The sequence below is a fragment of the Aphis gossypii genome, unplaced genomic scaffold (assembly GCF_020184175.1).
Source record: "Aphis gossypii isolate Hap1 unplaced genomic scaffold, ASM2018417v2 Contig00869, whole genome shotgun sequence".
In the NCBI taxonomy this organism is placed as follows: Eukaryota; Metazoa; Arthropoda; class Insecta; order Hemiptera; family Aphididae; genus Aphis; species Aphis gossypii.
The window spans coordinates 1-52,306 of NW_026083332.1; the positions used below are offsets into that span (position 1 = coordinate 1).

At 30.1% G+C, this 52,306-nt stretch overlaps 3 protein-coding genes, 1 long non-coding RNA gene and 1 pseudogene across 4 annotated transcripts; 2 read left to right on the forward strand and 3 right to left on the reverse strand.

Annotated features, from left to right (window-relative positions):
- The first annotated feature begins 4,621 nt into the window (after positions 1–4,621).
- LOC126555477 (uncharacterized) lies at positions 4,622–5,312 on the forward strand. The gene is made up of 3 exons (XM_050210399.1): positions 4,622–4,857; positions 4,932–5,112; positions 5,191–5,312. The coding sequence occupies exons 1-3, from the start codon at positions 4,642–4,644 to the stop codon at positions 5,304–5,306; spliced, it is 513 nt and encodes a 170-aa protein (XP_050066356.1). The 5' UTR covers positions 4,622–4,641; the 3' UTR covers positions 5,307–5,312.
- Positions 5,313–13,475: 8,163 nt separating this feature from the next.
- LOC114121441 (uncharacterized) lies at positions 13,476–15,931 on the forward strand. The gene is made up of 7 exons (XM_027983781.2): positions 13,476–13,903; positions 13,984–14,115; positions 14,198–14,412; positions 14,499–14,685; positions 14,772–15,101; positions 15,182–15,522; positions 15,660–15,931. Exons 1-7 carry the CDS (start codon positions 13,617–13,619, stop codon positions 15,803–15,805), a joined length of 1,638 nt encoding a protein of 545 aa, XP_027839582.2. The 5' UTR covers positions 13,476–13,616; the 3' UTR covers positions 15,806–15,931.
- Positions 15,932–31,613: 15,682 nt separating this feature from the next.
- Positions 31,614–32,443, reverse strand: LOC126555478 (uncharacterized; annotated as a pseudogene).
- A 14,010-nt stretch (positions 32,444–46,453) lies between these two features.
- On the reverse strand, positions 46,454–48,724 carry LOC126555480 (uncharacterized). Its single transcript, XM_050210400.1, has 3 exons — positions 47,597–48,724; positions 46,639–47,169; positions 46,454–46,525 (listed from the first exon to the last, which is right to left on the reverse strand). The coding sequence occupies exons 1-3, from the start codon at positions 48,722–48,724 to the stop codon at positions 46,454–46,456; spliced, it is 1,731 nt and encodes a 576-aa protein (XP_050066357.1).
- A 1,309-nt stretch (positions 48,725–50,033) lies between these two features.
- LOC126555479 (uncharacterized) lies at positions 50,034–50,348 on the reverse strand. Its single transcript, XR_007606851.1, has 3 exons — positions 50,323–50,348; positions 50,181–50,261; positions 50,034–50,121 (listed from the first exon to the last, which is right to left on the reverse strand). It is a non-coding gene; the product is annotated as an uncharacterized LOC126555479 (long non-coding RNA).
- Positions 50,349–52,306: the final 1,958 nt, after the last annotated feature.

Sequence of the window (52,306 nt, forward strand, 5' to 3'; positions counted from 1 at the left end):
TTATTTAGATCTAAAAAGTTCATATTATATAGTCTTTATATAGTATTTATATAGTGTTTAATGATAAGCTGAATAAGCTAATAGTTAACATTTCAATAAATTAAAAACTTAAAAAATTACTTAAATGAAAAATTGAGATCTAATAATTCAGTGTAGTTTTTTTATAATCCTGTGTGCAGGACACTGATCAGTTACTACTTTAATTATTTTAACGGCATAGTAGGTTCAACACAATGATTATACTAATTATTTATTAAATGTGAAATATTTAATAAGACAACCAATTAAATTATTCTCAAAATTCTATAAAAATGTGTTGCTTTAATTTATAGAAAAAATGTAAATGACATAACAACTCGTCAACGTCGCCGACGAATAGTTAGAGAATTATTACAAGTTGAAAATGAAGTTAAGTTCACTGATTATAAAACAATACATCGAACTCATAATTCTGATCCGATATCATACAATATTACTCCAGAAACTGTTCATAATTTTAATACAAGTTCAATTGCTTCAAATATTTTAGAAAATTCATACTCAAATTCAGTTTTATCTAATACTTCAAATTTAAATCTGGAAGTTAATGTTATTCAAAATCAAAACTTGAATGCCTCGTCAATTCATGTTATACATCATAAAAAAGATCAAGTAATTAGCTTCAAAAACTTTTTGAGAAGTTGGGCAGTTCAGGAAAATATCAATGCAAGTTCTTAAAATAATCTTCTTCATGGGTTTTCTAACTATGGTTTAAATGTTACATATGGCTTACCATTAGATTCTCGTACTCTCTTGAACACCCCAAGATCCACTGATATTAGACGAGTTGAACCGGGTTTCTATTCCAATTTAGGAATAGAACAAGGGATATTGGAATATTTAAAAATCTATTCAAACGTACCAAATTATGCTATAGAAATTTTGTTTAATATTGATGGAATACCGGTTCCAAAATCTGGTTCAAGTGAATTATGGCCAATTTTAGGATTAATTTATAAAACCAACTATGTGTTTTTGATAGGATTATACCATGGAAATAAAAAACCTTCTGATACATTTGCCTTTTTAGAAGGTTTTGTTGTAGAGGCATCTAATTTGACACATTTTGGAATAAATTATTTAGGAAAAACTTATAGTTTTTCTATTAAAGGTTTTTGTGCTGATGCTCCAGCCAAAGCTATGGTTTTAAATATTAAGTATCATACAGGTTATTCAAGTTGCACCAAATGCAATATTGTTGGTGATTACTCGGAGAGAAGAGTATGTTTTACAGATTACATTGGTCAAAAACGATCAGATAAGAGTTTTGCTGATCATGAGGATGAAGACTATCATCAAGGAACAAGCCCACTTGAAAATATTCCTAGGTTTGGTCTTTTCAGTCAAGTTCCACTTGACTATCAACATCTGGTTTGTCTAGGCATTGTGAAAAAATTATTGTTGATGTGGAATTTTGGTGATCTTAGAATACGATTACCTTTCCGTAATGTGCAATTGATATCATCGACATTAATACATTTGATTAAAAACTGTGTTCCTATAGAATTTCAACGAAAACCTAGATCATTAAATTATGTTAAAAAATGGAAAGCCACAAATACCGCCAATTATTATTATACTCTGGGCCATTTATTTTAAAAATATACTAAGTAATGAAGTTTATGAAAACTTTATTACATTGCATGTGGCTGTATCAATATTATGTTCAAAACGATACTGTTACCAACAAAAATGGTTAAATTATGCAAAGAATCTTATAGAATGTTTTGTTAAACAATTTGGAATAATTTATGGTAAACATAATATTAGTTATAATATCCATGGTTTACTTCATTTAGTCGATGATGTTGAAAATTATGGTTCTCTAGATTATTTTAGCATATTTAAATTTGAAAGTTATTTAGGGCATTTGAAGAAAAAAATACACAAAGAAGACAAACCTTTGCAACAAATAGTTCGAAGATACGCAGAATCAACTGCTTTAAATAATTTTAATAAGTTGTCCAATTCAAGTGACATCAATACATCTAAACAAATCATCTTTAATAACCCACACATGAATGGTCCTTTACTTCAAGGGTGTACCAACTCTCAATACAAAAAATTAATATTTAATGATATGACTTTCATAGTAAATGACAACAAAAATGACTGTTGCTGTGTCAAAGGGAATAAAATAATTAAAATTTTCAACATAGCCTTAAAAGATATTGATGGTTTATTTGTTATTATTGGTAAAGAATACCTTAAAAGATCTGATCTTTATAAGTTACCATGTCCATCATCCATTTTGGGCATTTATGAAGTAGATGACTTATCTGAATTTATGACATGGCCAGTAAAAGATATTGAATTCAAGTACTTCTCTTTTCCGATATGTTTGGATTCAACCAGAATGGCTGTAGTTCCACTACATCACACTGAATAAAGAAATATTTTTTTGATTTAAAATTTGATGTGTTATATGGTGTTATTTTTATTACTTAGCATTTAATTTTTTACATTAACTTAAGTATATTTTGTAATTGTCATTGTTTTATTAAAAATAAATTTGATGATAATTTAGGAACAATAAACTGTGTCTTAACATTTAAATTAAATTAAAATTATGTTAAACATATTAAAATATGTATATTGTATAGTTAAAAGTAATTATAATTGTGGAAATCAGGAAAATTCCATTTGTATATATTTTAAATCCTATTAGTTTAGTCTTTGATACAATTTTACAAATAATTATTATGTTTAATATTTTTAGTAATTATTTGATTGTGGAATTTGAAGATAGTAGGGTCCAGTGTATTCCAAAGACTTGGTTGTTTCAAAATAAAAATGATGAAAAATATTCTTGTAAATTACCAAGACCGGGTACAGATGTTCATACTGAAAACCAGTATAATAAATCTGTGAAAAACATGACAAATCCCACAGATTTTTGGCCAGTTTGGTCAATTAACAAAATTTTAGGCTCAAGTGGTAAGCTCAATATTATATTAGTTTTTAATAATTTTTAAATGTTATTTTAATTAACTAATAATATCATTTTCTGTTGTACCCACTATTATAGACAGTTTTGAAAGAGCATTTGAAAAACTATCAACAGTTATACAATTCAACTATTCTGAATGCGATACTGAGATTGAAACATTGGCTAAATCTCAAAGACAAATAAGAGCAAAAAAATAATTATAGTCCTGATCAGAACAAATCTATTACTTTTTCACAGAAAGGTATTGTTTTTTTTATTATTATTCATAAATATGGGTTCTTCTATAGTAATATCCATTCTAAAGACTAATAATAATTCATATTATATTTTAGATGCCACTACAAGCCGTAATGTTGTTTCCTGATATACCTTCACCTAGTATATTTCAAGAACCATTTTCTCAATTAAACAAAAGTAATTTAATAAAATTTAAATGTACTGAAACTTTTTTTTATAAAAATGTAAATTTTATACAAAATCTGTTTATAGGAAAAATTAAAACTCTAGGAACTTCAAGTACTGTTCTATCTGAAAATTCATCTAAACGTGCAGCATGTCATACTTTATTCACAGACAAATCACCATCACCAGTGAACAGAAGTAATCAAATAAATGTAATAACATCACTATAAATGTCTTACAAAACTAATAATTTGTTTTAAAATTGCATGAAAGAAACAAACATTAGTAAAGATGGAAAAACCATTGGCTTAGTTAAACGCTCAACTCATAGTATATTTTCTGACGAATCACCTTCTCCAGTGAACAAACGTAACCTAATAATATTTAAATGTAGTCTAACTATTTATGAATTTTACACAAAATAGTTTTATAGCAACAAAAAACACTCGGGAAACTTCAATTACTGTTCTATCTAAAAATTAATTTAAACGTGCAGCATGTCGTACTTTATTCACAGACAAATCACCTTCTCCAGTGAACAGAAGTAAACAAATAAATTTAAGAGGACATATTATGGTACATGTGTTGTATCTGTTGTACTAACGCACATCTTAGCAAATTTGTGTTCAGCTGAACATATTTTGTGATATTAGCTTTAATATTAGAGTAAATTTACCTATTGTCAAATTTAAAGGTAAGAATATTATCTTGAAAATTTCATATGCTTTTATTTATATTACAACAGAGAACACATGCAAGTATAACATCCTCTTAATAACATCGCTATAAATGTCTTACAAAACTAATAATTTGTTTTAAAATTGTATGAAAGAAACAAACAATAGTAAAGATGCAAAAACTATTGGTTCAGTTAAACGGTCAACTCATGGTATATTTTCTGACGAATCACCTTCTCCAGTGAACAAAAGTAACTTAATACAATTTAAAATTTTAATGTACCTAATCTAACTGTTTATAAATTTTACACAAAATAATTTTATAGTCACAACAAACACTCTGGAAACTTCAAGTACATCAAAACGTGCAGCATGTCATAATTTATTCACAGAAGAATCACCATCTCCAGTGAACAAAAGTAACAAAATAACGTATTTTAATTATACTACTATATTATAATGTGCTGTCATACTGATTTCAGTCAACTCTAACTAAATCTTGTTAGTTAATGTTTTATATTTATTTATTTTGATATATTTGTAGGGATAAAGATGAAGCAATTTAGTGTATTGATGAAAAATATTTTTGAAATTAAAGCCCAGAATTGTCGAATCATCTCTAACCAAGAGCGTATATTTAATCAATTAGCAGCCAATGGTAATAATTGCCCTGATAAGTCACTTGAAAATGAACATTCTATCCATTACAAAAAATTTCCATTAAAAGACAATGACGATCTGGATTATATTGAAGGCCTTCTTAATGATGATTCATTTTACCAATACTTGGTAAAATAACTTTAAACTAATATTTACTTACTGAATTTTATTGTATAAATATATTTAATTCGTGTAAATTGCAGTCAAAAATTATTTCGATGTATGGAGGATCAGATATTGGTACTTTTGTAAAAATCTGTTTGGACAATTTATTTACAAACTCTTTAGGAACAAATATCACAATAACCGGTAAAATAAATAAATGTTTTGGAAATGAACCTAAACTGTCAATAAAAACATTAAAATTATTTCGTGTTATTTGTGGTGAGTATAATAATTAGTTTTTATTATAAATAGTTAAATTGTATATAATAATATAATATTCATAAAATAATTTCATAGAAACTGGAAGAAAGAAATTTCCCAATAACTATATGGATGATATTGTTATTAAAACAACTAGTAGTTGGCTACGCCATTCAAAAGAAAGGATGAAAAGAAAAGAGGCTAATGCCTAAGAAGTTTTATTTTAAAATTGTTAATTGTTCTTAAGATACTTACAGTCATAAAGTTTTTTTTTTTAATTTATATATAATTTATTCTAATAAAAATTATATATATTATGATTATTATTATTAATTTTTACAGCTCCCAATTGGTTTATTGTTGATTACTCAATGTTGTCTAAAGCTAGTTTTTTGAAATTTAACCAAATTATGTCCTATAGTGGGCCCAGATTGAACCGGCGAGCTACTGAAAAAATCTTGGTGGGCCGGTAGCCAAAAAATGAGGAGCAAACATTTTCAAAAACCCCCAAATTATTAAATATTAGGATTGAAGTCTTCGTAGCTTATCATATATATAATACAATTAAATATAATACATATTAATTATAATTTAATCCTACCTATGAATGGGCAATGCCTATTGGATAACCATAGGATTGATTTCGGACTGAAAATAGTATCCTAGGAATGCCTAAACATTATATGCCAAGGTTATCCGAAGTAGGATTGTCACAGGACAGGACATTAGGAATATAACGGGAGTAGTATTGGATTTCCCATTACTTACCCAATACTCCAGTTCCGGATTACCGGGGATCTCCTTGGGTAATTCTAGTGCTATGCGGGATGTAGGTAGTTATCATAATTCACATAGATAATATCTATGATAATTCATAATACCTTATATTATCATAGATATACCTGGTATACCATATAATCACATATAATATTGTACACAGACAAGGTTTATAGATTATAATCTATAAACCTTGCAGCTGCTGGTATAGATAATAAACTTTATCTATATCTGTGATATTTTATGTTTTGTTTATATTCCGTATATTGACATTGTTGGTTGATTACGGTTTTAAAATTGTATTTCTATTATGAATTAACCATATTGTATTAATTGTAATCGTTTTAAATTAATATGATTCTACGTCGTGTTGATTCCTTGTGTAACAATTACATATTAACATCAAGACGAGCTATTTCCTAAAGATTTCATTAATGTAAGTTTAATAAGTACCTATCACATTAAATTACTTAATATTTACTTATAATCATGTATTTTGTTTATTGTTTAGATATTACTAATGGCTGATCTGTATCATCAAATGTGCATATTATTATAGTGTAACCAAGCTCAGCTGATGTTATACTCAGTGAACTGTAGTACAAATTGTTATTTGCCTCTCAACTGGTAGACTTTAGTATAGAGGTATTGCAAATAAATTTGACTAGATTACTATGGACTATTCACAATATTAATAATTCAAATTAAATCATTTAATAAAGAATTTTTTTATATTTTATTATATTTCATAAAATTAACAGTGGATTAATACATTGTTTAATTTTAAGTTCAATAGATACAGATTGTGTAAAAGTTTCGTATCACACAGCACATTGTGTAATGATAAATTCTTTATAAGATTCATAGTTCTTAGTACATCAACAATATCAACTAATAAAAATGTTTGAACTGTTAAACCGAATGAAGGCCATTGAAAGATTCATGTACTTTTAACCGTTAAATTGATTAAATATTTTGAATCTGTAAAAAATAACAAATTTAATGTAATGAATTAGTATTAACATATATAATAAGTAGCTTTTTAAATATTTACTTTTTCCTTTAATGTATTATATGTATTATAATATATTCAATAAATTGTTAGTATTCGTTTATCATAGTGAAATGTACAATGTAAAATAATATGAAGTATTAAATAAATAAATTTAAATAAAATCTGATTATTTATTTTTAGTCACTGTATATTATAATTATTTACTTGGCACAAAATTAAAAATATCATGTCCTAAACAATTTAAATTATGTATGGAAAATAACATCTTATTATACAGGCTTAAGTCATCTAAATACTTAACAGTGGAAGATAGGATTTGCTGTAGAACTGATATTCTATAAGTTATTAAAATATGTTATGATCCTAGGCGAATACATAATAAATGTTGATAATCTTAAGACCGCACACTTAAAATTGTAGTTTGTATTTGGAGGATTGAATACAAACATACATAGTATAAGGTATTAAGGTCAGAAGTGAGGATAATAATAAATAGTTCAATATTATTAAATAAAAATAAAATCTAGGTTTCTGCTTATGTTAAAAAATAACAATTATTATAAGGTTAGTGCCCTCACACTTTTTATCCAGGCTTGGACTGGCAACTTATACATATTATTATGTACCTAAGTGAATAGTTGGCGGTTTACACGTTCCTTTTTTAATCCAATAACAGTCAGATTGTATACAGGTTAAGTTTATAATTTATTTTTAGCTGTGTTATGTTTTTTTACCAATTGGAGAATATTTTTACAATCTTTTTAGAATGATAACATATACATCCTTGCTGTTGTTTGGCCATCTTTTTTCTGCAACTGTTGTGTCATTAGCGCAAATCCAATTGGAAGTTCCTTGTCTCAGGTATGCAATGTAATGGCCAGAGCTCGTGTTTTCTCCCATATGTAATATTGCAGCTTGAGTTTTGTATTGTGCTCCAGCAATTTCCAAAATAGAGGTGGGTACGCCACTAAGTTTTAGATCTGTTATCTTTTTGGGAACAAATTGACCATTTACAAATGTTGGAATAAATAGTTTTAGTTGAATTACTATATACTATACTCATTTGCCTCTATTATCTGATGTTTATCTTCAGAACCTCCGATGTTATTACAATTATTGCATTTGTAGTCATTTAATGTATTCCAAACATTTTGATTTGTTGAAAATAATGTTTGCAAAGTTTGTGATCTGTGCTGTGGAATCTCAAAATGTATAATCAAACTTGTAGGTGCATGGTTGGCCGTTGTATGATTACAAGTATTGCAACGAATGGTATACAATTCTCGAATCCAAATAAAGATTCAAATGTAGGTCTACTACGGTCCATAAGTGCTTCTAAAAATTCTATACAATCTTGTTGCTGTTGCTGTTGCAGAGTATATAATATTGTCTCGTTGTCCAAATATTCTCTGATTGTTCGAGTATCACATGACCCACTGTTACTTGTATTCGTGTAAGCTATGTTGAAGTGTTGGTCCGAGTTGATTATTGCGAATTTCATTTACAAGAGATTGGCAATTAAAAAGAACCTGTATGACAGAATTAGCATAACATGATACACCATCAATGTTAGTAAAGCCACAAAATATACTACTTGATGTTATGTCAACTTTATTCTTAATACTTGATATTTTTATTGTTTTTGGATTTTTTGACATAGTTGCATTATCACTTATTGTTTCTAATAATGAATCTGACCTTATGTTGCATTTTCTGGAACTTTGAGAGTATTACTATTGACCTGAATAAATTGAATATCATTAATTACGGTATTATAATCAACTATTTTGGTTGATTTAGTTTTAGTTTCTGGAACCAAAATAGTGTCACTATCAACTTGTATAAACTCAATATCGTCCAACTTATTATTATTATTCAGGACCTTAGTTGATTTAATCGATTTTTTGGATTTTCTACAGGAAATCCATCGATTACAGGAACGTTTGGTTTAATAAAATTGTTTTTGACTTCTTCTTGTACAATTTGGTCATCAACAGTCTCAGAATATTTTTCTATTTCTTTGAAGTATCTATGTCCATAACCAGAATAGGTCTGTGATCACTTATGAGGGACTCGTACACCAAAGCTGCAATGTCAACATTTGTAATGACATTGTCAATGGTTGTTCCGTGATCTGTAGTAATACCGTCAACCAATATTTTGTAATTGAAATGTTTTAATATTTGAACTAGTTGTTTTGGCGGTTTGTTGAAGTTTACATTGAAATCACCAATAAAGATAACATTGTTTTTGGTGGAAGCTACCGTTTCAATGAAATCACAAAGCTTCTGTACAGGAAAATTTGGCGATGAATATATCCCAATATAGGTAATATTTTCAATGATGACTTCAATTGCTTCTAAGTGTGTCTTTTTCTTTTGATCTTGAAGCAATGTTGTGCTGCAGATTATTTCTTTATGATTAATGGATTCTCCAACAAAACAAATTGAACCACTTTTACCATTTGCATGTATACTGTCTATTCTACAGCATTCAGTATGGTTCTTAATGGTATATGTGTCAGATGATTTTGAATGTTTTTGAACCAGTTTTCTTGAAGAACATTATTTTAGATTGTAAAAGAACGATATCCGCATTAATGTGAGCTTCATATTTTTTTAAAGACCTTATATTGTGTGACATGCAGGAGAGTGGCATGTTGTGTGTCATAATTCTAGAAAAGCGCGGAAAAAGAGCACAACTTGGTGTCCTGAGTCTGCACATTTCATGTTCAACTTTTGCAGAAGGTTTTGGTGGCTTTGCAGGAAAGTAATCTATACGCAAACCTTGAGCAGAAGTTGCTCGACTACATCCTACATATAACATATTGCACTTCAAGAATTTTTGGGGTATATGAAATGCTACAGATTGATATGTGGCACCTTGACTTTTGTGTACCGTCAATGCCAAAGCTTCCACTAAGGGCAATTGCATTCTAGTTACTTTATGGTGTTCTGCATTACCGAGTTGAAATTCTAATTTTATAATTTCAATTGGTGTCCACTTGCACATATCATCTGTGTGTTCGCCTTCGGGTTTTAGTTTGTTTTTTATCTTCTGTCTGGTTAGTGACCCCACATCTGACTCATCAAACTTGATTCAAACTCTTTTTGCAACTTCTTTACCTCCTGCAGTCTGTCCTTTGTTTATTTGCATGAGTTCTCCGATTGCACCGTTCACTATGCCGTCTTCGGTTGAAATGTTTGCTATCACCATGTATTTAGCTGTTTCTTTTAAGGGGATCGCATCACACGTATTTTTCGTACGTTTTAGACCAATAAGCGGTGGTAAATTACACATACTTCCGAATGTCCGATTTTAACTTTTAATACATGTATGAATTCTTTGACAAATTAACTACGCTTTCTAGGAAGTCGATTTTCAATTTTCAATTTTAAAAAACCATAAAATTAAGATATTTTTTTTAAAAATCTCATGAAATAATTGCATTACATTTGTATTTATTTTGGGAACATCTGGCTTTAAATCAAAAAAGTGGTTCCTACAAAGCATAGTTTAGAAGCTCAGGAATTCAACCCTTTTTTCGAAATTACAATCGAACTTCAGGAAGTATGTTTAATTTACTACCGCTTTTAGTAGTTTTTATAGGTTATGCACACAAGAATATATTTCGTTTCTTGCGATTTATTGACTTGTGCGTGCGCGTGCGAGAATTACATTCGCCGGCTGCCCGACGCGGCGCGACAGTGATTCTCGGAAATACTTAGCCGATAAGAGTTACTGGATAGGTATAGAAAAATAATACTAATGGGCAACAATAATAATGATTATTTCCAAAATTATATATATTATAATAATATGTACAACCCATGTATATTTCAAAAAGAAATAATATACTACCTATCACCTATGTGCTATGATTTATAAATCATTAGACATTTCATTTCAACACTAAGCGCCGATCAGCAAAGTTGTCTGTAAGTTAGTAGTGTTTTGAGTTATTTTTTTTTATTTTTTGACAAAATGGGTAAAGACTGGCGTTTTGGGCAAAAAACTAGATGCAAGCTAAGTGCACCTAGGACAAAAAAATATCGAATTAAAAATTTACAATTAATTAAGAAAAAAAGTGATATAAATAATAGCTGCAATGATCAGGTAATTATAAAAAAAATATATATAATTTATAATAATAATAATATTCTAAAAATTGAAAATTATTTAGTATTCTTTTATTTTAATTGTAACAGGAAAATACACATTTACCAGTATCTGAAAATGTTACGATAAATGAAAACAATATAGAACTTCCAACTGTCACGAGGTAAGTAAAACAGTTATGGGATATTAGTCATTGTGAAATAACAGTTTTAGAACGTAGAAGTTATAGATACTAACATGCTAAGTGCCTATATATTATTGATGGCTATAATAAGTAATAACATACAAAAAGATGTAACTTATAAAGTATTTTTTTACAAATAATTTTCTCATAAGTTGTACTTATAACAATTTAAAAAAAATTGTAAGTCACAAATTTTTTTCTTATAAGTGTTTTAAGTTCAAATAGTTACGAAATATATAAAAACCGCGAAAGTGAGCAAGTTATTTTGTAGTTGAAAATTAATAAAAAATTTAATAGTTAATCCCTAAGGTAAGAAAATTTAACGAAAGATTCTCGATAAGTTTTTCTTTATAAATAACTGTAAAAAAACTTGAGCGTCATTATGCGAAAAATTTAGTTTAAAGAGTCTGTAAATTAAATTTTTTATGAAATAGCGTAAAATAAAAATTTAGCTTCAAACAATTTTAGATATCTGTTTCTATTCAAAAAGTAACTTGAAATTTTCGGCAGTTTGAAGTTCAAATATTGACAAAATTACGAATATTGGCTAATCATTTTTCTTGTTAAAAATGTATAAAAATGTTAGTATTCATCGCTAAAAAAAAGGTAGGTTAAGTATATACAGCTCTGCTGTACAGAAGTTGTTGAGTGGGGGGAGGAAGACTGTACAGGATTTATTAAATTTAAATTCAACGATAAATCATTGCATACGAAAAATGATTCTGAGCGAAGACCGTCCATCAGCCAATAGTATCAAAGAATATAATATGATATTATTGCTGTAAAAGTAATTTATTTTACTACCTATGAGTAATACAGTAGGTTGAATTAATTTTTGGAAAAAACTTTAAATTTTTAAATGCCGTTGTGTTGTTAAAATATAATCAACAACTTCAGACAAATATACCATACGAAACCAGATTAATGGCTTTTTGTCCGTGGGTTTATTTTGGCCTACCAGATATTATATACCTATGTGAACAAATTGCTCAGTACAACTAATACTATTACTGACTTAAAATTAAATATGTAGATATTATATTGTAATGGTTGAAAACTAATTTTTACTCTCATAATTTAGAAAACTTGTTGATGATAGTTTTGAAAACGATTGTTTACCATTATCACCAGAAACCCTCGTGAATGATAGTTGTGATAGTTACAACCTTAAATTGCCTTTACTCAATAATTCAGACGAAGAGAATAACAAGTTTGTAAATTTCTATTAAAATTATTATATTAGGGCTTGAAACCGAAAATATTTTCCCAATTTTGATTACGGTTTCGGTTATCGGTATTTATTTTTTCCGATTTTTAATTTTCGTTTACATTACCAGTAATAACTAATGATTAATTTTTTTCGATTTCGGATTTTAACGGTTTTAACTGGTATTCAAAATCGGTTTCAAGCCCTGAATTATATAGTCTATATGTCCAAAGGGTTTTTGAACAAATACTATTTGGTATGGTTAATATTTACAATACTATTGGGACCAAGTATATTTGTTTATTGTAGTACAAAATGAATTTACATGATAGCAATTTAATTCAATTTGTCTTTATCATTTTAGAAATTTTCTTAGTGGTCGAAGAATTATTAATGTTGACTACTTTTTGAATAGTTTACAATCAATTAAACACGAACCATTTAATTGTAGTATTCAAAATCTTGTCTTTAAATCAGAAATAAAAAAGGGCTTTTTTTCTGAATTTCATTTTCAATGCAACTTATGCAGAAAAAAAGAAGTAATATTTTCCGAACCACCAGACATAAGTCAATCTTTGTCTATTAACGCTGCAATTGTTACTGCAACAGTAAATACTGGTTAAGGATTTACAAATTTAGAACAATTTTCATCCATATTAGATATGCCATGTATGAGTAATAAGTCTTATCAAAAATACCATCAGTTTTTATCCAAACAAACTGAAAATACAGCGTGGGAATGTATTGAGCTGGCTGGCAAGGAAGAAGCAAGACTTGCTATTGAAAATGGTGACATAAATAGTGATGGTATTCCTATGATCACTGTTGTGGCAGATGGTGCCTGGTCGAAACGATCTTATAAACGTAATTACAACGCAGCATCTGGTGTTGTAAGTATTATATACATGAAGTAAATAATAAATAATTTTTAAAGAAAATAATTTCTGTCAATGTTAAATATGTAGGTGCATTATTGTAAAATTTACTAAAATGTATAATAAAAGTCATAATATCTAAACATTTCAGACTTAAGAGACATTTTTTTATAACTTTAATACTGTTAATTTTTTTAGGCATGTATTGTAGGTTATCGAACAAAAAAGGTATTGTTTATTGGAGTTCGCAATAAATATTGCAGTATTTGTCAAAAATCTTGTACTAATAATAAAGACGCACCTGAACATTTGTGTTACAAAAATTGGAATGGTACTAGTACAGCCATGGAAGCTGATATAATAGTTGAGGGTTTTCGACAGAGTATTCCAATGCACAATATAATTTACCACAAACTTATTGGGGATGGAGATTCCAGTGTTTTGAAAAAAATAATGTTAGCCAAACCCTATGGTAATAACTTAGATGTAAAAAAGATTGAATGTGCCAACCATATACTCCGAAATTATCTAAATAGACTAGTGGATATAGCGACTAAACGTAAGAGCTCAAGCGGTAGTGTTGTACCAGGATTACTAAGAACAAACTTAAAAGATAAGCGATTAAAACTGAGGTAATCACTTCATTTATTTTTTAATTAATTTGTTACTTTAAAAAATCTCTACTATTTACGTATTCAATATCTGTTGCTAGATCTGCTGTAACAAACGCTATTAAACATCGTATGCAAATGGATTGTCCTATAAATTATAAAGTTGCACTTTTAAAAGAAGATATAGATAATGGACCATATCATGTTTTTGGTTGTCATGATAAATGCGCTAGGTATTTAAAAGTCAAATTTAAATTGATTTATAAATTATAAACTAAAAATTAAAAATTATAAATGACATTTTTTAATGTTTAGTTATTTTTGTTCTGGAGTCGTCAAACCAGGTGAAATGAATCTAATTCCTGAAATGGAACAATGTGGTCTGTGGCAAGATATAATTTCAGCAAAAAATCTTGTTTCTCACCATAGTGAAAGTTTAATTTGTTTTGTAAACAATAATTGTGTAGAAAATTACAATAGTATTGTAGCTAAGTATACAGGTGGTAAACGAGTCAACTTTTCTTTAAGAGGTATAAACATTTTCTTTAATTTTTAAATGAAATACCTATGCATTTTTACAATTATTTGTATTAAATTTATTGTTTTTACTTTTTAGGTTCATATCAGACTCGCTGTGCTACTGCTGTAGCTGCATATAACTATGGACCAAGTTATATTAGACACCTCCATAAAAAAGCTACTAACTACAGCCCAGGAATATACACAAAAAAATTTATAAAAAGAAATATCGAGTCACGAAATAAATCTACTCAACGAAGATCACTTTTTGGCCAGTCTGCAAGGTTTGTTTGACTAATTTCTAAACATTTTTGTTAGGCATATACCTACAAAACTATAATATGAAGTTAATAGTTCAAATTTTTTATAGAAATTCAACCAAAAGAAACACTTTACAAGAGCCAGATGAAGACTATGGAGCCGTTCACACTGAGAGTGAAATAATTGATATGCCATATAATGAATATGAAACAAAAAAAGACGGTTTCTTAGAAAAGTTAAAACTCTCTTCTAAACAGTTACAACTTTTAGAACGAAATACAGTGGACCAATCAAAAAGCTATGAATGGCGACGAGAACGAAAAATAAGACTCACGGCATCTAATTTTGGTAAAGTCGCAAAACTCAGAGACACAACTTCCCGTGCAAATGCAGTAAAATATATTCTCTATGAGTTGTTTCGTGGAAATTCAGCTACAAGGTATATTAATTATTACATTTTTAACTCTTAAAAATCAATTTTGGTAATAATGACTTGTAAATTTTTTTTTTTTCATTTAGGTATGGCATTCAAAATGAACCGTTAGCCAAAGAATCTTTGGAAATAAAATTAGGAGTAAACATTCTATCATGTGGTCTGTTTGTTGATAAAAAATCAACATTTTTAGCAGCTAGCCCGAACGGTTTGATTGACAGTAATTCTATTGTAGAAATTAAATGTCCAGCGTCAATAAAAGATTTTACACCTCAAGAAGCTTTTGAAAATAAAAAGTTAAGCTTTATGAATTTTATTGATGGCGAGTTAAAATTAAAAACTTCTCATGATTATTATTATCAAATACAAGGGCAATTACACATAACCGAAAGAAAATATTGTTACTTTGTTGTATGGACACCTAAAGGTATTATAAAGTTTTATATTATTATTATTTATTTTAGATTTTATAATATTACTTGCTGTCCTGACCTGGCGTTGGCCGGTATTTTGTTTGCCAGGGCTGAGTAAAATAATATTAACAATTTAATTATTTTACACTAGGGATGATTGTTGATAAAATTACAAAAAATGATGAATTTTGGATGAAAATCGAGCCTCGTTTAGTAAAATTTTACATGGAGTGCTTGCTACCTGAACTAATTGATTCACGGTTTGACAGAGGACTTCCTTTACGGACTGGTTTATAATATTTTTTTTACTAATGTTTAATATCAGTATACAAAATAATATTGATGTAAATGACTTATACATTTATATAAATACTTTTTGAGTAATATGAACCATATTTTGTAAAAAAAAAATTGAAGTTTTTGATACCGTCATAATAATATGCTCAAATAAAGTGTTAAAAAAAACTTACATTTGAATTACTGGGGTTAATTATTACTTCAGACAAAAATGTCTTTTATAATCGTAAATAAATTGTTTTATATTGTACCACGGACGTAAATACGTCAATGTATATCATTGCCCCACGGCCGATGACCCATATTATGCAACGCACGATCGCGACAATTTATTAGAATCCGCGGAAAACGAAAAACCGGTTATTATTTATTATTATTGTTTTCATTGACATCGATGAATTGTTCGGGCCATGGCATGCGGTCGTGGAGGGAGGGTGTAAGATAACAACACTCACACTAATGTTCACTTACTACGCACACAACGACAACGCGTAACAGTGAAAAACCAGAAATTGCCTACCTACAACTCCTTGATTATAGCCGGTACCCAATCGCCTTAAAACTAACCTTAAAGCTAAACCCATAGTCTTTTGTCGTGGCAGTTTCTTGGCAGATTCAATATCTGATCGTTTTGCAGACGTATCAATGGCTTCGGATATGAAACTAACTTGATTCATAGAGTTAAGCACTCTCCTGTTCATTTCGTCGACTTCGTTATTAGTAGCCCAAAGATGCATTACTTGTGGTTGAAAAGTAATGTCTAGGTGGGTTATAAGATTTTGAAAATATTTTACATCAGCTTCCTCCAACTGTCCTCTGGCCAACTTTGTTAACATCATTGCAAATTGTTTGTCATCTTTTTGGCGCATTATTTCAGTCAATTCATAAAACTTGAATGTTTCCCAAATAGATTTAATCGATAACATTTCTACAGCACTTGGAAATGTAGACAATATTTCTTCAAAACTATCGTACATGGTGTTGCTAATACCGGTGCTAATTGAAAGAAATCGCCAAACACTATTACATTTATGTCCCCAAATGGTTTATTTATTCTTAATATAGACCTCAATCGTTGATCATGTATCCCAGTGTTTTTATGCCAACCATAGAAATTTCATCAATTATCAAAAGTTTTACATTGGCAAACTGACAACGTAGTGGTATTTGAAATATCTGAACTTAACTTTGGTAACAATCCGGCAAATTGATTCAATGGTAATTTGAATGCGGAATGAAGTGTTAATCCTTTTATTCCATATGCAGCTTTACCTGTTGGTGCTGTCAGCAATACGGGAGGAAGTGACAGATCATCTATATCTGGTCTAAGATTTGCTATCCGAATTACAGATTGTGCTAATGCACGTATAAGCATTGACTTTCCAGCTCCCGCTGGTCCAGTGACAAATACCTTCATCGCAGGATGATCTTTTCCCCACAATTGACTTCTTATGACATTAGTTGTATGATATAAGAGTTGGCGTTGACCGTCGTTTAGACATCCGATTAAGTCTTTAAACTGTTCATTGTCTATCAAGTGCACTATTATCTTATCCCATCATCTTTAGGTGAATCTACATCTGATGTATTGGTATTTTCAACATAATCTCCAACATCGTTTATTAGTACATCGTCTGGTACCCAATCTTCATCGTCTACAAGCTGATTATTGTTTCGGCCTTGTTCTCCTTCTATTTGGATTTCATTATCGTCTAATTGGGTTTCTTCTACTTTATTAAACTGTTTAACTTTTTTATTTGATCAATGTTTGTTTCATACACTTGTTTACAGTTAATATCTAACAAATCAATTTTTTCATCGCGCCATGGTTAGGTTACTGGAACTGGAGAGAAATATATGTATGTGAGAAAGCAAGGTAAGTAGGATGGTACAATTTATTTATTTAGGGCTGAGGGGCCCTGTGGTCGATCCGGTCTGGTGCAATGACCACAGGGGGGAACTATCAATGAGGCAACTTAAAAAACTACTTATAACTAAGGCAGGTGGTGGTGGGCTGGTGACTGGTTGGCTGGTGAAGGGTACAACTGGACGACCGGGGCGGCCTCTCACACAACCCACAGTGGGTGCTGGCGGTCTTACGCGGTAACGCTCTCAATGGTGGTACTGCCGTGGTGGTGAAGTCGCGTCGCACAGTACTCGGAGGACGCTGGCTATGGTGAATGAATGGATGAGGTGGTGATATGGTGAAGAAACTTACGAAGTGGGTCGTGGTATGAGGGTGTTTATTTGAGTCTTCACAGTAAAGACAGTCCGTGAGGGATAAATCACGGAATAATAATAATAATTTGTAAAGTACGTTATTGCGCTCAATGCGACTAACAAAACAACAAGAAACGGAAAACGTACATAAAAGGTACGTAAAAAAAAACAATAATAATAATACAAAAAAAAGGGTGTTGGCCGCAGAATAATAACAACAATAATAATAATAAGTGACATCAGTAATATGAGACAAGATAACAAAATAAAAGAAATATGATAATAAACATCTGCGGAAAAAGGCCGACCAATAATTAAATAATATAATAAGAGACAAAGAGAATAAATATACAGATAACAATACTATTATAATAATTAAACAATTAACATAAAGGACGGAGTGGAGTGTAGGAGACGGGAGAGAGATAGGACGGCATCGTCGAGCACATCGGCGCGACGATAAGCGATTAGCTTTTGGCGCGAACAGCTAGTGTTTATAAATATATACCCAGTTGAAGTATTGCATTGCTTCATACCTAAGCAAGTGTACACTGCTTCCTGTGCAGAGATTTCTTGACTCCCTGAAAAAGTTGACGCTATTTTTTTCAGTTGTTTGTTAACTGATAAATCAGTAGAAGACTTAAGATTTTCGACAATGTCTCTCATTAGTTTTGATATTCCACGTTGGCTTTTTCCAATATACTCGATTACATATCTAACACAAGAATAAACGTCCAATATGAACTGTATATCCATGTTAGATTGCCATAACGGAAATAATTTTTCATTGAATCCAGAAACCATTCCTTGTTTTATTGTACGTTTTAGAAAAACTGTTGGCCGTCTGATAACAGTTCGAATAATGGATTTATATTCATTAACATCTTTAATTGACAATTTTTGTAAAATGTCTACTAATGTTGGATCTGAAGATGAATCACTGTCCTTGAAGTCCCTGAGGTATTACAGAAGTTTTTCATATTGTAGTATACGAATTTTTCTTGTGATCGGATTACTTATGTCTTCTGTTAGCGGAGTCAATATACAGGTTTCATTCATTGGCGGATATGGTATGTTGAAGCGACACTTTTTCATTTGTTTGTCTTTGTCAGTTCTGTAACAAGTGTGTGTATGGCTATGAGTATTTTTATGCAAATACTCATGGGCCGGACTGCCATCGTCTACCATACACGTAATGTATTTGTTGATAAGTGTTACACATGCACCAAAAGTTTCTGGTTTGGCTGGATCGAAAACAGGTGCATTGTCTAACCACAATAGCATGTGTACATGTGGACTGCCCCTATGTTGATATTCGACACGATAAAAGAAATGTTTCACACTGTGTTCTTTGAAATAACATTTTTGGACTTGATCAATTTAAAGAGTGCTCTAAACCTATGATCAAAATAAGTAGCACAAACAGCTGGGTCTCGTCGAATTAAATCTGATTTTTGCATAAGTTAGGACAGTATCATCAGACAACGTTTTGGAGTAACGCAGTTTTATACAAAATCTTTAACAGATCAGTCCAAGTTGATTCACTAGGGCTAAATGTTAAGAATAATGTCGGTTGACCTTCTTGACGCACCATGGCAAAAACATTTTTTCTCATCGCTGCAAGATATGAAGGTGAATTTTGTACGTTGTGTAACATTCGGTATTCTTGATCGTTATCTATAATTTTGTTTAGAACAGCTGGATTTGCTACGTCATTCGCAGTTGTGTTTCCTTTTTCGTTTTTTCGTAAAACAATTTGCACATTGCTTGCAATGAGTTTTTGAACTAATACTTTGCATTTAAAATCAAGTTAGATGAGTCCGATGCAAACCTTCGATCTACATTCAGCAGTTCAGACCTTACTACTTTTGAGTAATTTTTTAAAGGTGATTTATTTGTACGTGGATGCCCACCAAATAAATCAGGAAAAGCTTTTTCCTCTGCATGGTCATCAATAAGAATAGATAACGATTTCATGCCTTCGCCTGGTGCAAAAGAAACAAAATCACAGTTTTCAATCATCGTGTCCATTGATCCCGGATTGATTGGTTCAATATTTGTGTCTTCTTCGTCTGTTTCTTCACTTTCGTGATCCGAGCTGTTTTCTAAACTTTTTGTTGTTTCTGACACATGCGCCAGCCAATCTTTGTCTATTACAGCATCTTTATATAGAGGTTTTTTAATCAAATCATTCAATGCTAATACTACTAATGATGGTCTGACATTTTGATAAAGATAATGCTGTTTAAAGCACCATTTTCTTTTTAATTTTACCTTCATCATCTTAACTGCAGCTAAATTTTCAGCACACCTTGACAAAATAGATGTAGTCTTAGTCAGATCTATTGGAACATTGATAACGTTACCTTTAATTTTCAGCTGTCCATCACTGCGAAAACATTTGAATATTTTCATAAACGGTAATCTAAGGGAAACCATTTGCTTTTCTATTTGATTTAATTGCGTAACTGAAGACGGAACACTGTTTAACTCATAACCATTTCCTATGTACAACGGAGGAACTTTGGATTTTTTTATATGTGGAAGACAACTGGAACATATCGTCACAGTATTCTTGGCATCACTTGGAATTGACATCCCCAATCGACTGAAGATATCAGAGTTGCATTTATTGACACTGGATGGGAAACATAATCTATGACACGAATAACATTTTTCTGATAAACCTTGAGACCTTTTCAAAATATATTCAGATATCAAAACATCTTCCTTCTGCCTAGTTTCATTTAATTTTTGCCGTTCTCTTTTTTTATAAGATATTGAATTTGGTGTTTTCTTTTTAGTAGATACATTTTGACATAGGCTACTATCTGATGGTAATCTTCGCTTTCTCATGTTTCGAACATTTTGAATTTGATATGTTTTTTTGAAAACTGGATTTTCCATTCGTTTCAATCTGTTCTTCACACTGGCAACCTTGTTTGCATTTTTTATAACTGGATCTTGCAATCGTTTCAACATGCTCTTACGACTGGCGATCTGGTTAGCTTTTTTAACATCCGGATCTTGCAGTCGTTTCAACATGCTCTTACGACTGGCGATCTGGTTAGCTTTTTTAACATCCGGATCTTGCAGTCGTTTCAACATGCTCTTACGACTGGCGATCTGGTTGGCTTTTTTAAACTCCGGATCTTGCAGTCGTTTCAACATGCTCTTACGACTGGCGATCTGGTTGGCTTTTTTAATATCCGGATCTTGCAGTCGTTTCAACATGCTCTTACGACTGGCGATCTGGTTGGCTTTTTTAAACTCCGGATCTTGCAGTCGCTTCGACCTGTTCTTACGACTGGCGATTTGATTAACTTTCTTTAAAACTGGGTCTTTCAATCGTTTTATTGTACTTTTTAAATTTAACAATTTTCTTTGATTTGTAGCAACAATATCATCAGACGCACGGCTTAATTGTTTTCTCAATTTATCCTTTTCAAGTTCTTGCAAATGAAGAACAATGTTTTCGCGTGATATTTGTATTGCTTCTTTTTTATTTTGTGTACGTTTACTCGGACGTCCCATTTTATGAAAAAAAAAAATATATATATATATATATATAAGACAAAAATAATAATTAAAAATAAACTTACAGCTAAAAAAAAACCTTAATACTAAAAGTTTAAAAAAAAAAAAAAAACAACAACAACTGCTACCTCTGTCAAACAAAAAAAAATACAAAATTAGCTGATAATTAGAGTATATAATATTATAAAATAATTAACTTGAAAATTACCTTAACACAAGTCACAATCACAGAAATCCAATAAATGAATCGAGAAAAAACGAAAATGATCAAAACAAAATTATGAATGTTACCAAAAAGAAATATTTAATAAAAACACCTGAATTTTAGTAGCACCGCTATTATAATATGATAGAGTGTAAGGACACAACCTTAACATATTTGACATTTACAATTAATATACAAATACATAATAGATTCCTAATTTATTCATTTTACTTTATTAAATAAAGTAGTTATTTTTTTAAGAGGATGCTACCCGTGCATTTGTTGTCTCCGTCATACACACACCCGACATACCAAAATTTCGTTCACTAGTTTCAATAGTGGGCTGTTAATTTTGATATTGGAGTAAATTGACCAATTATACAATTTTTATATAATAACATTATCTGTGTTTAAGCGTTGGCTTCTATTCTATAGTTTAATTTTCAAGCGGGATATGAGCATTTTTAATTTGTGATATTTCACTGCATACTTGCTCATAGTATGCTTGAAAAAATTGAAAAATCGCCAAAAGCACAGATCATGTTCTTACCTAAAAGTTTGATAATAGGTCAATTTAATCTAATATCAAAACTAACAGCACACTATTGAAACTAGTGAACGAAATTTTGCTATATCGGGTGTGTGTAAGACGGAGACAACAAATCCATGGGTAGCGTCCTCTTAATAAATAATAAATATATCTAATATTTTAAAAATTAGGTACAATTAAAATATTAAATAATATCTCCTACTCATAGTATCTAATAAGTAAAATATGTAAAAAGGAACATTGAAAAATAAACTTTAAAATTAATTTTGTTTTGTTTACATTTCTTATGAATAAATCGTTCTTTAAACAAATTAATGTTATTTTACTACCAAGAAAAGTAATTAGAATATTGATTTGATTAATGAATAATAAATTCAATAATATAATTTTGTAATTTATTGTTATTTGATTATGATAAAAAATGTGTTAATATTTTTTTCAAACATGACTTAGTAAGACAAAAAAACATAAACTGTTTTTTGTTCTACACACGTTCTTATGTTTTTAATAAAAACTAGTGTCATACTTTAGTATTATGAGTAATTGTTATAAATTCACTTAATTAATATAAGTTCATTACTCTCAAATATATTTTATTACCTACTTCATTAAACGGTATAAAAATATTTTTAATTAAATTATTTTTATAGAAAACACATGGATATAAATACATATTATGATATAATATAAGTTGTTAGACAACTATCAATCCCTCTATTTCAGATTTGTGACTTAACCAAGTTTACACTAACCTATTGATATACAAATTTAAGCCACATTCATACGGCAATAATATTATCCATTCAATTAACCAGCAAAATTGACTGATCTAAATGTTTAATATAAATAATTATTACAGTAATATTCAATAATCAAATGCTAAATATTTTATGGAATCAAAAAAAAACGTTCAGAATCTAAAATTAAAGAGCTTTATTTATATTTAACTATTATAGGTATTTATTATTGTTTAACACGAAAATCGTAATATACGAGTACTTTTTAATTGGTAATCAGTCAAAAAGTCTATGGAAAAAAAGTCCGAACATAATATGTTTAGTGTCGGACAAACAAAAAGTCCGAAAATACAAATTATTCTATTAAATTTTCATTTATAATTGTATAATTTATTATCCATTTTAATCAATTTTAATAGGTATTTTAATATACATATATTTATCTAGAATCTAGATCTATATAATTTTTGTTCTTTTTTATAATAATCATGGTAATATTGATTATTGCTTGTAGGTACATAATATAATTTTATGGTAGCTAACATGTAGACATACAGCCACATATCATAGCGATAGATATATCTTAGAATTTAGATCATATACGATCTAAGAGATATTTAATATAATATAATATATAGGTAATTAACTATAGGTAGTAGATTTCCGTTTTATTTTTTTTAGTTATACGAAATAATAAGAATAAGAAAATAGAAAAAAAAATATTAGTTATAAAGAATATTTTGTATTTTCCGAGTTTTTGTTAGAAACTAAATAATGTGCTAAGAATTTTTGTCCGACTATAAAAACTGAATCCGGACTTTTTGTCAAACTTTTTTTAAAACGGACTTTTCTTCAGCGATTAATTTTAGTTAATTGCTGTATTCATAAAATGTACAATGTAAATACACACTACACAACTTGATAAACGAAAAAAATTATTCTCATACATGAGGAAATTCTTAACATAGGTACTAATATAATATATATATAATATATATATATGAATCCGATGATTGCAAAAACGTCATGAGTCAATTATTTAAAACTTTTGGATAATTGATAAAAACTGTATAATATAAATATTTTTGAAAAATAAATTAATTTAAGAAAAAGTACTTATTAAAATATATCATACACTTACTAATAATACTACACCTATAAAGTCGGTTTTTTCACTCAAAAACACATGATATGACTATTATAGTAGGTATATACGTTTTTACTAATATCTCAATTTCAAAAAAAAAAAAAAATATGACTCGTGACGTTTCTAAAAATATCGATTCACAAATTTTTTTACTGAGCATAATATTCAGTTTAGCATTTGGAAATTATTGAAGCATAAACTTATAATAATTTGTATAAATCTATAGTTATAAATAATTTATAAAAAAACATAATATGGAGACCAAATTATAATTATAATTTGATTTTTGTGTAGTATTATCAAGCTTTAAATACCAACGCAAACTGATATTTACAATTAAGCAAGCTCCACTACTATAGGCTACAATATTATTAAAACAGAAGAAGAGGCCCAAACAATATACAAATAATAATATTAAATAAATTTCATTCAAAATCAAAGTATGGATCTAAAACATGATATATCTTTCGGATCACCTCCTGTAAACATACCACTGCACCTATGTAGTATGTACCAACCTACTAGGTAGATATTAAGATTATAAACTTAAGTAGTTAGTAGTTACTCACCAGAAAAACAATGTATTTATTAGATATATAAATGTGTATGAAAACAAGTCCCTTATTTCACATCGATTGCTAAAAACACACTAAATCAGAATTTACAGAATTTAAAATAAAATATATAATCGAATAGTTGTTGCCAATAACTATAGGTAGAAAGGAAGGTATAGAAAAAAAAGTATTTTGATATTTTGTTGCGCGTGTCAGCAATTACTAAGATAACGATTACAATTTCAAAAATCCAAAAGAAATGTATTTTGATATTTCGTCGCGCGTGTCACCAATTAGTAATACGACGGCTGGAATTTCAAAAGGCCAAAACATTAGATATAACAATGAATAGTATCTATGACTTAGACCCACACCGAACAGCATCGGTAGAAAACTGGTAAAATTATACAGCGAGTACAGGCAATAAATTACGATAGGTAATGATAACTAATTAAAAAAAAAAAATAAATTGTCAAGGATAGGTACCTGAGACATATATCAGTAGAGATAAACTTCCGATTTTGGCACACACGTTAAATTACGAAAATAATTGGACCATTCGACGTTATATTTCATAGAAGACAGTAACACTACGGCGATTTTTTTTTTTACAAAACTACGTTACGTTCAAATAGAAAAGTAAGTACAATATTGAGGTAACTTTATATTTATATTTTATTTTTTTATTGGATAAGTAATGTTAGTAGGTACACAAACAATTAGAATTTCTTAAAATGCATAATATAATTTGCGATGTTTAAAAAATGTTTCATAAGATTTGCTGTCGCAAGTAATTCTTGAACAAATTAACATCGGAGTGACGTTTTATGAACTAGTTCAGGATTAAAATTATATTTTTAATTTTTAGTACCTATTAGGTATATTAAAGTTATAAAAGAAAAAATAATAGAATAGGATTTATTAAAAATAATATTTATAAATCATTATAATTTAAATTCCTAAAAAATTGGAAAATGTAAATGCTTTTAATAATTTCTGTAACTAAATGTGTTTGAAACCCGTCATATACATATACCATAGTATACTTAAATCAGAGGTTCCCACCAACCTATGGTCCGCAAACCATACCTACCTACAAAATTTAAACAAATATTTTAATTTTATCTTAATTATATTAATTTAATAACTTTATTAGTAAAGGAAATACAAGCCCAAAAATCACATCAACTTATTTTTATAATTTTAATTTACTTTTGATAAAAATAATAATACAATATACATTTGTTTAATAATAGTAATTTGTGTTAAATTGTTGATAAATGTAAAACTTTTACTTAAACTTGAACAATAACAAGTATTATAATATGTAAGCTATAATAAGAAATCATTATAAGGAATTTCACTATATTTTATTTATTCATAACCTAAATTCTAAAATGTGTAAAAAATTGATTCTTGGCTATGAGAATAAACAAAGTCTAAAATGTATAGTGGTCTGTGACATATCGAAAGTTCTCCAAGTAGTTCACAGTGTCAAAAAAATTAAACAACTGATTTAAATATGTTTCAAAATAGTATAGACATAGTAATTTGCATTTTGTACTCCATTCATTAATTTTACTAATTTTAATCTCAAAATATTATCCAATAAGATATATCTGTGTGACATTGTCACTGATGTCATGAATGCCTGTACGGGATCCCTTGCCCAACAATTGAATTAACTCACGATAACTACACACTGTTAAGCATTATACACACTTTTTTTTTGTATAATATGTAAATAACAACAACGGTCATCTTTTTAAAATTATATAGATTACTTTTTTCTGTATTTTCTACATATTTCTTTTGGTATTATAAATATTATTCACATATCAAACAATCATTAAGTTATTATTTAAATGTTTTTATTTTAATAAATACCCATCAATGTTTCTTTCTATACAGCCATTTTTTTTATGTACTGAAATACATTTGCACAATAATGAAATAATGAAACTACAAAATATAAAATATCAATGCCCCAATACACATTTAATTTATTATTAATTTTTATTATGAATAATTTAAAAATTATTGATGTAATTTTCATGAAATTAAATAAATTCTATAATAAAAATAAATTAAATAAGCATTTTTTAGCTAGTTTTATTTAAAAGTATGTATTATCTCATCAAGATGAGTAGTAACTGGGTCCCTGGGGGGCCACCACCGCCACCGCCACCGCCACACCGCCACATCACCACCGCCACCCCCGCGACCTACCACTCACCCAAGGTACCCCCACCAGTGTTGGGATTAGATAAGTAATTTTTTATCTAGATAAAGATAAAGATAACAAGACAAAAATGTATCTAGATAAAGATAAAAGATAACACAATTCAAATTTATCTAGATAAAGATAAAAGATAAATACATTTTTATCTAGATAAAAAAATAGATAATTAAAAAAAAATTTTATTTGTTGGTTTGAATTACCAGTAAAGGTATTTATTGTAGTAATAATTAAGTGTATCATTAGTCAGGTACATGGCATACTTCAGTACTTAATCACAAAAAAATTATAAAAAAAAAAAAAAATTACATATTAATTATTATGGTAAATACTGATAATAATGTCATATTTTTTAATCATAACTTATAATTTATAAATGTATAATAGCCAAAAGGTTTAAATAACATAAAAATAGTAAATTCAAGCACCAAATATTTCTTAAATTAAATCAATAACAATGCAGAATAACAATAAGTAATGAGTATGCAAGTATATAATATTATAATCTTAGCAGGGTTGCCACTTAAGTTTAAAATTCTAAATAGTTGAAAAACTATACTAATACTTACAATTTTAACAATTTACAGTAACTTTCTGTTTCAGTTTGATCATTTAAGTAATTATTAAAAATAAAATAATAATATAAATATTATAACAATATTTATGCTTAGTTATAAAACTTAGTTAAAATTATTTATTATTATTAAAACACCTGCAGCCATGACAAAAAAAACAGGTATGTCAGCATTATATTTGATACGCACAAAATGGCGGTCGGCTTGCGCCTATTATCAATTTTTCTCTTATCATGAAAAAAGTAAGCACGTTTTAAACGTTTTAATTTTTTGAAATGTGAACATTTTTAGTTTAATATTTTATACAGTATAAAAATATATGTATGTATATGACTGAAAATAGATTAATGTTGTTGCGTAAAAATAAAACTAAATAGACAGGTAGGTGTTTAGTTACTGGTCACATTTAATGGTGAAATTATAGTACCTAATACATTAAAATTATGTCACTTTATAAATTTTTTAATTTTTGTTTTATCTTTAGATTTAAATTGTTGATCTATGATTTGTCTATTTAAATTATTAAGCCGAATATATGTACGAGTTCGTACTAAACACTGAACAACCTCTGTTGGGATATTAAGATGTTCAATGTGTGGTGTCAGTGCATTAGTAAGTGTCTTAAATATTTGTTTTTCATTTGACAAACGGTCTCCGTGCAAGTTTTTAAAATGTGTTTCCATAATTTGTATAGCTTGGAAAAGATTATCTGATGGAGTCTTGAGATTTCCTTTACTAACAAAGTCTATCCAATTTGAATTTTCCGGTGACTTAGGGCTACCGACTATATATGATGATTTGTTTGAAAACCGATTTGCCACATATCCAGCTACATACTGTGCTATATCTGCTTCTATATGGTCAAACGGCTCTTCAACTTCCATCTGAAATAAACATCGGTATTTTTAAAAACCGTTCTATGTAAAATATGCATTATGATATTTAGTATGTATTTATTTATATTTACCTCAAACTCTTGCAGAAGATCATGAAATGATTGTGGAACTACCATATTATCTACTGCGCCTTTACTTAATTGGATTTTCGCTGTATCTTCCTCAATATCCTCATTCATTATTGATTTTTGGATTATCTCTAGTGTAAGAGTTTGACAATCATCTAATGCTAGTAAATTAGTTTCAGAGCTTTCTTCTGTGTTAGTATTATTGGTAAATATAACATTGGAATGTTTGCCAAGAATATACCACCTTAAACTAAAGAATTACAGTTTATATTTTATTAGCTATACTACAATTATATTATAATCACTAAGGTTCTAAGTTAAAATACCAGTATTTAAAGTCTAGTGCTGTTATGTTACTACTAGCACTTCCGCTCATCCCTTTTAAAAAACTAAACAGATGTTCCAAAACATCTTGGTTTAATTTTCTAGTTAATACATAATCAAGTCCGTGATATTTTTGTAAATCGAGGAATAAATTTTTCAGGGATGAGTTGCATATTAAAATTCCTTTATTAAAAGAAGTCAGACATATTAATATATCAAGAATTGTTACAAAATGAATAGTCAGTTTTACCTTTTTGGAAAGGAAGCATATTTTTTTCTTTTCCTCCAGATTTCATATTATAAACTCTCATGTTTTCTATGAAACTGCTCATTTCATCTAAAATACCATTTTGACTATTCAAATTCAAGCCATAGCTTTCCACACCATGGTCAAATTTTGAATTGGTATTAAACAAGTCAAACCATTTATTAAATAATGATATCATTTCAGCTGCCTGTTTTATAAAATATATTATGTAGATATTAAGAATTTTTCATTTTATATTAATTGTAGTTAACATTTTGTTTATTTTTACTGTATTTCAACTTACATTTTTCCAATTGCACTTGTCAATATATTTGTTTTCACCATAATAAGCTATTGCTTTTGATACTGAATTGGAAAGTAACTGTACTGCCAGCCTAACATTCATACGCCCTGGTCCATTTACTAAGATATGCCTTTCAGAAATTTTATGAGCTAATCTATAGTCATGTTTGGAATCTAAATTAATAAGCTCCTGAAATATATTCTTTCCGACAAATGTGCCATTTGGTAGTATAAATCCTCTATAAAAATTGGGTTATTAGTCATAAAAACATAAGTTGTCCACAATAAATACATACTTATCAAGTAAATGGTTTCTTGTCAACTTTACTAGATGTGGCACATCTGCAATACATGTATCAGTCGTTTACTACATGGATGCTCAAATGAAGTATTCTCTAGTGCAATGTTTAAATCTCTCCATAAACACATATTTTTTGGGCCCATATCATTGACTATAGAAATTGTTTCATAACCGATACTGTACAATTCCTTTATAATATTTAACAAAAGGTCTTTTGTCATGGCTGTATCAAAGCTATAGTATATTGGCTGTTTCCAATTACTAACAAGACCTTTAAGAAATAATATGGTATATATTATAGCAAATTAATTATTATATATATATTTTTAAATATTACCAAAGTATAAATTTCTTTTTGTCTATACCTCTAGCAACAACAGTCTGTACACATTTATAAGGACCTAAAACTTGTTCATTCTGCTTGTCAAAACATATCCTACTAGAGATATATGTTTCATCAAAACTTAAAACAGTTAGCTTGTCAGTCAGGCTCATTAATTCACCTTTGATAAACATTTCATTATAAATTATTATTTCTTAATATTTAAATCACAAGTATTTCTTTTTTTTGCTTTTACCTTTTGATTTCATAAGAGAGAATACTCGTGTTAATAATCCAGGACTAATGGAACATGTTGATGCCCATGTTCGAAGTGTTGACAGAGCTTAAGAATGAAAATGTATGTTAAAAAAGTATTATTTATTAGTTTTACATTCTTTTTTATTAACCTGGTAAGGGCATGTGTTTCTTTGTTCTTAAGAAGCGGTACATTTTGGGAGATATACTTCTTAAGGTGATTGCAGAACATATATCTTCAGTAGTCCACTTAGGAACTGTTTTTTTTGGATGCAATAGTAGATTGATTTGGGTGGGTGTGAATATTGTAGATAAAATAGTACTAAATCGATTTTCAAATCGTTGTTCCTCTAAGTTCACAAAGTTTTCAAACCATTTAATCTTTTTTCTTTGAAGAAAAATAATATTTTTATACTCAGCATTACTTTCATTAAGCTTTTTATTTTCTTCAATAAGTTTTTCCAAATCTCTTTTTAATCTAGACATAGTTTAAAATTCTTTGTAAAATGTATAACTTGGCACAAATAAAAATAATAAGGAATAAACAAAAACTACATTATGCAAACACAAAAAGCAATAGTTTATTAAAAAACATTAAAACATTAAACAATTATACATATTATGTATTTAATATAACTATAACTAATAATTACAAACATATCCAACTAGTATGACACTTTCCCACTATAATAATATTAGTATTAAATAATTATTTCTATACACTTTTATTAAGTTTTAAAAAGTTGTATATAATAATAATAAACATTGACTAAAATTAAATTATTAACTATATAATATAAACAAATAAAGCAATAATATAAACAGTGACAGTTACAAAATTAAATGTTAACTACAAAAAAATATGTAATTTAGATAAAACATAAAATATTATTAAGGTAGATGTAAAGAATCCTTAAATTTAATAATTTGTTCTAAAAACAATTTTTGTTTTATATTGTGTATTTTATTTTAAACTTTGTTTTATAATTAATAAATTATTGTTTTCTTTAAATGCAAATAACTTTTTCTTATTATTTATTATTATTATTATTAAAAACCTGTTCTTGTTGTAATAGGTTATTTAATTTATTACAAACCTAAACAAATCAAGAACATAAGTTTTCAATGATAGATAAAATGTAAGTGTATTGATAATTTCCTTTGATTCTTGTTTTTGTACATTGAAATTTGGTGATTGTAGAATATAATACACTAAAATATAAATAGTAGGCAGTTGAACATCATTATATTATCAAATATAAGAACATGTTTTCACAAATTTCACAAAATTCACATTGAGCAGTACACAGTAGTAATAACTTATAACGTTACTTATGATTTGGTTCATCAGTTGTGTCATTAAAATATTTCCACTTAAAGGACCCACTTCCAACTCGTCACATAAGTCATTAAAAAGTTTTGAGCAAACTGACCTAGCATTTTTATCATTGTGGTGATTTCTAACATGAAATAGATAATAAACCAATTAGATTTAATATCATCAACGGTTAAATAATAATTTGTATAATTATGTCTTTTTCCCGATTCTGTAACTTTAAAATTACCACTAGGGGTTCTTATTATAGAAGGCAAAGATTTTATAGGCGGCGTTCCCAAACTTTCTACACGGCAATTATATGGTATATCATCATATTCTAATCCAAGTTTTCTAAAAAAAATTTAATCCCCAATTAATATATCAAAATGAAAGCCAAATTGAAAACTAACGTCATAGGTATAGCATCAGGTTTTAACCTCCTTGAGCATTTGGGAGAATATGATGCAACCAGTTGTGTTCATGATTTTTCTGTAAAACAGTGTGGAGAAAAATGAAGTGAACACATAACACCTAGAAATAATAAAGTTTATAATGACAAATCGGAATAATTAGTGGTTAAGATGTCTGCAAAATATTTCAAGTGAATATATTTTTTTTTATATATAAAATGATTGAATTATGATTTATGTAATTTCAAGAATAGTACTAACCCGTTTCACAATTTATGTTATTTACATCACCGTGTCTAATAATTTGATTAGTCCATATTTTTCGAAGCTCGGGGTCCTTCGGAAATCTATGGAGGTGGATATTCGGATCTCTAGGTTTATCCTTCCTCTTACTTCCACTGAAACAACCCTCAAACACACAGACTGGCATGATGTACAGTAAAATGAAAATAATTTTCAAATTTACTAGAAAGTTTTAAAGTACAAAATTCTCAAAAGTTGGATTTAAGTATTGAATGTCGATACCTGGAATCTGGATATTGATAACGTGATAAACAAAAATTATCATATTATTTTATTTTATGATAAGCGGCGCAAGCCGGACGCCATATTTGCGCAGTATAACGCAGAGTTCGTAGATTGCTGACATACCTCTTTTTTTTGTCATGCCTGCAGCATAACAACATTTCAAATGTGTTGTCGCTAAGCCGGTTTCTCCTGGGAACTAAAATCTGTGAACCACTGCTAAACAACCTCTCAACAGGGGCAGATGATGGTAAGGTTGTATTATATTTTAAAAAAACTTTTTTAACAATTGGAAAATTATTTAAAATGTCTAGTTCTTTTTTTTTTGTATCCAAAAACGAAAGTGCTTGAACACTAGCAAGATTTGTATTTTTAGGAGTATTAACTGAGTTTTGAAAAGAAATATGATTTTGATCAAGTGAACCATCCGTATCTCCACTAAGAATTTGATAAAATTCGTGGTCACTGTTTTCATTGTCATCAGAACCATTTTCATCAGTTCTATTTTCAATTGAGTATTCTAAATTACATTCAGTTATAAATAATTGTTTGCACACAGTTAAATATCTGACTGGCACCCAAGATAGTTTAAATTTTGGAAGACTTATGGCTGACAAAATAAATGGTTTACTTTTAGTATGTGTTAAATCAAAAATGTACTTAAATCGTTCTTCAAGACTTTTAATAATTGAAAAAACCAATGGTTTACAATAGATTAAATGAGTCGATTGAATTAATTTAAGTCTCAGAGCAATAATAGTAGGGGCGACATAACCTAAAAAACAACTTTTCCTCTTGCATTAGGTCAAGAGATGTTGCCAAAGGCTCCACGATCAGACAATATTCATCTAGAAATGCCCACTCAGATTGTTTTAATTTATTTAATTTTAACTCTTCAAATGCAACTAACAACTTTTCTTTATTAGCGACCACTTTTTTTACTGCAAAATACATTGAATTCCAGCGTGTAATAATAGGTACAGGGAACTTTAAATTACAGATCTCATATATTTTGTCAGAAGCGACCGAACTTCTGCTAAGAATGTTCCAAAATGCATTTAATTTAACAAACACAGATTTTGAAATTTTCTGATAAGTTGAGTCAGAAATTTTAGCTACATCACTAGTAGCAATTAAACTAAGAGTGTGAGCAGTGCAGGTTAGATGTTCAGGTAAACAAAAATCATCATCGTCGTCATTACATTCAATATTTTCAGAATTTGAAAATAATGTTGATATTTCTACAATTTCAACATCTGCATTATCAACCTCACTGCCAGAGTCACTTATTTCAACATTAGATTCATCATCACTACTTTTGAACCAATTGTCATTAGAACTTTGAGCACTAAACTGACTTTTATTTGGGGTTTCTGAATGAATGGAAAATGTTCTGAACGCTTTTCCGAAATTTGAAGCATTATCGGTCACAGTATGCGATATTTTGGAATTGTTAATTTTAAAAGATTTGGTGATTTCATTCATAACCTGTGCTATATTCATGTAAGTATGACTGCCCTTTATGCGCCTACAACCAAGAACATACGAGTACCTGCTATAAGTATTTTCGTCGAGAAAGTGGCAAGTCATACCTAAATAACTTTTATTGTTACTAGACCATATGTCTGCTGTTGTGCATATATAGGTTTGTTTTGATATTAAGTCCGTCAACATTGTAACATAGGAATTATACCTTAAATGTAATTCTTTGCTTATAACTTTTGTGTTGGGAAGTAAAGCAGAATCTGTAATTCCAGCAAGGCCCATGATAAGTCTTTTGAAGGATGGTTTCTGGCAAGTTGCAAGTGGTCTCATCTCTTGTACTATGTAGTCAAAGACTAGGTTAGTAATCTAAAACCAAAAATTAATTAATATATATAACTAAATAAGCAATCAGCATAAGAAAAAACACCTTTCAAACTTTGTAAACTTATAAAATTGATAACTTTCAGTTATACAAAATAATATTTTAAAAAATTCATACTTTAAATTGTTTTATTTACTTTTGTAATTACTATTTACTATTACTATTTCTAAGAACTTTATTATTTTAATAACAAGTAACTGTTGTATAACTGAGCTATTAATTATTATTATATAATTACTAATTAGGTTCATAGTATATACAAGTTGTTTAATACAACATTAAAAAATACCTATTTAATATTTTACTTATATGTATAATGTACCTACACAGTACTCATGTTAAATAATAGGTAGGTATATCAATTGAACATTATAAATTATTATACTTATGTCTTTGACTTTAATAAAATAAAGTTTTTAAATCATTTATTAATATTTATTATTAGTTATTCAACACTAATTAACTCACTTTATTTTTAGATATTTTCTTTGACTGGCACAATTGTAGTTGAATTTGTGACTGGCGATTAGATGATGTTGATGATGTCATGTCGCTTACATCTAACAAATATTAATATGTTGTAAATTATCATGCGGTTAACATATAGATAAAAGATTATGATTAAGATATAGGTTCGATTAATTTACTCACTTGAATCAGTTGAATTTGATATGGTAATGTTTGATTTTTTTTTCTCTTTGCTCTTTTGTAATTTTGTCAATATTGATGAATGCTTATACTAAAACAGCCAACAGGTATAACAGGTATTTTATTACACGACTTAAGTATTATTTGAATATATCTGATACTACTATCAGTATTCAGTACCTACTTCAGTAGTAATGAATAAACTTTTATTTCATGTTTTGTTCAGTTTCTAGCAATAACTATTAGTTATTAATTATTACTTATTACTTATTAAGTACCTACTATTGAGTATTATAATATTATATTTTTATTTGTTTGATAAATAATTTATAGGTTTACTGTATACATGGTGGCACCAAATTTAATTTAAAATAGGGTGGCAAACTAGTAAAAAATTACCAAATACCCACCCACCCAGAACCGTTAAATTAAACATATGCGACTATACCTCAACGTTATCATTAGACACTTTTTATTACTAGTACTAACTAGTAACTACTAATTTATTATGAAACACTCAGTATCTATCCGTCAAGTTTTTTCTGTTAGATATTTACCCATCTGCATAATAAGACTCACACCCCCACCCATTTAAAAGGGTAATAATCTAGGGTGTAACATAGATATAGACATATAGTAGGTATCTATCTAAGAAATACCTATTATTTATTACACATTAAAATCTTAAATAAATAGACAACTACCTAGGTATTTATTTATTAAATCAGTTAATTTTGTTGTTTGAAAAATGTCAAATATATTTATATTTTTAATATAATTAATAATACCTAGTTACTTACAACAATATTATACATTTATAAATAAAACATATTATAGGTAGGTAAGGTAGTAGGTACTTACCTTAATATGACTTAAAAAATTCCCTGTTGAATTGATTTGACCCTGTATGGTTTTGGAACATGTTTGACATTTAGCCGTTAGTCTTTTCTCATCAACTTGTAAAACTTTATAAAATTGTCCATCAAATAAATAGTGGTTTGAAAATAACATATTAACATCAGTCGTATTTTTCTTTTGATCAATCTTGATAATATCGGTAGTTGTAGGCGTTGTAGCTGATGTAGGATCGTCAATAATTTCGTTGTTTGGTACAACAGTGGCATTCGAACTTGATAGATTATCATTTTTCTTATTTGGATAATTCACTGAACTTGTTAGAAATCGCTTCATAATTGTAACACACGATAAACAGACAGTGTAAATAAATACTTGAAATAATAATAATGACACTTTCTGATTCGTCTGTTGAATGTTGGATGATGACTGCCCTCGCTACAGACTGCGGTTATATTATTATTTATATCTTTGTTTATACATTTATCGAATAGGACGATTTATAACCACTGCGGGTGAGACGGGCAGTGTGTTCGCGCTCTTAAAGCTATATTCACTCTAGTCAATTTTGTAAATAACAACAATAATTACTATTTATAGATTTTTGAACCCACCTGTTGTGGTCGTTCTGGATAAGTTTAATAAAAGATAAAATGTGCAGAATTCCGAGTAAACAATATACACTGTTTCAAATGTAAGGTGCTTAGTGCTTACTTATTAGTTATTAGTTTATAACTGATAAAATAATAATTGTATAAAGATTTATAATAATATGGCTTCGATTACATAAAATACCAATCGTACCCAAACCCAATTAAAAATTCAAGACCCATTGCAGTTGTTTGACGCAGTTGACCCGCATCCGTACAATACTCGTCGGAACTAGGAAAACAATATCGTCTAAATAAGCAGTGCACATCTCCTCGAGTCCCATTAATACTGATTTCATTGCCCTAGTAAAAGTGGCTGGAGCTGAGCTCAACCCGAAAGGCATGCGCAAGTACTCATAATGTCCCGATTTCGTGGAAAATGCGGTTTTATGTGTATCTGCATTGTTAATGTTAATCTGGTGGTACCCGGATGCTAGATCAAGTGTCGAAAACTATTTGGAAGCCCCCAATGATTCTAGTATTTCTAATAGATTTGGAAGTCCATATGCTTCATTTTCGGTTACCTCATTTAATTTCCTAAAATCTACACATACTCGAAGCTTAGGTTTCCCGTTTGCGTCTAAATTTTTCTTTTTCACTACTACAAGTGGAAAATTGAACGGTGATTTGGAATCACGTATTATATTATTCTGTTTCATTTCTACAATTTGTTTTTCTATTTCCTCTTGGTATGCCCATGGAAGTCTATAAGGATGGATATTAATCGGTTTTGTACAACGCGGTGTGTTTATAGTATGGGTGACTACTTCGGTACCACTTAAATAATCCCCTGGTAAGTAAAATAAATCCGCGTATTCAAAACATAGCCCTAAGATGTTTTCCTGTTCCTCTGTATTTAGATCTTCCGTTTTAATTTAATTTTTTAATTTTTCGATCCGACCGGTTTGTATCTCGTTTTCGGATGATACTTTGAGTATTGTTTCACAGTAAGGTTCCCACTCTATGTTGTGTGTGGACGGTTGATCGATTATAAATGGTTCCTCCGAAATATTTATTATATTACTTATAATTTTATTACCGTGCACTGGGCTAATGCTATTCGCTATTATTACATTTTCGTTAAGATCCTGTTTTTTAATAGTTATTAAATCATGTTTTATTTCGTCATCATTATTTATTAGTAACACGCAGTTACTCCGCGGTGGAATAACCACTTTTTCGTAACCTGCGGCAGATTCGGGTATGGTCAATAGGTTTTGGCTGTAGTCCATAATAACCTTGTGTTGTTTTAGAAAATTACGACCTATGATACCAGATTCAGCTATGGGAAAGTCACCGAATACGACGTCGAATTTTATGATTAATGTAACATTATTAATTTGCATAGTCGTATTGACTGTTCCGATTGTGCTTATGGGCATCGCGTTTATACCTTTAATATTACGTTTTTCTCTTTCGTTTACAACGACCTGCCCCTCTAATGCGGTTATTTTAATTAAATTCATTTCAGCGCCGGAATCTACTAGAAGTTTGATAAGTTGTGGTTTAAAGTTGTGCGATGAACACATAATGTGTTCTTCGTCGAAATTTGTTACTACGCGTACTTGATTCTGGTTGATTTCGCTAACGGTGCGATTTGTATAACTAGTACCCGGCTCGGTACTTTCGTTAGTAGTTTTTTTATTTTTTTCGTTGTACATTCTTTTCCTACAATCTTTTATGTTATGATTATTTTTCTTACAGTATTGACAAAATTTAACCTGCCCTTGATATTCCTGTTTAATATATACGGGTTTGCTCTCCCAATTATTAGTTGGGTTTCGAAAATTCGTGCTGCTAACTGAGGTGCTACGACGTTCGTTAGCATAATGACCCATCTTACTGCAACGATTGCATTTGATATTCATTTTATTATTTTTGCTCACGTTTTTATTTTGGAATTTAGGTTTTTGCCACCCAAATACGGTTTTCTCCTCCTCAATCGCGATTGTTATAGCGCTCTCTAATGAAATGATATTACGTGCTTTTAATAGTGTTCTGATTGAAAAGTTTACCCCGTTAATAAATACACTTAGTGCGTTAGTTTGAACTGTTTGCGAAATTATGCGTCCCTCTTCTGGTGTTTTTCCTAAGGTTAACGCGTTGGTTAGTTCGTGGTAGCTACGTTCTATGCGACCTGCGAAGCTTTTAATATCTTCGTTTGAATTTTGTTTCATTGAACCTAATTGCATCTGCAAATAATTTATCGAATGAGTTGTCCCAAAAATTACACGAAGGTGTTGTTTTAGTTCGTCCCACTCCCGGAACTCCCTGTAACGGACTGCGTTAAAGGCGTCCCCACTTAATTGTGCTAGTATAGTTTCAAAAATCATTGGTTTTATCGTGGCTGCTACCATGCCTAATAAATGGTCACATTTAGTTATAAATGCTGCTAGATCCGCTTCGGCCCCCCCGCTAAAAGACGGAACCATACGAATGGCGGTTTCTAAACCTAACGTTACCGCTGCCATCGTTATGCGTAAATTTTGTGGATTATAACTAATTATTTCCCAACACGGCTTTGGACTTTCAGACATATACTATATATTAATATTCTAAATGACTTACAAACTGTTCATTCTCTGTAAGCTGTCTGGTCCTTGGAAAGAAATTGTGCTTACTTCCTGCTACACTGTTGATCGGCTGCTCTACTGGCTGCTCGTCGTGAAAATGCTCTGCTTGGCTATCCGCCTTGTATTTGAATGCTCTGCTTAGGCTATCTGCCTAGTAATTGAATGCTCTGCTTAGCTGGTCCTGTTGTGGTCCGTAGTCCTCTTCGACGTGCGACGTAGGTTTGTTTCAGAGAAAGAAAAGGATCCGTTAAAGTACTTGATTTCGGGTTGGTTACCAAAATACTTCGTTTAAGTCAGACCCCACACCTGACACCAAAATATATATACGTGTAGTGAACTGGCAGTGACCCCAAGTGTGGTAGGTTCTGCACTTGTCACACACTTATATGTAAATATTCTCTGGAACGCTTGTCGGTCGTACGTCAGTGGATGGAAGTTGGATAAATAAGTAGAACACAATAATTTAATATAAGGTATCGTTTATTATGTTAAAAGTATAATTGTACTTAGTATTTAATACTATTAGATAAATTTGAGGACAGAGTATAAATGACTCTATGTGCCACCGCCACCGCCACCGCCACCCCCGCGACCTACCACTCACCCAAGGTACCGCCACCCGTACCACCACTCGCTGCCCAGCCATGGTTAGCGCCGCCGTCACACCACCTCCCGCTCTGCCATAGATGCTGCAACCGGACACTGCCCAGCCGTTATCTTGTAGTACACATTATCTTTATACCTATATTATATACTTAAACATATATCTATATACCTATATCTATACATCTATATACGTACAAAACACAAATGCATGGACCTATGTATACATGTGCATATCCCTGCAACAGCATCACCAAAGAATCTGCAAGCACATCATAAATCTTTACATGTCAATTATGCATGTAATGTGAAATCCAAACATTGTAAGATGTTTTTTCACATACATATTTTTTTTTTTTTACTTAGATTTTTTATTCAGCATTTCCATACACTTAAAATAATGTGATTTAAAATAATCATAGATTATTGAATCAGTATGAAACAAATTTGTCATGAGAAGGTTTAGTGTCATTTCATAATGTTTAATTTAGCAGTCTTTTTTTTTATTTCTTTATTAATAATAGAGAATTTTCAAGACATAAAAAAAACAACAACAACAACAATAATGCATTTGATACTCCAAATCAGGATTTACCTCCAATGTAAGTTTAATGTTATTTTATTTTATTATTAGTTTATTTATCATATTATTCGGTGTTTAGTGTTGATGAACTACCTACGACACCCGTTACAATAAACGAGGTAGGGTAGCATAATGATGGGTGAATTTCTCGAGAACGAGATCAGGAATTTGATGGTTGAAGGTTGGTTGCCACAACCTTTCAACCAAAACCGATTATTTATAATGTAAGTTTATTATTATTATTATTATTATTATTATTTTTTCTAACATTATAAAAAAAAAATCTTTATAGTAGTGATGATGAAGAAATGCCAACTGACGAAGATTTGAGTGACGACGAAATGTTTGAAACGTTTTCGCCCGTTATTTCAACAGACGACGACGAATCCACTCCGTTAATTTCATATCGGATTTCAGAAAATAAAAATGCTAAGCCATTATTTGTAAAGTTGAATTCGCCCTTCTCTGCTGTAATATCTGCAGGTATATTTAATTTACCTTCAATGTAAAGATAGCTCTTGCAAGGCAAAGTGTAAGCGTCCATATTTTGAATAGATATTCTAATTTCATCGTTATTGGATAAAGCTGTAGTCGAATACGGAAGGAAAGAGTGGTACTGCATTAGAGTTATTTTGCAATCTTCTTCATATCCGCCAGCTACGTCCAAATACATTTCATCCATGATTATAGAACTTTTAAAGAGCGTAGAAATGATAGATTGTTTTTGGTTAGTTTCTTTACAATCGGTGTACGTCTTGACGTATTAATCTTGCTAGTAGAACTATTGATTTTCTTGATAACATTTCTTTTTATATAACTGTTGAACTTAATAGCCATCTTTATTTTTAATTTGTAAACGAATTGTGATTGGCTCCCCTCTTAAATTGATTAAGTTATTATCTTGATCTCTTAGCACTATATTTACTTTACTTATAGACGTGGAATTAAGCCGGTAGAAAACTAAATGTTTTGGAACTTCGATGATTTTATGTCCAGGCGTCGAAGAAGGGAAAAACTCATGTATCGTCTGGCTCGGTATACCATTACTGAATGAACCAGAAATTAGATTGCAATCTATTTTTATACAGTTAACTTTCATTATGTTAACTATCCGTTCAGATTCATGCTTTGTGTTTTCAGAGTAAACTTTATTTTCAAAACCTAATATTTTGGATATATTATGTTCAATCGTGAAATCAATATGACTACACGTCATTGAACATTTTAATGTGCTGCTATCAGCCTTGAGTTGAAACAAAGTAACATGATTTGGTAAGAGTTTTTGAATCGTTGACTCCAAGTTAATTATTTCATATGATCCCGTTGGTATAGTTACATTTACACATTTGCCGAGCGAATTGCGAAATTCTATCGTATTACAATCCGGTTCTATGTTTGGTATAGAATTATGTGTTTGCAGACTTAAAAGACACAGCTGCGATGTATTTTTTACTTCTAACGGTGGAAAAATATCACATGACATTTCACTGGAATTACCATTTAATGTTATCGTGTACATGATAAAAATTTCAAACACAAATGCCCGCAATTAAATGTGTTATAACGTTGATGCCTAGTGTAATTATGCTGTATGTTACATCCACTGAGGTACGACTGTAGTTCTAGTGGAGGCGGTAGATTACCAAAACTGTCGTAGTATGTAACTTGTTTTCCAATTTTTTTATACGCTACCCAATGAGTTCCTGTACTTTTTTCAATATCCAAATTGATAACCGCTGATTCTTTATGCTTTGGTCGTGGAGGTAACCTATCTCTAGAAAACACTCCGATGAAATGAGGTATTTTCATTATGCGCGCATGTTTTATAATTTCGTAATCATACAGCGCTCTTTTGGGTAACGTAGAAATTAGTTTTTTTTTGCCGTTTTGGAGTTTTCTTTAAAGATTTACGGGTACCCTTTCTTTTATACGAACCACCTCCGTGTGGAGCGAGATATATTCCTTTTTCTTTCTCTATTTTATACGTGCCGCCTTTATTAGGTGCGAGATATAATCCTCTGCCCAAATGCGAAGGTTCATTTCTATTAAATTCACTAACGGTTTTTACAACGTTAGCAATGCCACCTGTTAGCGCTCCGAGTGCAGATAAGCCAGCAAAAATTGGTATCAACGGTAACATACCACCAGTTTTCGGTATAGGTATGACACGAGGTACTCGAGATTTCTTGCCGTTTTTACGGAATATTTTTTTAGCTGCCGCAACACATTTTTTTGTTAATTTCATCAGGTTTTTTTCATTAATATTTTTTTTGAGTACATTTTTAGCCGCCTTTATTGCAGCTTTGAATCCACATCCTGCACCAATTTTACGTTTTGCCTTCATGCCCGTTGTGACTAACCACGCTGCAGCCTTTTCTTTTAAATTTGAGTCTTTTGACTTGAATCTATTCCAAGCCCTATTTTCTAATATATAATCTGATTTTTGACGATCTGTCAAAGATTTGCTGTGATCATAAGCGATATCGTGTTCTTTACACGCCGAATCTAAAGGATTGATACCTTTATCACCACGATCCAACCGTTTTCTCAATTTTGTCCCCGGACCGCAGTACTGATAACCTAAAATGATAAATAAAAACTATAAACTTGTAAAGTGATATTGTTAGTTTATGTGTGTGTGTGTGTGTGTGTGTGTGTGTGTGTGTGTGTGTGTGTGTGTGTGTGTGTGTGTGTGTGTGTGTGTGTGTGTGTGTGTGTGTGTGTGTGTGTGTGTGTGTGTGTGGTAGAGTTTATAATTACCTGGTAAATGAAGTTCAAGTGGTAATTTATTTATAAGAGTGTTAATTATACCTCCGCCTTTATTCTTGTTGTTCCTTCGAACGGGTGACATCGTGTAATGGTCAGATTACAAAGATTACACAGTTATTTATACATAATCATTATATTATAATGAAGTTTGTCGATCAACAAATAAAACTCACAGTGGAAAATATCGACCCACCTACGACTCGTGAATCAAGACATGGAGCGCTTTTACCAAATACCTGTCGTGCTTTAGTTGTTGGTCCTTCTGGATGTGGTAAAACGAATTTAATTTATGCCTTATTGACTAATATCAATGGTATACGATTTCATAACGTTTATATATACTCGAAAACACTCGATCAACCTAAATATAAAATGCTTTGTAAAATTTTAAAAGATGTGGACGGAGTACAGTTATTCACTTTTCATGAAAACGATGAGGTTATCCCTCCAGAAAAAGCATTACCAGATTCTGTTTTTATATTTGACGATATTTTATGTGAAAATCAGAATATTGTATGTTCTTACTACACGCGCTGTAGACATAACAACATTGATGTGTTCTATCTGGCGCAATCATTCGCACGCATACCAAAACAACTTATTCGAGATAATAGCAACATGATAATATTATTCAAGCAAGATGAGACTAATTTAAAACACGTTTACATGGAACACTGCTCTGGTGATATGAATTATCCCGAGTTTAAAGAGTTTTGTACTTTGTGTTGGAGTAAGGGGAGATTCAATTTCGTCGTAATAAGTAAGGACTGTGAACGTGACAACGGACGATATCGACACGGTTTTGACACGTTTGTCGTTATATAAAACACTATAGTACGATATTAACCATGGAAGACGATAGTACAGTGTTGAACGAATTAGTTATTGCTAAGGAAAACATTAAACGTAAATTTGAAGCATTAAAAAGAGGTGATGCCGACATTCAATCTTATGTATCACAAACATTTAAACCAATAATCGAGTCTCTGAACAAATTACATAACCAATCGCCAACACCACAAACTTCCGAAGCAGGTAATGATAATGACATTTCGAATGCAATTGAAGATTTAGCTACCGATAATCGGACGGGAACTTACCGGTCATTAGAAGAATGTGAGAAAGATAAAATATATGGTCCAAGAAAAAAATCTGATGGTGTTATTAAATTAGGTCATGAAGAAGTAAAATTTAAAAACAATGAAATAATTATCAATGATTCATCTTATCAGCTAACACCGGGGCTTGTTGAGTTATTGTTTTCTAGATATCCAATGCAATATATTGATAGTGATTTAAATACATATAAATCAATACTTATTCAAACATCGGCACATTTAACGCTGGACGGTACAAAAATTAAGCAAGGTGGTGCAAAGTATAAACAAATTATTTGTAAGCTATTTTCCTCGGGGACCGGTGTGCAATTAAATAATTTAGTATATTGGAATGATCCGAATGAGTTGGTTGATAGATTAAGACTTCTTTTAGCCTCTCAATCTGCGGGAAACACCGGAGTTTCGAACGAAATATTATCTATTTTTGAAGAACTCTATGAATCCGGTATAACAAAGAAAATACCTAATGTCTAAACGTGATATAGCAATCGAACTTCACAGACCGGCTAGGAAAAATTATACTAGACGAACAGTAAATGTGTACGGAAAAAACGATTTATGGCAGGCAGACTTGGTCGAGATGATACCACTTTCAAAGAAAAACAATGGATACAAGTATATTCTCTGTGTGATTGACTGCTTCATGAAATTCGCCTGGGCTATTCCATTAAAAACAAAAACGGCTTGCGAAGTGACCGGTGCCATGTCAAAAGTACTTATAAGTAGATCGCCTAAACTGCTGCAGGTAGATAATGGAAAAGAATTTTACAATTTGAAATGAAATTTGACATGTTAATGACAAAGCATAATATAAAAAAGTATAGCACATATTCAACGACGAAAGCTTGTTTTGTAGAAAGGTTTAACCGAACTTTAAAAACAAACATGTATAGAGAGATTACTGCTCAGGGTTCACATAAATGGTTATCTATTTTACCCATCCTGATAGATAATTACAACAATTCAAAACATAGAACGATCGGGATGACACCAGTCCAGGCGGAAGAAAATCCTGCACTAGTGACTTTGAAACAACGCACAATCGTTAATAGGAAAGTAAAATTTCATGTTGGAGATTAAGTTCGAATAAGCACTCAGAAAGGAGTTTTTACAAAAGGATTTTTACCTAATTGGTCAACAGAAATATTCACAATAGTAAAAATAAACAAAATAGAACCACCCACTTATCAGTTACACGATTATCATGATGAACCAATAGCCGGTTGTTTTTACACCGAAGAAATATCTAAAACAAATTTTCCTAATGATTATTTAATCGAAAAAATTATACGAAAGAAGGGGAATCAGATATATGTTAAATGGATAGGGTTTAACAATTCTCATAATTCATGGATAAATAAGAATGAAATTAACAAATAATTTCAGTCGGTGTTCAGAAGTGAATGTGCTTGGTACCATGAAATTATTTTTCAATATTCCATACGGTGAATCAGCTTAACAATATGTCTTCGGCTATTTTGGACATTCATTGCATTCTCGGAGTCAACAACAAGTATTTTATTAAAGAAATGTCTATAGCAGACACTGAAACATGGACCCATCAACACTTTATATTTAAACATACATCTTTAAAACAAGACGCAAAAAGTCGAAGCGTAAACAGTTGGCTTGAACGGTTGCAACACGGTTTATCATTGGAATACGGTGATATCGAGTATGGAGAAATACAGAAAATATTTCAATCATTAACATTTGATAGAATTTACGTCAAAGGTTTGCAGAAACAAAAAATTATCGAAGAGTTCATGCCGCACGCTACCGTCTTCAACATTGAAAACTTAGAATGTGCACGGCTTAGTCAATTGAACGGAGAAACACTACCATGTTGTATTTTTCATATGGATTTTAATCCTCAACAATGTACATTGTATAAAGTATTTGCATTAAAAAAATGGTATGTTTATAATGTTTAAGATTGTATTCTATTATTTGAATAAACAATAATAATATTTTAACATTGTTGGATTTTTTTTTATTTACTATATAACACGGTATAATGTTAATAAAAACAAAATCAAACAGATATTTACATGACCTTAACAAAATTATAAAAAATATATATATATATATGTACATAGTAATACAGTATAATAATTTTTAACATTTAGTTGTTCAAGTACCCCCATGGTAACGTTTCTATTATGTCACCTTCCGAATACATAGCCATCCGTTTGTCGTATTCCATTTTGAAAGTTTTTGATGTAAATGTTGTTGCTAATTGCTTAGTTTTAGAATTTCGGGTTATTTGTTGAAATTGTAGTTGTACCTCCTTTATTTCGTCGTTCATTATTTTCTTCATACTGTCCATATTTAATTTTTGAATATTTTCATAACTAAGAGTAAATCCTTTTATTTTTGTTGTTGTCCGGTTTTCGTTATCTGTGTGTGCTATGCTTTTAGGACCAGTCGACACCCAGTCTGTTATATGTACACCTGGACCTAATTCATCAGTCCATTCACCTAGCATGCACCCTGTCTTTACTTCGACATCATCGAAAATATAAAATACGCTATCTGTGTCGTAATACACGACTTTCTCACCGAGATTGTCCAACATGTTATACAATCTAAATCTGGCATTTGATGTTGTGAACGCCGCTATGTAAATGTTGGTATTATGTTCGTTTCCGACGTATTCGTTAATTTGTTTATAAGAAACTTCGACTAAATCATCCGTCAAAAACACTATGTTTTCAATTTCTAATTTACTGTCCAACAATACTTGATACCATCTGTCCGGTTTTGATATGATCTCGGTTTTTGTTTGATTAGGTCTTTGTCCAAACTTACCCCAAAACGAATTTAGGCATATTTTAGCAAGTGCTCTTAATCCAGGATTTTCTTTTATATTTTCTACATCCAAATCGATTCCCACTGCATTTTTTACTGCTAAAATATAATCATTAACTGTTCGATAGTCATTTTTCCAAGAGCTAGTTTCTAGCTTAATTTTTAAAAATCGTTTTATATATTCCTTAAACAATGTATTAGATTTTTTTTCAAAATGTTGCACTTCATAAATTTTTAGTATTTTATAACCTTTCTCTATAGCTTTTTGCACTTTGTCTGTGGTCCAAGTTCCTGTAAGTGACTTCTGATCAGTGTTGTGTGTACACTGTCTAATTTTATCAAGATGACATTGATTACAAAGTGTAAATACTAATTTTTTAGATTTTATCGGAAGTACGGGATGATATAAATTGGTCGGTGGTAATAATTTGCATTTGATAAAACCATACCAATTTGATTCCGAATATTTTTTAATTGATGGATTAAAAATTTTTAGGATGGCCTACGGGGTAATTATCATAATACATTACTGTCGGGTATAAACTGCATACATCGATGTATTTAATTTTTTTATTTTTAACCATTAATTTTGTAGCGTTAGTTCTTCCACCGAAAAATGCATCTCGTGGGTTTAGTGGCACAATCACATCATCTGGATATTGCATCATTTGTTTATAATCGGCGTGCTTTCTCCATTTACAACTCCATATTTCTTCAACTTGGTACCCATTTTCTTTCAATTGAGTTGTCCGTCTAATTGTGTTGTTGTATAAATCGGTCATGGAGTGTTTATTAACGGGGTTTGTATCATTAGGGTTGAAGCAATCCGGACAGCCATGCCAAAAACATCCATGATACTGATATACTTTTTTTTCCGACACATCATAACCGTCGACTTTAGCACCGCATATGACAGCTTCTCCGCCGTTTAATGCATACTTTATATTTTTATTTCCATTTAATATTTTGCTTTTCAACCACTTGATTGATTCGTCTGAAAATTTCTCTTTTTTCACATTTTGAACGACTGCTATAGTGGAATTTGACAAGTCACTCTGCCGATAAATTGCCATACATACACTCGCAATGGTTATGTATTTAAAGGGGTCAATGTTGCACACGTCTAAAAATTGTTTTCTGAGTTCTAAACATCCTCTTCGTAGAATGTCAACGTCCGAATTACAATATTCTTCCAACTCTTTTTTGAAATTAAATGTATAATTGTTATTTGTCATTTCATCATGCCAATTTATAAAAGCTGTTCTTTGTTTCGTTGTCATAGTATTATAGCCGTAATAAGATTTGTTCGGTAAAGGTCCTATATAACATTGATTTTCTGGAGTTTTAAAAAAATGTGGAAAGTATCCTTTTTTCGCTTCTGTAAGTCCAAACGTTTTTGGGAAGTCAGATAGTTTAGACTGTATAAAATTAAGGCTATCGATGAATTTTATGTTCAAGCCCCCTTCTTTTATTTCGAGCATCATAACTTTTGTCCCGTTACGAATTATTTCGTATTTGACTGTTGGCATGTATTTTAAAATGTATTGTATTATAAAATATGTATCGTATGATTTTGAATTGTGTGCTATGTATGTTGTTCCTTTCATATCTTTACTTAGTGCCCATTTGCAAAATTTATCATTAGCCGTGGCCACGTCATCTGTCGAAAACACATATTTTGTACCTTCAAAATTGTGCGCAATTACCATATTTGGTATGTGTGTTCCTGTGTTTTGTTGGGCTTCGTAATCGAAAAATATATAATTCGTTGTGAACGTACAGTCTTTCCGTTTTTCTGATGATTTGTTGTTACAAACACAGGCTTCCACACAATATCCTCCTTTTCCTATTTTTCGTTGCATAAAACATTCATGTAGACACAATTTGATGTTTTCTTGTTTGCAATTATGGCATTTTCCATATCCGCAAACGCTATTGTGTGTGTGGTCATTTCTTTGTACGATTAAATTACATCCACTGCATTTATACTCCTTATCGCAAACATTTCTATGTTTTCTTAAACATTCGACATCGACACAGTAACGGTTGCACTCTTGACAAAAATTTTTTCTTTTCTGAAGTCATGGATATGATATTTTTCGTTACACAGCTTACACTTTAGCCCGGGTCCTTTTTTACACACGTGTTTATTTTTATTATTATTATACCCCGTATCACATAATTCGCAGTAGTATACACGTTCCTTAAACGAAGGCATGGAATAAATAGTATGAAAATGATCATTTTTTTTCAATAGATAAATCTTAATTCTATTTTCATTTCCCGAGTAGTCGATTTCACAAAAATTATCCACATTCACGACTTTCACTTGAATGTTCAACAATTTTTCGACATTTTCTATATCGCGGTAGGTAAACGGTCGGTTATCAAATATTTTTAATTTTTGACATAATTGCTTTGTCAAACGTGTTTGTATATTATTTCATTTCTGCCATTCCGTAGGTCTTTTATTTGGCTATCGGTTAATTTATGTCCCAATATATCAACAGTCTTGTACGATAATCCAACTAAAATAGCACGGGGGCAACATAATTCATCTTGATTATTAATTTCTGTTACACATCTTTTGTTTTTGGTAAAAAGATTCAAGTATTCCCAAGACGGTTTAGGTTTACCACCTTTAGGCATTATAATAACTTGAAAACTGAATACCGTTTCGTTAATATTCACAGACTGATCCGATGTTAATATACTACAAATTTTATTTAAAATTTTCTGCCCTGAGATATTGGATGTCATGTTACCTGTGGATATTGGCGAAAAAAACTTCGGATTGTCTGCGTGCATATTAACAATGTCCCCATCAGTAAAATTTGTAATTGTTTTAATATTTGTTATCATATTTTCTAAACCATCCTCTAATAGTGCGTTTAAACTAACTATATCTAAATTTCCGGCACAGGTTTTAATGTTATACTATAGTCAATCATATAAGCATTATATTTTTTTATAAATCTATTTTTCTTATTATAAATGCTGAACAAATTTGATTCTAAAAGTGAAGTTTCAGTTGCTGGTTCTATTAGTTTCGCTTTTTTTCTTTTTTCTTTTGTTCCGACCGTGGTGCCAACGTGTACACGCTTACCTAAAAAATGTACACATAATATATAATATAAGCGTTTCATAAAAATGTTAATTAAATACTTTTGTTAGACGTTTCAGCTGGATTATTTTCCACGAAAATGTTGGGGGCTATTTCAAGCATGTCCTGTTGTTTGGCATTAGCTAAAAACATTTAATAGTGTTATATTATGTAGGTATGTATAGTTTATAAAGTGTATCATACTTTTACATAATTCACTATTTTCGACCTCTTCTAACAATTGAACACACAATTCATCGTCACTATCCTCGAACATTATATTATTGTCATCTAATTAAAAAGCAAAAATATTTTTTATTTTTGACACCGAATAAACAAAGCACGTCTTACTTTTACATAATTCAGTATTTTCAACCTCATTCAACAATTGAACACACAATTCATCGTCACTGTCTTCAAACATATTACCATCTGAAAAAACATTAAATATTATAATACTCAATTATAAACATATATATATATAAAGTTCTTACTTATTGCTTCAGGTATTGTTGGTACTAAAGGTGCTGCTGGTGCTGCTGTTGGTACTGCAGGCTGTTTGTTAATACCTAAAATGGATCAATACTATAATATTTTAAACTTGAACACCGAAATCGCTATAACAATTTATTGTCTATCTGTGATGTACCATCTGAGATCGAGTGTCCTATTACGTTGACCTAATAACCATGAACATGTGGTTGCATATACTAAACTCCTTAAATACGGTCAGAATGTCTTAACACGACGTATACCGGTGTTAATGTTATCTAATGATAACAATAAAAGTAGATATAAAACGCGGGAAACAGAAACCGATTCGTTTAGTTGCATGCCTGAGTCTGTGCTGTCTATGAATTATATGACGATAAAGTAAACGATATAAAACGCGGGAAACTGAATGCAAAAATGTTCAAAATAGTAGTATATTCTACAACCAAATAATTTATAATCGTATTTTCAATAATGTAGTATTGTTAATGGTGCATGTATTAGTATTATATAATGATAAATAAATAAATACATTTTTTTCTCATACAAACCTAATATTGTACGACTGTGAGAAATTACACGCATGTAAATCGTGATTATTACGTATGGATATTTACCATTATACATTACGTTAAATTTTATTTACTCACCGTGAATACTTTTGATGTGTCGTTTGAGAGCATCGTTTCTAGTAAATAAATTTCCACAAATAGTACGCTTAAATGGTTCATTCCTATTATGGCGCTTTAAATGCCTAGCTAAAATGTCTTTTCGCGATAAAAAACATTGACACTGATCGCACTTAAACATTTTGTATAATTATAATTATTATTTTAATAAACACATCAGAACGATATCACTGAGAAAACCACACTAAATCAGTGATACTGTGCCATAACCTAATGCAATGAGGAGAACAAAATATGTCAGCAGAATCGTGTTACAAGAGAAAAAAAAATGCTTGTGTTGGTGTTTTTTAATTTTTACTGGAATATAATCGGTACTAATGATAAATCTTAGTGCATTATGTTAGTGTAGTTTGTTGAGTTGTGTTAAAAATTATTTAAAAATTATTTTGTTTTTAAAAATGTCATACTCCAGCCAAGTATCTACTATAAACACACCTGACGTTTCAGCAGGCTTCATCGACTTTTTAGCGAATGGCGAGTTTGATGAAATGGTATGTTTAATTACTTATACATAATATATTAAAAATAACACATTTTATTATATTTGTAGCTATCAAATAAGACGTATGTTTATAATAATCTATTAAACCAAGGTGAAAATATTTCTGTTAACAAAGTTAGTATGACAAAATATATTATTATAGCACTTACCTTACCATCGTCATGTATACCTATATATTTGTTGTTGTTGTTATAGACTAGAAACGATGTAAAACATATATCGGATGATTGTGTTAATCAACAACAGACCAATGGTATGTTCATTTAATGTTGTTTTTCCGTGCTTTATGCATAACAATATTTACTATTATAGATAAACCAAATGATATCGATCCATGGGGTGGCGAAGATTCAGATAAATATGTCTTGAAGCCCTTGATAAATATATTTGGGGTGAAGAATACACAGATGATGAGAAAATGTTGTTAAGAGCTTGTATTGAATCTAATACCTAACACGTATTACATATATATATATGAAAAATATAACTCTTGATTATTCTATAA

Bases quoted from the DNA above. Each gene is read 5' to 3' on its own strand.
- LOC126555480 (XM_050210400.1), bottom strand. From the start codon at position 48,724: ATGGTAATTGCGCACAATTTTGAAGGTACAAAATATGTGTTTTCGACA. The intron at 47,170-47,596 runs GTTAAAAATAAA...TTAAAAATTAAG, and splicing joins CTAACGCTACAAAATTAATG to CTAGAAACTAGCTCTTGGAA. The intron at 46,526-46,638 runs GTGTCGACTGGT...AAATATGGACAG, and splicing joins GTGTACATATAACAGACTGG to TATGAAGAAAATAATGAACG.
- LOC114121441 (XM_027983781.2), top strand. From the start codon at position 13,617: ATGGAAGCTGATATAATAGTTGAGGGTTTTCGACAGAGTATTCCAATG. The intron at 14,116-14,197 runs GTATTTAAAAGT...TTTAATGTTTAG, and splicing joins TGTCATGATAAATGCGCTAG to TTATTTTTGTTCTGGAGTCG. The intron at 15,102-15,181 runs GTATATTAATTA...TTTTTCATTTAG, and splicing joins CGTGGAAATTCAGCTACAAG to GTATGGCATTCAAAATGAAC.
- LOC126555477 (XM_050210399.1), top strand. From the start codon at position 4,642: ATGAAAAATATTTTTGAAATTAAAGCCCAGAATTGTCGAATCATCTCT. The intron at 4,858-4,931 runs GTAAAATAACTT...TGTAAATTGCAG, and splicing joins ATTCATTTTACCAATACTTG to TCAAAAATTATTTCGATGTA. The intron at 5,113-5,190 runs GTGAGTATAATA...ATAATTTCATAG, and splicing joins ATTATTTCGTGTTATTTGTG to AAACTGGAAGAAAGAAATTT.